This window comes from Lactuca virosa, chromosome 5 (assembly GCF_052849685.1).
Source record: "Lactuca virosa cultivar CGN04683 chromosome 5, Lactuca_virosa_CGN04683_v6, whole genome shotgun sequence".
NCBI classification, from domain to species: domain Eukaryota; kingdom Viridiplantae; phylum Streptophyta; class Magnoliopsida; order Asterales; family Asteraceae; genus Lactuca; species Lactuca virosa.
The window spans coordinates 135813321-135885409 of NC_136430.1; the positions used below are offsets into that span (position 1 = coordinate 135813321).

The 72089-nt window shown below is 39.6% G+C and overlaps 1 protein-coding gene across 1 annotated transcript; it reads left to right on the forward strand.

The window, feature by feature from the left end:
• The first annotated feature begins 33394 nt into the window (after positions 1–33394).
• On the forward strand, positions 33395–34869 carry LOC145111774 (protein FAR1-RELATED SEQUENCE 5-like). The gene is made up of 2 exons (XM_079048023.1): positions 33395–33449; positions 34004–34869. The coding sequence occupies exons 1-2, from the start codon at positions 33395–33397 to the stop codon at positions 34867–34869; spliced, it is 921 nt and encodes a 306-aa protein (XP_078904149.1).
• The last annotated feature ends 37220 nt before the right edge of the window (positions 34870–72089 follow it).

Sequence of the window (72089 nt, forward strand, 5' to 3'; positions counted from 1 at the left end):
GCCAATCCCTTTCCATTGGGAAGAGAATGCTTTTTCTGGATTTCCAGTGTCACCATTGTCACTGTCCATAAAGTTTTTGGGAAGTTGATCTTCTAATCAAATTTGCTTTACTATCGTTCCAAATCATTGCTGATTCAGCAGCACCAAGCAAATAGATATGATCATTAAGGTTCATGTCATAGTCTGTTTCATAGTAGTCCCAAAGGAACTCACTATGTGACTTAGAAAGTGATTGAACATCCAACTTTCTCAAGACTTTGACACCCAACTCTCCCATCTTGTCAATATGTGACTTCATCTCTAAGATGTGATCACACATAGACCTTGCTTGCCATTAGGGCTTGAGTGACCTTGAACTTGTGGGTTAGGGAGAATAATTGGAGGAGGTGGAGGAAGAGAAGTATGACTTCCTTGAGCCAAACTCGGGAAGTCATATTCATTAGGAAAGCTTGGTTTGGGAAGATCATTGTTGTCTAAACCAGACATCAACAATGGGAGAAATTCACGTAAAGTTGATTTAAGTCCTTAATATAACACCCAATATGATATATTAAGGCTAGGACCCAACAAACTATTTTATAACTTGGAAGAGGGATGCCGTAATCCAAGCTATAAAATATTTGAAGGTAGGTGAATGACGATTCACCAATTTCCACCAAGATAAACGAAATGTATTATTAGGTTTCAATTGGTTTTGAAACTCCTAGATTCTTTTGAGATTCATTGAACTTTTCAATGGCATGTTTCAATCTCGAGTGTGCCCTTCAGGTTTTGTGACTGAGATGCCGAGGATCACAAAACAAGGTGTGAAGTAACCATGCAAATATACTTGGTACCCTTAATATTTACCCCTCAATCGATGTGCCGGTTAACCACACACGCTCCAACGATACTATGATAAACATTAAGTTACCCTTTGCCTACCTTGTTAAGTCCAGGTTAGTGTGCCGATTAACCACACACCCTCCACTAACAGCTTAAACAAAGTGCAAAGTGTAATTTAATGGATTAGCACCTTATTCACATTTTCCTAAGTAACTAAGATTGGGAATTTATAAGTGTTTAGTTACTTAGTATTTATCATTATACTTATAATGAAGGGAGAATTATAGTCCTTGTCCTACCTGTTCGGCTAACGACCCTCCATCGGTCAAGGAAGCGGTGAGTGAGAGTGGACACCCATTAAACTGCCATTTTATAGGCAGTAACCTTATACCCCCCTTATAGACCGGCTTCGTGAATGAGGCCTACTAATGGTAAGACGACTTGCTCTTATACATATAATATATTAAACTTTTAATATTATAATAGTATAAGAGTGTATTTTAGACATTTAAAATACTTGGTGGTTTAATCTATTAATTAAACTAGACTTTTAATTTAATTAAACTCAAACCATATATTTATGGATTTAATAATACTCTTTTAATTAAACGCTTTAATTAACTATTAATAAAGTCCATAAGAGTTAATTTGAACTATTCAACAAAACATCATAATTCCAATTATTAAACTCAAACTTAAAACCATTTAATTAATTGTTTAAGTTATGAACCCAAGAGTATTAGAATTCAATTCTTTTTTTCATAAAAACTTTTCTCAAATTCCAAAACTTGAGGGCAAGTTTTGTAATTCTTGAAAACCTTTGGATTCCATAACTTATGGAATTAATGGTGTTTTATGATGAAACTTTCCATGTTCCATAACTTAAGAACAAGTTATGGAATTCTTTAAAACATTAACACCAAATTTTGTAACTCCATAAAAACTTTGAATCAATTTTTTTTTTTTTTAAAAAAAACTTTCATATCCATAACTTATGGAAGTTTCAAAAACCCTTAAGATCACAACTTTAAAAAAAACTTTTGAGCTCCAAAATTTTATGACAAAATATGTAACTCTTTAAAACATTTAGATCAAACTTTTAAAACTAATAAAATAATCATATCATTTTATCTTTTACTAAATTTGACCTAATTCAACTCATATAACAAATGATTCAAATTTTACAAATAATTCGTTTTTCACAAAACAAGTAATTATCTTAAAATTTGACAAACGTCAAGTTTTTTTTTCCTTTTTTTTTCAACTTGAAAATAAAACATTTGCATCAATATAACAGAAAACAACCCATGTCTCTGATACCACTGTTGGGTTTTGAGCATTCTAACACTCCTATGGTGTACATGCAACCCTATAAACCTTGGATCTATGTTTTCTCTATTATACATGCAAATATTAACTATTCCAAGGTTTCATCCTAACTAGCATATTATGAAGCACCTATACTACAAAGTTCTAGTTAGATGACATACTTTTTGATGTAGCTTGATGTCTTTAAGCTTTAAGAGCTTAGCCCCAATAATGTGGAAGCCTCAAATGGAATCACAAATCACCAAAACACCTTGGAAGAACTTGAGAGAATATGTATGCACACAAAAATCGGCCCACTATTATTTTCACACACTTGTCCCTATTTTGTGAGCCAAGGACCCCTTTATATATTATCGAGGATTAGGGTTACATCCATGTAAACGCTAATACCCATTACCTTTCATTTACATAGGATCCATGGGTTAAAAGCTCCATGGACCATCCATGAAAGCTTAGCCCAACCTAAATGAACTTGGCCCATTCCATATATATAAGAGTCCATATTTAATTAGTTCTTTTTGATCACTTAATTAATTCTAAATTAATTCTTGATCAATACTAATTAAATAATATGATTCCATATTAATATATTAGAACTTATAATATATTAATATAAATCATAAATATACTATTCTCAAAAGACTATCCATATAAATTGTGCCGGTGAAGTGCAACCCAAATGGACCATGTCGGGTCGGGTCAAGTACATACCAAATATAGTTATGGACTTAGACATTAATCCAACAAACCTATCTAGCATACATGAGGTACTTTTAAACATAAAAGATACTAGAAGAATTACATACCTTTGTTAGTGAGTTGATCCCTTGGGAGTTTGAGAGCCAAGCACCAATAATGTGAATGCCTCAAATGGAAATCACAAATCACCACAAACTTGGAAAACTTATAAGAGAGCACTCTAAAACTCTAGAAATCGGCCACACCTTATGCACACACAAATAGTGTCTTCTCAAGCACCATAAGCCTCTTTATATAGTGTAGATGATTAGGGTTATGAACCATGCAAACCCTAATAACCCATGTCTTTTCCTATTCCAAGGATCCATGGGTTAAAAGCTCCATGGATCATCCATGGACTCCCATTCAAGCTTTGCCCATTTCCTTATGAGTGTTAGCCCACACTATATAAGTACAATAGCCCATTATTTAATTAGTCACCTTATGATCACTAAATTAATTCATAATTAATTTAAGATCAATACTAATTAAATAATACAATTTCATATTAATATATTATAACTTATAATATATTAGTAGGCCGCAAATATACTCTTCTCATAATGTTATCCATATAAATAGTTCGGGTGAAGTGAAACCCAAATGGACCATGCCGGGTCAGGTCAAGTATATACCAAATACGTTATGGACTTAGACACCTTATCCAACACTATTTACACGGACTACAAGAGCCTGAAGTATTTGATGGATCAGCCGAACCTGAATATGAGGCAGCGTCGTTGGTTGGATGTGGTGAAGGATTATGATTGTGAGATCTTGTACCACCCAGGGAAGGCCAATGTGGTGGCCGATTCTCTCAACTGCAAGGCGGTCGCGGCTTCGATCAGGAATATATGTTTGAGGATGACAGTGATTACTCCGTTGTTGGAATGGATTCAGGAAGCTCGGGTCGAGGCTAAGAAGGAGGAGCGCCGAAAGTGTGAGCGGATTTTGGGTCAGGTAGCTTCCTTCGATTATGATAGCCACCGATTGTTGACCCTACATCGGAGGATCTGGGTTCCTTATTGGGGTGGTGTGCGCGAAGTTCTGATGGAGGAGGCTCATAAGTCGATATTCTCCATTCATCCCGGGCCGATGAAGATGTATAGGGACCTTCACCCTGATTATTAGTGGCCCTGAATGAAGCGGGATATAGCATGGTTTGTGGAGCGGTGCTTGACTTGCAGGAAAGTCAAGGCCGAGCATCAGCGACCTCACGACAAGATGCAGCCGTTGGAGATTCCCGTTTTGAAATGGGAAGACATCACGATGGATTTTATCACAAAGCTTCCCAGGACAACACGCGGAGTGGATTCTATTTGGGTCATCGTGGATCGATTGACCAAGAGTGTGCATTTTAATCCAAACCAGGAGAGTATTTATGCAGAGAACCTAGCCGATATTTATGTTCGGGAGGTGGTGGCACGTCATGGGGTGCCGGTATCAGTAGTTTCAGATCGGGATCTTCGCTTTACTTCCAGGTTCTGGAAGCGGTTTCATGACTAGATGGGCACTCGTCGCCATTTCAGTACAAGTTTTCATCCGCAAACCGACGGCAGAGTGAGCAGACGATTCAGACTCTTAAGGATATACTGCATGCGTGCGTATTATATTTTGGTGGGAGTTGGGATATGTATCTTCTGTTAGCAGAATTTTCGTATAACCACAGCTATCACGCTAGCATTGATCGACCTCTTTTTGATATGCTCTATGTGAGGAAGTGTAGGGCCCCGATTTTTTGGGGTGAACTCGGTAAGCGAGTCATGGAGAGTACCGAGGTGGTACTCAAGACTACTGAGATGATTCAGCAGGTTCGGAGCAGGATTCAAACATCTCAGAGTCGGTAGTTGAGCTATACCGACAAGCGACGTTCAGATTTGGAGTTCCAGGTGGGAGATATGGTTCTCCTGAAGGTCTCACCTTAGAAAGGTGTCATTCGGTTTAGGAAGCAGGGCAAGCTGGGGCCCAGGTATATCGGTCCCTTCAGGGTTTTGGCTCGGGTGGGCCGGGTTGCATATCGTTTAGATCTTCCAGCCGAGCTCAGCCAGATTAATAGCACATTCCATGTCTCTCAGTTGTGGAAGTGTTTGGTGGATGATTCCTCAGTTGTACCCTTGAAGGATATTCAGGTGGATGACCGCCTGAATTACGTCGAGCGAACGGTGGCAATATTAGATCGGAAGACGAAAACCTTAGACAATAAGGTGGTGGAGCTTCTGAAGGTGCAGTGGCTGCACCGCAAGGGTTCGGAGTGGACTTGGGGGCCCGAGGAGGAGATGAGGGAGAATTATTCAGGATTGTTCAAGGTGGCGTACTTTGAGGACGAAGTCTGATTCAAGTGGGATAGAATTGTAACGCCTTATTTCTGATAAGATATTATTCCAAGTATTTCATGTTTTCCTGAAGAACTCGTCGAGTTGGAAGCCCCAACTCGACATGTTGAAATTGTTTTGGCCGGGGGATTTTATGGGGCAACTCAACGAGTTGAGGAGTCTCAACTCGTCCAGTTGGCCGCTCAGAAGGAAACCCTAAGTTTAGGGTTTGCACCCTATTTAAACACCTTAAGTCCTAGGTGTTGGCCTCATTTCCAGCCTCGAAAGTCCCTAACCCTAATCTCGAAACCCTAAAGCCTTCTTTAATGTTGTGAGCCATTAGAGAGTGTGTTTTGGTGTGTTGAAGCCATTAGGAGAAGGAGAATCTTTGTGCAAGGTGGTGGTTCAAGTTTGAGCCTTCAAGATCTTGATTCCTTGCTTCATTTCCAGCATATTTCTGGTATAAAGTTCTAACCTTGCTCAATATTTGAATAGATCTCTTTTTGGGTAGTTTTGAAGCTTTTAGCTATGTTTGGGTGATTGGTCGGGTTGAAGGTCGTCCCAAGTGCTATCTTTCCAGATCTATGGTCCTCTTGAGCTCTTTCGGCATAAAGGTGCCAACTTTATGGTCTTAAGAGCTCCATGCATGCATTAAGTCCTTCTTATAGCTTCTTTTGGACATTTGAGTCTTTTTATGCATACTTGAGAGTAAAGTTGGAAACTTTACGTGTGTTAGCAGCCTTTAAGGACCAGATCTGTATTATGGAGCTTTGTCTTGATGAATAAGTGATTATTCTTTAAGCCTTAACCTTTTAAGCTAAGGGTTTGGGTTCTCTACCCATTAGGATGGTTCTTAAGGGTAATGTTCGAAACTTTACCCTTCTAGTCGATATTTTGGTCCAGATCTGAGTGGTGGACCCTTTTAGTTTTGAGAATGGTGGCTTAATGAATTAAGAGGTGTGTTTCTTGAAGGACTCGGCGAGTTCATAAGTGAAATCAGCGAGTTGGATCGACTTTTCCCGATTCTGCTGGCTAAAGGGGAAACTCGATGAGTTCATGGGTGAACTCGGCGAGTTGAACCGGCCTTTCACGATTCTGTTGAATAATGAGGAAACTTGGCTAGTTGAAGAACAACTCGGTGAGTTGAGTCAACTCGGAACGTTGACTTTGACCTTGAATTTGACCAAGTTTGACTTTTATGGGGTTTTGATATATTGATCGGTATCTGTGGAATTTTTTCCGTTTAGGGGTTGAGTAGAGCCGATTTCTGGGGCCGGAATTTATCCAGTTATCATTTAGCATTCGAGGTGAGTTTCCTTACCGGGTTTAGCGGGTTGAAGGCACCAATGTCGGCCCATGTTTATGTTATGCTGATAGAATGCTAGTTATATTTGTGACTCTTGCATGTACCTATGTTTATACATTATTGGACTTAGGTTCGATACCGGTCGAAGCCCGATGACTATCTGTATGCTGTGTATTTTACATGTGTATGTGTTTATATGCTTTTCGAGCTCAGCTCGATGACTGGGTGGGGCCCGATGACCGGGCGGGGCCCAATGACCGAACGGGGTCCAATGACCGGGCGGGGCCCTATGACTGGGTGGGGCCCACTGTATGTTTACTGTATGTTTGGTAAGTGGTATTTTGGGGGAACTCACTAAGTTTTGTGCTTATGGTTTTCAGTTTATGTTTCATGTACTTCTGGTTCCAAGCGGAAGAGCTCGGGATGACTGCATCGCACACACCATTGGGATTTTGTTATGATGTTTTATTCTGATTTATGACAAATTGATACACTCGTTTATTACAAATGTTTGGATGATATCGAAAATTACTATTTTATCTATTATTTAAATCGAAAATTTTTAGGACCATATTTTTGGATGTTACATCCATACTCAGGGTAAAAAGACCATTTTACCCCTCACCTAGCTTGGTCCAAAACTAAGGCCCAAAGTCACAATCTGAAAGACCCAAAAGCCAAATAATCAACCAAGGCCCACTTATGGCCCAACTTTCTAAATTGGGGCCAAACCCTACTTGGGCCTTACACTAAAGCCCAAACATTTTTCCTAGTCCAAAACACTTGTACTCAGATGGCCCATTAAGAACTCAAACACCCAAGCCCAAACTAGAAGCCTAATAAGCACAATCCCTCCTGACTGAGTACGTCGGGCATACTCAGTTGTACGTTAAGCGTACATGCTATTTGGATTGTACGCTGCGCGTACAGACTTGTACGCCCACCGTACTCATCCATTAAGCCAAAATCGACATTAAGCTCTTAATGCTTAATTCCAAAAGTCCAAACCACATATCTGAGTCCAAACAAGTGTCTAGAAGCATAAATTTACTGACTTGGTGACTTTGGATGCCCCAAAAGAACCCAACTTCAAGATATAGCATTATACTTTCACCAAATGGAAACAATCTCATACATGGGGGACTCAAAAGACAACTTTATGAATCTAGAACCTCAGAAACACCAAGAGTGGCAACTCATAGCTCCTGGAGTGTATCAAACAACTAGATCTCTTTCTTGGGGACCAAAAGGAACGAAAACTCATATATAATAGATCTAAGCCATTAATGAACAAGTTCATAGCTTTTTACTTCAAACAAGCTGGAAATGAAGCAAATAATCAAGATCCACATGCTCTTCCTTGTTTCACAACCTTGCACCAAACTCCTTATTCTTGAATAAGAGCCAAAACACACCTAGATGCACACAATGAGCTCAATGACACCACCATGGAGGCTAAGGGACGATTTCTAGGGTTTTGGGGACTTAGAGGCTGGTAAAGAGGCCAACCCTAAAGACTTAATGTGCTTATATAAGGTACAACATAAAAAAATATGGTTTTCCTTTACCCTTTGTATGCCCCACGTACTCCTCATACGCCCAACGTACGAGGTCTCGCACACCCGATCCAACCCTCACAGTATGCTAAGAATACACTACATTATGCCTCGCATTCTACCCTTCTCATTAGTACGCCCCTCGTACTACCTAGGTACGCCCCGCGTACTAGGGTTTCCCCTCACACCTTAACATATTCCGAAGGCCATAACTTCTTCGTTATAAATCCGATTACGACGATCCATATATCCATGAAAAGGTAACGAGAAGCTCTACACATTAATCAACTCATAATTGTCTTACAAATTACTGAACAAACATCCAATTTCTATAAAAGCCCGAGCTGACATATTACCAAAATACCCTTTGGCTCCAAAACACAAACCGGACACCTGGATCATCCAAATTTTATCATCCACCTCCAAATGAGACCAAACCTCAATTCTTCAAGGGTCCTAAGTCTTTTAATACCCACTCCTTGATCACCACCCCAAAATGGGAAACGATTCGAAACAGAGCATTACAACTCTCCCCCACTTAAATTAGATCATTCTTTACCATCCCCGGCACCCCAAACAACCTAAGCAACATGGCCACAACCCTGAGTATACCACATCCTTCCTAAGGCAACCAAACCAACCCTAGCAAGGATCTCCAACCTGAAGATGAATGAATCCTTCTCCACCTGAAAATAATCCCTTGCGAAATAACTGATGGGTTTTGAGCATAACAAACAATCCTATGTGTGCATGCAACCCTAATTGTTGGATCTATGTTTTCTCTATTAGACATAAAAGCATTGAACACAAAAATTAGAAACCCTAGCATGCTTCTACTATTTTAGAAATCAAGAAAATAGGGATTAGAACACATACCTTTATTGTTATATTGTAATAACAATGGATTCCTTGAAGATCTTGACTTTGAGAACACGTGTCACAAGTGTAACACCTTTAATGGCTCACAAACACACTATGTGAGAGGATGAGAGGAGAGAGGAGGGATGTTGCTTAAAGTTTCGGCTCTTCTAGGGTTTCATAAGCATGGCCAAAACTTAGAGGGGTGAGGCTCCTTTAATAGTTAGGTTGGTTAGTCCGAAAGCTAGGGCTTACAGGTGGAACCCCTAATTTCCAGCTTAAGGCCTAAGCAACCCATGGACTCCCCTTCACAAGGCTTTGGACGACAATCCCTAGGGAATCCATAGAATTTTCGGCCAACCCTCTTTAGGGTGATCCAAGATCCCAAACCACAACTATTAAATATTTGCAAAACAGCCCCTGAACTTTTAATTATTTCCTTTAATCCTAAAATTAATTTCTGATTAAATATTAATTAAATAACATGATTTCTAATTAATATATTATTTTCATAGTACATTAATAAATCATTTTTTACTAATTTATTATTCCAAATAATAAATTTCAACCTCTCTCTCCAAAAGTCATCCTGTCAAGTTGCTAGTATGAAGGCAACCCAAAAGGATTGTCCTACCATCAATTCCAGTACATACCAATTATAGTTATGGGCATAGACACCTAATCCAACAATAACCACATATACTCAGTCTGAAATCTGAAGTCTCGAGATGGCCTGACAGTCTGTAACAAATTATTGTTGCAGAACACTTATACTTGACAGAAGGCTCAGATAATCCTTCGTGTAGAAGACACATCCCTGCAACGGTTAGACTCAAATGAGAGCTGCGCAATAGGGTCAAATCATTTACTCTTAGATTATTTAATCCAAACTACAAGTGACCAAACATATTTTCCGAATAGAAAGCAACTTCACACACGAATTCAAAATTAATAATACCGCCTTGACTTATCTTCATGCCCTACATAGATAGAACCACTCCAAGACACAATCACAATGGCTTGATCTATCATAAAAAATGACTCCATTCCTTACCCTTGAACCATTAGATTGATGCCCTTTGCATATAGATACCCCAATTCTTATCCCACAGAAAATAAAATTGTGCACATAAACACTCGCGATACCAACTAGAGATCTCACCCAAAAACCAACCCGATACTCAACTCATAACCCGAGCTCCAGGGATCTGCACTTGCATTTCACCCAAAACCTTCTGATTCACGACAACCCCTAACTAGACCGGGATATAAAGGATCCCAAACCATCACTGAGACTACCACTCTCGCACCTGGTCCAACCACCAGGTTTCCAAGAGTCCAAATAACAAGGCTACCCAGCCTATAAAACCCTCTGCGTCACACACTGACCACCCACTCGATCCTGCAACTCTAGATCCAAAACCTTGACGCAACGACCTCTACGAGATCCCACCTGTATCACCATAATCACACGGGCCTCGCCCATGGGTCCCACCCAACTACACCACGGAGTAGCCTCGCCCACGGGTCCTACCCATCTAGAGTTACACAGGCTCGACTTCGCCTCGGACCCCAATGGTCCTCCACCTAAACGGAGAATTACCTCTCAACAATCCTGACCGGCGTGCCCAAGGCACGAACTGATTCCCCTTTACGCTCATGACCACCTCCAACGATAGTCTACCTCGAACTGGTGAATGCTACGACCCCATCACAGTCTTACAACACTTCTAACCAACCATGGTTACCGCCCATGGCCTTACCACACCCAAACCATCACAACCCCACTCATCTTGAGCCAAAACTCGCATCCAACTGTATCCAATCAGGTGTTTGGGTCATACTTCAAATTCCAGAGCCCTCAAACTAGACTCAACCCCAAACCTGCTATGCATAAAGAAAGAAGACGCCGACCAACGGTTGGAATTTTCTTGAACTCCCACTTACACAACCTCAATCTACACGGCCACTTGGGTCGTCGCTCCTCCTGGACAGGATGTGAAACTTGCCCTAGTTCCACACATGTCCTAACTCCCGGAAATCCTGATAGATTCTCCCCCACCTGGATTCAACAAATCGTCCTCACCTCTTAATTCCGATGGATTACCAACCCATCAACCGCATATAGCATGAACCGCCTATGACCTGTGCTAATCAACACTAACCATTACTAGTCAAACTCAATGATCACCCAACTTCTGAAGTCCTGAAGAATACTCTTGAAATCTTAAGCAGTCTGATAATCCAAATCACCTCCCGTGATACCTTACTAATTCCTTGAGTTCTTATTGTTATGTCTAAAAACCATAACCCTTGCCCTAAACTGAAGAATATTCACCCCAACTTCCATTCTCAAAGTGTAATTGAATTCTAACCGTCTACAACCCATGCGAATATAAAACTCCCATGACATTTCTAATGACCAACAACTCATGCAACTGACACCACCATCTTCCTGCTACCGCTCCTTCCCTAGCAACGGTGGTGCTTGAACCATAAATTTATTCCATAGGCAACCGCCAATCATACTAGAACATATGATGAAACCACTAAACCCTAACTAAAGATACTCCAAGCAATACCCCGAATCGATCCCGACAAATACCCAGATCAACAACTGAACACGTTGAAACCTACTCAACAAGATACGACCCTCTAAAGATTCATTGAAGACTCTCGACATGCAGAATGGCATATAACAATCCTTGATAACCCATACAATAGCATAGAACCAACCTGAGATATAACTTACCCAAATCCAAGCAAGATTCCAATGCCATACAAGTTCCTGATAACAACCCAAAAGATAACATACCCGCAAAAGGATCTGAAGGAATCCTGACCTCCTCCTCCCGAGTTACCCCAACCATCCTGCAAATATGGTGCAAAACTCTCCCTCCGATCCTAAATGACCAAAACTAACAATAAGATCCTCCTTCCTAAAGGATTCTAGGGGTCCACAACCTTTGGGCTCCAGATCATCCCCAACTGCCCTACTACAACCTCAGCCCGAACGACCCCGAAATAACCATCCAAGAGCTCCAAACTCCCTTCCTTGACTGAACTAAAGACCACCGAGGTCAGTTCCAAAATACCGCGAGTAGTCTCCGATGAGATGAACTCCCACATCCTCGCATCGATCGGCTCAGTACCTGCTTTTGAGCCGGAACCAGAACCTGAACCCCATTCTTGAGTGCTCAACACCATACCGAAACAACATGCAAAAGATCCGAATATACCCAACAATCCTCATCCCATAGGCTTCATAGATTCTCCAAGACTTTCCCTGATTCGAGTATGGATCCTGTCCTTTCAGTAGTACGTGCCCAATACTACCTTCCACACCTATCCTTACTTTCCTCAAGAATCCTCCCGATTCCTCTAAGTCACCATCTCAAATCCATACACCAAACACTCGCTACCCGGCGCAACAAAACCCAACGAAGCAATCCCTAGGCTTTTCTAGATTCCCGATCTCACCCTGCCATCAGCTACTGAAGAACTCCTCATAATGTCAGTTAGCTCCCTCATGAACACAATCACAAACAACAAAGCTTAGATAATGCTTCGAGTAACAGACTCATCCCTACAATGGTTAGACTCAAACAAGAGCTGCGTAATAGGGTCGGATCTGTCACTTTGAGATTATCCAACCTTCACCGCATGCCACATGACATATTCACTTAATAGCTAACTCACATCACTTATAAGTTCCATAAAGCACATTATCAAATCAAAGTAAATCATAGAATGCGGAAACATGTGGTGTGTGCTCTACAATCATCCCAATCTCTTCCATTTGAAACCGAAACATGTGAAACATAAAATGAAAGCCATAAGCACAAAGCTTAGTGAGTTCCACAAGATACCACATACCACACATACATAAATTAAATAATGGGCCCCCGCCCTCCGCCAGGCCTCGCCCGGTCTCGAGTCCTACCAGAGATGCAGGAGTTGTCCTCTCGGCTTTAGGAGTTATTGGGCGAGCAGTTTATCAGACCGTGCAGTTCACCATGGGGAACACTGATCCTATTTGTAAAGAAGAAGAATGGGGCTCACCGCATGTGCATAGATTATAAAGAGTTGAACAAGTTGACAGTGAAGAACCGTTACCCACTCCCTAGGATTGGTGGCCTCTTCGATCAGGTTTAGGTTGCATCTTGGTTCTCCAAGATTGATATGAGGTTGGGTTACCACCACATGAGAGGCAGATAGGAGAACATGGAGAAGACAGTGTTCCAGACTCGTTATGGTCATTCCGAGTTCGTGGTGATGCTGTTTGGGCTCACCAACGCAGCTACAACGTTCACGGATTTGATGAATCGGGTATGTAGACCAATGCTTGACCGGTTAGTTATTGTTTTTATTGATTATATTCTGGTCTACTCCAAGACCAGGGAACAACATGAGTAGCACCTTGTGACATCCCCATTTTCACGGCCAGAAAAGACCCATTTTTGTTTATGCTTTATAAAAATCAGAGTACCTCTTTTAATAAAAATGTTGCGGAATTTGTTCCCATAAAAACATGATAAGTACGTTATCAAAGCATTTCCGAAGAAATGTATTTTCATTCATTTTAAAACATTTGGGATGTCATCGTCAATACAGAAACATAAGTATAAACAGAACTTACATGCATTATCACTAGTGGTTTACATCTCATTAATCTCTCAGTGTAATGTAACTTCATATAGACACCTGTGATACAAATAAACTGAGTGGGTCAGGTTGGGAAACCTGGTGAGTACATAGGGATTTCAATCCCACAATGTTATATCATATATATAATTTAGATCTCACAAAATATATAATTTCCCCATATACATAATCGACTCTTACCCCACCCCGTCAATCCTCACAACGAGACTATCCATACTCTCGGACCTTAAACTTTACCTCTTACTCCTGGATCTAATCCATGCTCTCGGATCAATATTTGTGCCCATTCCATACTCTCGGATTAGGGACAAGTGTCTACGTCTAAATCCATACTCCCGGATTAATGACGGATAACTATGTCCTGTCCATACTCCCAGACTAAGGACAACTGACTATGTCTTAATCCATACTCCCGGATTAATGACATTTGACTATGTCCAATCCATACTCTCGGACGATGGACAATGAATATGTCTAATCCATGCTCCTGGATCAATGACATATATTAAAGTTCTATTCTCTGAGTATAACTCACTCGTACTCGTAAGAAGATACTACCCAATATTCCTCATAATTAAATTAGACTTTACTCTTTATCCTAAATCATTATATATATATATATATATATATATATATATATATATATATATATATATATATATATATATATATATATATATATATAATCAAGTATGTTCTTTAACACGTATTTCAGGCAACATCAAATAACTCGCACATAAACATATATTTAATACTTCAATCAATATTTGTATTAAAATCATGTTCATGAAAGGGACTATGCACTCACTTGTTAAGGTGGTGATTCCGAACTGAGACAGCACTTCGCTTCTTAAAAATAATTTCCTTCGACGAAACAGCGAGTTTTTCTCAAGACCGGGCTTTGCAGGAGCAGCGTTCCCGAGCCGAAAGGCTCTTCTTCTCGTAGTCGTCGGACGCTCCGGGGCTTCCGCCTCGTGCTAGGGAGGTTCCCTAGGATTTTTGGGGGGTTTCGGGGCTAGATAGAGGTTCTAGAGAGAGAGGGAAGTGATGGGAGGTGTGAGGAATGAAGAGGGCTTCACCTCTTATTTATAGGGGGCTGGAGGCAAACTCACTTCGTGAGTTTTAAGATGCTCACATCGTGAGCCAGCTGGATACAGCTAAACACAGCCTGGTGTTGACACGTGGCATCGCACACAGGGTGGAAATCAACCGATTTTCAAAAATTCATAACTTTCACATACGAGCTCCGTTTTCGACGTTCTTTATATCCACGCGTAGGTAACAATAAGATCTACAACTCTCATCTTGACTCAGTCAGCTAGTTCTCGACCTATCTTAATTTTAACAGTACGAAGGGATTACACTGTTAAATGTCCGCGTAAAATTCATTACTTCTACATACGGACTCCGTTTTCGTCTATCTTTTTATCGTTGAGTTCCTATTAATGAGATCTTGAACTCTCATTTAGGTTGCGTAGGCCAAAAACCGCTCGATCTAAAATTCGAGTTTCGGGCCGTGCACTGTTATGCCAAATCTTAGAAAAATCATAACTTCCTCATATGAAGTAAGATTTGGGCGTTCTTTTTATTGACGCTCTCGGTTTAACATATTCTACGACTTTTGTTTAGATTACTAGTGACAAAAATTCCTCTATCGTAAATTCATTATTTTACGTTTCCCGGTGTCGTGTCGGTTTTACCGCGAAACTTCGATAGGCCATAACTTCTTCGTTATAACTCGGATTTCGACGTTCTTTACATGTACGGAATCCTTGTAACATATGATACAACTTTTATTAAGACTATTCCTTCTAAATAATCTTCCATCAAAAACTCATTTTTGATGCTCATTGTCTCTAAATTGACTAGCCCGGATCTACGGGCGTTACAATTATCTCCCCTTAGGATGATTACGTCCAGGAATCATCAACGAAACAGGGCTGTATAATGTTTCCATACGTTATCTTTTCATCCTAGGTAATAATCGTAACTTCTATGTTGCTTCGAACGAGTATCTAACTCTTGGACTCCTTGACTGCAAGCGGAGCTCGATCTTGCACTTGCTACGCATCTCACGTTAGACTCCAAACTATGACCTTCAAGTTACAATCTCGATCCTTACTGGAGACTACTTCTTCTTCTTAACAAACTTAAGATAAGTTGTTTGATTTCTATAATAGACCGATGGGTCACGTTCTAATAACCTCTCATCGTAGGTTGCAATGCTTAGACTCAGGTCTCTTAGAGTCAAATTTCGGAATGGAATATACTTTCCTTCATGTTCTAATGTGATATAATCAAATTTCAACATGTAGAATTTCTAGCTACCAACTTCTATAACTATGAGCGCGATAGTTCTATTGATCGCTTCGATTATCTTTCACTTCAATCTTCTGGCTTGAGTCAGATGCTACATCGAACTCGGTTCTCTGAACCACGTAACATACTCATCGTAGTCGGACTCAATTTGATATCACCACTAGGGTCGGAATAATAATCATCTCCTTAGTAATTACCGAAACGATGGTAACGACATACTTGAACAAAATGAAATCAATTACTAGCTTCTTGGTAACCTTGTGACTTTCCTTCATCCAAGTGCGAGTCCTGTGCTTCCGGTAGTATAGAAATCTACTACCATTCACACCTACTCATACTCGTCCCAAGTATTATCTCGCAGTCCCTAAGTTCTTATTTCTTAAAAGCACAAAACAATGTGTCCAAATAATCATAAATATTTCCCTAGACTCTACTAGGACTTCTTCCATGCATATCTTCAACAACAATTCTGCTTCAACTCGGTTGGTGATGAAAACACCAGACGATAGGACAACTTCAGGAATTACACCAATCGTTCTATAATCCCGCCAATCAAATGTGTACATTCGTACGTACCATACTCCTCTTTACGTAACATTATTTTATCAGACGTATTCTAAAAGCAAGATATCACTCTTATGATATCTTCCGATAGGTATAATTCAATATCGTAAACCATCTCATTTCCTCCATTTATTCAATTCGCTACGAGTCTTCACCAAGACGTAATTTTCACGGAAGCATGCGTTTAGTGTATCGAGACGAGAATATAGATGGAGAAGATTTAAACGCGTATTCCACCTTATTACTCCGAAAAGTTAAATGCGAGTTCTAATATTGTAATTAAACGTTTAGAAGTCCGAACACATAAAATTTCTAGATCCGGTCGGCAACAGATCATAGATCCGATCATATAATGCATATCTTAAATCATTTAGCACAGAAAAGCATTTTAGGCAACTTCCCGAATTAAGCTAGTGCTTGTGTCTATTCAGGTGTACTACCTAAAATATATAAACACTCTTCTCACGATCATCGCTTAACATTCTAAGTTTAAGTCTAGAAATAAATCCATATTCCTAGTTCGCTTAAACTAATGCTCTGATACCAACTGTGACATCCCCATTTTCACGGCCAGAAAAGACCAATTTTTGTTTATGCTTTATAAAAATCAGAGTACCTCTTTTAATAAAAATGTTGCGGAATTTGTTCCCAGAAAAACATGATAAGTACGTTATCAAAGCACTTCCGAAGAAATGTATTTTCATTCCTTCTAAAAAATTTGGGATGTCATCGTCAATACAGAAACATAAGCATAAACAGAACTTACATTCATTATCACTAGTGGTTTACATCTCCTTAATCTCTCAGTGTAATGTAACTTCATATAGACACATGTGATACAAATAAACTGAGTGGGTCAGGTTGGGAAACCTGGTGAGTACATAGGGATTTCAATCCCACAATGTTATATCATATATATAATTTAGATCTCACAAAATATACAATTTCCCCATATACATAATCGACTCTTACCCCCACCTCGCCAATCCTCACAACGAGACTATCCATACTCTCGGACCTTAAACTTTACCTCTTACTCCTGGATCTAATCCATGCTCTCGGATCAATATTTGTGCCCATTCCATACTCTCGGATTAGGGACAAGTGTCTACGTCTAAATCCATACTCCCAGATTAATGACGGATAACTATGTCATGTCCATACTCTCGGGCTAAGGACAACTGACTATGTCTTAATCCATACTCCCGGATTAATGAAATTTGACTATGTCCAATCCATACTCTCGGACGAGGGACAATGAATATGTCTAATCCATGCTCCCGGATCAATGACATATATTAAAGTTCTATTCTCTGAGTATAACTCACTCGTACTCGTAAGAAGATACTACCTAATGTTCCTCATAATTAATTTAGGCTTTACTCTTTATCCTAAATCATTATATGTATATATATATATATATATATATATATATATATATATATATATATATATATATATATATATATATGTAATCAAGTATGTTCTTTAACACGTATTTCAGGCAACCTCAAATAACTCGCACATAAACATATATTTAATACTTCAATCAATACTTGTATTAAAATCATGTTCATGAAAGGGACTATGCACTCACTTGTTAAGTTGGTGATTCCGAACTCAGACAGCGCTTCGCTTCTTAAAAATAATTTCCTTGGACGAAACCGCGGGTTTTTCTCAAAAGCGGGCTTCGCTGGAGCAACGTTCCCGAGCCGAAAGGCTTTTCTTCTCGGAGCCGTCGGGTGCTCCGGGGCTTCCGCCTCGTGCTAGGGAGGTTCCCTAGGCTTTTTGGGCGGTTTCGGGGCTAGAGAGAGGTTCTAGAGAGAGAGGGAAATGATGGGAGGTGTGAGGAATGAAGAGGGCTTCACCTCTTCTTTATAGGGGGCTGGAGGAAAACTCACGTCATGAGTATTAAGATGCTCACGTCGTGAGCCAGCTGGATACAGCCAGGCACAACTTGATGCTGACACGTGGCATCGCACATAGGGTGGAAATCATACGATTTTCAAAATATCATAACTTTCGCATACGAGCTCCGTTTTCGACATTCTTTATATCCACGCGCAGGTAAAAATAAGATCTATAACTCTCTTCTTTATTCCGTTGGCTAATTCTCGACCGATATTAAATTTAACAGTATGAAGGGATTACACTGTTAAATGTCCGCGTAAAATTCGTAACTTCTACATACAGACTCCGTTTTCGTCTATCTTTTTATTGTTTAGTTATTATTAATGAGATCTTGAACTCTCATTTAGGTCGCGTAGGCCAAAAACCGCTCGATCATAACTTCCTCATACGAAGTCAGATTTGGGCGTTCTTTTTATGGACGCTCTCGGGTTGACATATTCTATGACTTTCGTTTAGATTACTAGGGCCAAAAATTCCTCTATCGTAAATTCACTATTTTACGTTTCCCGGTGTCGTGCCGGTTTTGCCGCGAAACTTAGACGGACCATAACTATTGGGTTTTGAGCATTCTAACACTCCTAAGGTGTACATGCGACCCTAAATACCATGGATATATGTTTTCTCTATTATACATGCAAATATCATTTTTCCAAGTTATTACCCTAACTAGCATACAATCATATGTAATAAGATAACCAAACTAGATAGAATACATACCTCTTTGTTGTAGCTTGATTCCATGAAGCTTAAGAGCCTAGTGCCCCAAGTGTGACACCTCAAATGGTTCACACAACATCATGAACATCTTGGAATAACCATGAGAGATGATACTTGACTCATAGAAATCGACTTGCCCTCTTGTGTATGCACTAGTGCCGATTTCACCAACCAATGGGGTCTTTATATAGTGAGCACATTAGGGTTACACCATGTAACCCATGACTTTACCCATTCCTTATGCTCCATGGGTTTTAACCTCCATGTAGTATCCATGGGTCACCTCATGGGTTAAACCCAACATAAAGAATCATGAATCATAAGCCCACATATATAAGAATGAATGATTTACACAATGAATCCCCATATATTCAATTAGTCTCTTTTGATCACTAAATTAATTCCAAATTAATTATTGATCAATACTAATTAAATAATATGATTTCATATTAATATATTAGAACTTATAATATATTAATATGTCACAAATATCCTCTTCTCACTAAAGGTCTATCCAAATGCCCCGATGCCATGCAACCCTAATGGACCATGCCGGGTCGGGTCAAGTATATATCAATTATAGTTATGGGCTTAGACACTAATCCAACATTCTCCCACTTGGATAAGTCTAATAACTATTCTTGCAAGTATGACTCCAACCTGACCAGCAATCGTAGCTCTTAAAAGTTGTTGTCGAACTCTGAACAAATCACTGACGCGTCCATTAGATAAGTGATCATATATTCCTCCATTCTAGATATCATATGGACTGAGACATGGATTATAATCATTCTGTCTGTCCATTTGTTGTTTCCTGATTTCCGATTTATGACGACCGACTAATTGAACAAATCAAATCAGTCCAGGCTTGGCCAAGCACTTAAGGTGTCATCACTAAATCATCAAGGGGCCCACAAATATCGCTTTTATCCCTTTAAGGGTAAAAGGAATGGATAAACTTTGACTCTTATGCTTGTACTAACTACTTGTTGAATCATACACAAAGGCACGTTTTATAACATCGAGTTACCAATGCATTTTCGTGCAATCAATGTATAACCAACTCATAGTCTACAACTCATATCTCTAGGTTTGAATAATATAAGATATTATCGTCTCATGATTCACTTGTGATAAAATCCATGAAGTGATTCAAATGAGCGTGGGTTTAATCCAATACTTGAATCTCATTCCAAGAGTACTCATGAATGTTGCAGCAACCTTTTGCTTTGTCTAAACACTTTAGACATCTACAAACCCAATTCATGATAGTCTTGCCTTAATACCTACTTCCAACGTATTATCGACTGTGGATGATTTGAATAACTTAGTCATTCGGTAAGAATGACCTAGTTATTCTGGAAGTCAAAACATGCAAAGTGAAACACAAGAATAATACTAATCCTATATGGCCCCAACACTTTGAGTGTAAATAAAAACACCTTTTATCTAAGCACCATATTGATTACTCATTATTCATTGTATAATGTTTCGATTTATCAACTTAATACTTGAATAAAAACAATAGTCATGTCATGCTCCAAGCATGCACACTATGTTTGTCTAAACAATAGCTATGCCATACTCCAAGTATGCACACTATGTTTGTCTTATGATCCTTATTTTGTGAAACAGATCAATTGACAATATTTCAATGATGCTAATTTCACAATCCCAATCCTTATTGTAAATGTAAGAATAACAAACTCTTGCCATTTACTATAATCTATTAGATTCTAAACTTATATGCAATGATCCCCTTGCAATTAATATGCACACAAGTCACAAAGACTTGGCAACAAACATTACAAAGTTTTCCAATGGAGAGCAATTCCATGGAAACGAAGTCTCACATTCAAAGTATATTCCTTTGAACACCCTTCTTGCATTAAGTTCTCTAATCTTTCACAGATTCAAAGCATAACTTCCACCTATGGAGACAATTCCATATTCTCATTTTGACTATCACCTCTGAACAAGAGTTGCCTCCTTTCAGTATATGTCAATATGGTCCTATCTCTATACTTCCAATTCTCCATGAGCAACCAATCTTTGGCAAACCTCAGATTGTCCTCGACAATTTCTTAATCACTTCAGTCAAATCCAGTTCTATTCCTTTTTCCCTCTTAACGCACTAGGCATTCGGAAAATTAGAATGGATAAATATTATAGCACATGTAATCGATCCTATACCCGAAGCATATGGGACCCGATTCATGCTATAAATTTTTTTTATTTGCCATGTTCTCAAAATTCGAACTATGAAGAGGGATGCCGTAATCATAATCGAATTTTAAGAATGCAACATATATAGAATTTCCTTATGTTGAACCATTCCAACATAACATTCATATATATCCTTGACTAAAGTTGATTAAAATCTCAATCTAAGCTTTTAGAATTGGAATGAAGTATAAATCCTCTCCCTTAATTATAGCAAAACAACTTTTCAAAGCGAATTGAACCTTTTGTTTTCTATAATTAACATTGCTAACTTGCAACACTAACCATAATAATCATGCTCCCACTAGCACCATGATTATTATCTTACTAGAACAACACTTATGCTCCCACTAGCTTTGACATGTACTCAGAAATCAATTGGACTTCTACAAATCAATACTTTATTGACTTTCTTGCCAAAGTTCAGATTTCTGATACAAGATTGCTTTGATAAGACTTTATCAAAATCATACACCTTTCCTTAGATAGCTCACATGTTTGTCTAAACCTTTTTCCATTCTCACTAGTTAGTGTGCCGGTTAACCACACACGCTCCGCTAACGACATGAGAATGCAAATATCACAATTGCTATCTACTTAAAATCTACTTACTGAAAGTGTTTCCTCACCATCATTTTCATGAATCGGAGAGAAACCTTATGACACTTAGATATTTTATGGTGTATGTATTCCTATCCATGTGAATTTGTCAAAAACATAATCACAAGACAAGGTTAGTGACAAACCCAAACTCATATGGACTGAACTTGTTCAATCTTAATTTCTTGCCACTTGGCAGCTCAAGGGCCTACCATTTCTTCCACATTGTTATGCAAACAATTGAGAACTCGTTGAACTCACAAGCATAGTCAACTTTAACTGGAATAGCCACAGAAAAAAAACTTTCTCAAGATCTTTTAAGACTCCCACTGACCTCTTGACATATAAGATTCTCTTTGTCAAGAATCATTTCTTGACAAAAAAAATATTCAAGAATTAGTGCAGATTCTTATCAAGTTAAACACTTCACACAATTGGTCTTAGTTGGTCTTTGTTTTATCCAAAACATCACAACTTACCAATTTCAAATGTACAAGAATAGGAAACATCTTACTCTACATTTGACAAGTGTTAAAAACTTTCTAAAGATTATGTCACTTAAGTTACAATCTTGGAGTATGACTCTAAGAGTTGATTTTGGAACGAAGTATGATTTATCTTTTGATTTAACCATTTCAACAATTCATGATTCCACTCCTTAGTCAAACAAATGCACTAAGGTGTCCTTAGATGATAAATTGTGATATGGTTTCATAATCACTAAGATAATCATAAAACAAGATACTCAAGTACTCTCCCATCTCTTCAGATTAGAGAAACTTTTATCTTTCTGCCTTATTTGATTCTTCTCATCCGTTCTGCCATACATTGAAACTTTTCCAGTGTTTTAGAATTACTTAAACTTGTAAGCATAACCATATTTACCAAACTTTAGTAAATCATGACGAATAATCTTATCATTCTTTGTGGTGGACATGATCAGCGCACAACCTAGTGCACCCGATCCTTTAGTCCTTCTCTTAACTCACACATACATGTGAACAAGGAATTAGTTATAATTTTCCAAAAATGAAAATTGTCACTCATCATACAACACAACTTGCATGATTCCAAGCTTCTATCCAACTGAAACTTTGGTGATGAGAATCTTTCCTTATTTGGTAAATTATGACACTACCACAAATGAAAGAATCAAATCCATTTTCCAATATTGCTTATCAATGGAAACATATAAACAACAATTTTTTCACAAATGCCATTTTAAGGATACTTAAAATAAATAAATCAAAATTTTCTTTTATTTTTAAACTTTGCAGAAAAATCTTATCCTTACAATGCAAATACATATGAAAAACATGTTGTTATCTATTCCTAAGAAACATATCACAACTCTTAAGCAGCAGCTCAAAATTCTGATTATCGAACCATGCGATCGAAATCCATCTTCGCGATCAGAATCAGCACACTCTTTCTTTAAGTTTCCTTTGATTCTTCCAAAACATCAAAATGTAATTACATTACATCATGTATTAAGAATCTCCAAAAGAGACTTCATAGAGTTAGATAATGGACTTTAACCTGAAGCAAAGTCAAGCCTTTTTGACTTTTACCAACCTTATGAACATTCAGGTAAACTCGGCAGCTTCGCAACCAATGCCCCTTCTTTTGGCAAAAGAAACATATGGACCTTTTGGAAATGGTACACTTGATTGTCTTAGACTTAGCCTTTCTCTTTACCATTGGTCAAATGACTTGACCATGGCCAATCCCTTTCTATTGGGAAGAGAAAGCTTTTCTGAACTTCTAATGTTACCATTGTCAATGTCCATGGAAGTTTTGGGAAACAGATCAATCAAATTTGCTTTACGAGTGCTCCAAATCATTGCTAATTTAGCAGAATCAAGCAAATAGGTAAGATCACTAAGGTTCATATCATGATCTGTCATCAGGGAGTGACTGAAGAACCAAGTCAACAGCCAGCTACCTCGAGACTTCGACACACGACTCTCCCGGCTTGCCAATATGTGACTTAACCTCAAAGATGTAAGCACATATAGTCTTTGCTTGCCAATAGGGATTGAGTGACTTAGAACTTTCCAAGTCTTGAAACTTGTGGGATAGGGAGAATTATTGGAGGAGGTGGAGGAAGTGAAGCATGATTTCCAGTCCCATTAATGCACAACAAAGGGATTAATCTTTCACCTTGATTGCCATGTGGGATATCATCTTCATTAGGAAGGCTTGTTCCTGAAGATTTGGGAAGACCATAATTGTCTGAAATAGACATTTATGAGGGAGAAATTCAAGTTTAGTTGATTTAAGTCCTTAATATAACACCCAATATGAAATATTAAGGCTAGGACCCAACAAACTATTTATAACTGGAAGAGGGAGGACGTAATCCAAGTTATAAAATATTTGAAGGTAGGTAAATGACGATTTACCAATTTCCACCATGAAAAACAAAATAAATTATTAAGTTTTAATTGGATTGAAACTCCTAGATCTTTTGAGATTCATTGAACTTTCAATGGCATGTTTAAATCTCGATTGTGCACTCTCAAGTTTGTGACTCGGATGCCGAGGATCACAAACAAGGTGTGAATAACCATGCAAATTTACTTGGTACCCTTAACTTTATCACTTAATTGATGTGCCGGTTAACCACACGCGCTCCACCAATCTATGATAAACATTAAGTTACCCTTTGCCACACATTGTCAGTCCCATGTTAGTGTGCCGGTTAACCACACACGCTCCACTAACGACTTAACAAAGGTGCAAAGTGCAATTTCATGGGTTAGCACCTTTTCACATTTTCCTAAGTAACTAAGATTGGGAATTTATAAGTGTTTAGTTACTTAGTATTCATCATTATACTTTTAATGAAGGGAGAATTATAGTCCTTATCCTACCCATTCGGCTAATGACCCTCCGCCAGTCAAGGAAGCGGTGGGTGAGAGTGGACACCTATTAAACTGCCATTTTATAGGCAGTAACCTTATACCCCGCTTATAGACTGGCTTCGTAAATGAGGCCTACTAACGGTAAGATTGACTTTATCTTATACATATCTATATAATTAAAATTATAATAATAGTATAAGGGTTGAATTTTAAACTTTTAAAATTTTAGGGTTTGATTTGGAATTAAAGCATACATAAGGGGTAAACTTTACAAATTCCAAAACTTGAGGGCAAGTATTGAAACCATTCAAAACTCTTGGATTTTCATAACTTATGAGTTTAATTAAAGTTTTAAAAACTTTAATGAAGAGACTCTTGAACATCCATAACTTGAGGACAAGTTATGAAGTCCATAAAACTATTTATGAGAAAAAGACTCTTCATTTTGTAACCTATGACACTTTTATGAGTTTTAAGATTCATAAATATGACTTTTCATATAACTTGAGGACAATTTACAAAAACACATTTTATGAACTACTTTTAGATCAATTTGGATTGAAAACAATTAACACATAATTTTTCCATTAATCTAAATTAACTCATAAAACAAGGAGACACAAAAAAAAACTTTAGGTAATCCATAACTTGAGGACAAGTTATGGAGTCCATACAATTTCATAAAGATCAAGAATTACACTAACAAACAATTTGCATATAATTCCTATGATATACCAAAACTCATAAGCATGAACAATCCATATCAACAATTTTCAAGAATCATATAAACATATATAAAACTTGAAACTTTGATAATGACTTTGAAATTGGTTTACCATAATCATTACCACATCAAAAACAGGTTTTATAAGTCCAAAACAGTTTAAGGCAATGATTCTAGACCAATTCCATCCTTAAAAGTCGAAAATATGTTGTCAGGGGATTCTACTCGTCGAGTGTATGAACCTACTCGACGAGCAGGATGAATTTCTTCATGGACTCGGCGAGTCCAGTGCCCAGGAAGCCAGAATTTTCGATTTTTAAGATATTTCAGCATGTATAACTTGAAAACAAGCCTAGGATTTGATACCACTGTTGGGTTTTGAGCATTCTAACACTCCTAAGGTGTACATGTGACCCTAAATACCTTGGATCTATGTTTTCTCTATTATACATGCAAATATCAATTTTCCAAGGTATTACCCTAACTAACATACAATCATATGTAATAGGATAACCAAACTAGATAGAATACATACCTCTTTGTTGTAGCTTGATTCCATGAAGCTTAAGAGCCTAGTGCCCCAATTGTGACACCTCAAATGGTTCAGACAACATCATGAACATCTTGGAATAACCATGAGAGAGGATACTTGACTCATAGAAATTGGCTTGCCCTCTTGTGTATACTCTAGTGCCGATTTTACCAACCAATGGGGTCTTTATATAGTGTGCACATTAGGGTTACACCATGTGACCCATGACTTTACCCATTCCTTATGCTCCATGGGTTTTAACCTCCATGGAGTATGCATGGGTCACCTCATGGGTTAAACCCAACATAAGGAATCATGGATCATAAGCCCACATATATAAGAATGAATTGTTTACACAATCAATCCCCATATATTTAATTAGTCTCTTTTAATCACCAAATTAATTCTTGATCAATACTAATTAAATAATATGATTTCATATTAATATATTAGAACTTATAATATATTAATATGTCACAAATATCCTCTTCTCACAAAAGGTCTATCCAAATATCCCGATGCCATGCAACCCAAATGGACCATGCCGGGTCAGGTCAAGTATATACCAATTATAGTTATAGGCTTAGACACTAATCCAACAATAACTTCTTCGTTATAACTCGGATTTCGGTGTTCTTTACATGTACGGAATCCTTGTAACATATGCTACAACTTTTATTAAGACTATTTCTTCTAAATAATCTTCCATCAAAAACTCATTTTTGATGCTCATTGTCTCTAAATTGACTAGCCCGGATCTACGGGCGTTACACACCTTAGGGGGCTACTTGGAGTATTAAGGCAGGAGTGGCTTTATGCCAAGTTCACCAAGTGTGAGTTCTGGTTATGAGAGGTCTAGTCTCTGGGAAACCTCATCAATTAGGACGGGATTATGGTCGAATAGGCAAGATTGGGGTGGTGATGTAGTGGGAGGTCCCAAGGACCCTGTCTAAGATTAGGATTTTTTTGGGGTTGGCTAGTTATTATCATGGTTGCAGAAATCGGGATTAATCAGCGATTAATTATGGATTAATCGTTTGGCGTTCTCTAACCGTCGAGGATTAGGGTATTAATCGGAAATTTAGGATTAATCGGGTTTTGCGGGATTAATCGATCTTGGCGGGATTAATCGGTCAACAAAAGTCAACAAAAGTCAAAATATTCCAAAAAGGTCAAAAAAAAAAATTAAAAAATCAAAAAAATCTATTTTTTTTACTCCAAATTTTCAAATACTATACCAAAATGTTCATATTTTCGTATTTTCAAAATTTCAAATTTCAAATTTTCTTATTTTCTAATTTTGAAGTACTTGTTTTTCTTAAGATGTATTAATATTTAATTAATTCTAATATTTTATTAATAATTTATGGTCCCCGATTAATCCCCACCAAGACCGATTAATCCCTAAACACAAGTCGACCGTCGAGCTACTGCTGAACGATTTTTACAAGCTTGGTTATTATCGAATATTTATTTAAGATTTCTCCAAGATTGTTGTTCCTCTGACCCGCCTGACGAAGAAGAGTGTGGATTTCCATTGGGGGGCTGAGAAGCAGACTATGTTTGATACTCTATGGAGGAAGTTATGTGAGGCCCTAATATTGACTCTTCCTAAGGCCTTTGAGGATTTTGTGGTATTTTGTTATGTGTCGATCACAGGTTTAAGGAAGGTTCTCATGCAATGCGGTAGAGTCATTGCTTATGCATCCAGGCAGTTAAAGCCTCATGAGGTTAGATATCCGACATATTATTTGGACTTAGGGGTTATGGTTTTTGCCCTCAAGATTTGGTGACATTATCTATATGGGGTCTTATGTACCATGTACACGGATCACAAGAGTTTGAGGTACCTTATGGATCAAGCAAATATGAACATGAGGCTGCACAGATGGCTTGACGTGATCAAGGATTACAATTGTAAGATCCTCTATAATCTAGGGAAGGATAATGTGGTGTCGATGCTTTGAGACTCAAGAAGGCTAGTACTCCTGCTCGAAGGCACTGTTTGAGGATGACCATCAACTCCCCACTTATGGAATTGATCACGGAGGCCCAGGCCAAAGAAGCCAGGAAGGAAAATTGGAAGCATGAGAGGATCAAGGGTAAGATTGACAAGTTCTCTACCGATAGTCATAGAATTTTGACCCGGTGCAGTCGGATGTGGGTACCTTTTTTCTGGACAAGTTCGACAAGTAGTGTTGGAGGAGGCTCACAAGTACAGGTTCTCGATCCATCCTGGAGCCACCAATATGTATTTGGATTTGAGAGTTAGTTATTAGTGGCCCTGCATGAAGCTGGAGATAGCATGATATGGGGAGAGATGCTTGACTTGTCTGATAGTCAAGACAAAGCACCAGATTCCGCATCGCAAGCTTCAGCCCTTGGAGGTGCCCATGTGGAAATGGGAGCAGATCATTACGTATTTCATCACCAAGCTACCGAGGACGGTCAAGGGATTTGACGTGATTTGGGTTATTGTCGACCAGTTGACCAATAGTGCCCACTTTCTTGCCATTCGGGAGACTTCTTAGGCCGAGAATTTGGTCGATGCGTATGTGCACGAGATCGTATCTCGCCATGGGGTTCTGGTTTTTATTGTCTCTAACAGTGATGTATAATTTACTTCTCGGTTTTGGCAGAAGTTTCATGAGAATTTGGGTACGAGGCTACATTTTAGCACTACTTATCACCCTTAGACCGATGGAGAGTGAGCAGACCATTCAGACGCCCGAGGATATGTTGAGGACTTGTGTCATTGATTTTGGTGGGAGTTGGGGTTCCTACCTTCCCCTAGCTAATTTCCTTTTCAAAAATAATTTTCATTCCAGTATTGGTGCGCACCTTTGAGATTCTCTATGGAAGGAAGTGTCAAACACCAATGTGTTGGAGCGAGGTTGGTCACTGGGTCATGTGGAAGACCAAAGTGGTCCTTCAGACTATGGAGCTTATCCTGCAGATCAGGAAGAGATTGCAGACAGCCCGGAGCTGACAGAAGAGTTATACCAACCGACGACGATCTAAGATATAGTTCTAGGTCGGGGATATGGTTTTACTGAAGGTGTCACCTTGGAAGGGTGTTATACGCTTTAGGAAGAGGGGCAAGTTGGGACCCCGATTTATTGGACCTTTCTATTTAATGTACAGGGTAGGCAGAGTAGCCTATCAACTGGATCTACCTGACGATCTTAGTCAGATTCACGTCACCTTTCATGTATTTCAACTTCGGAAGTATGTGGTTGACGATTCCATTGTGGTCCCACTCGATGACATTCAGGTCGATGAGGACCTGAATTATATGGAGAGGCTGATGGCTATTTTAGATAAAAATATGAAGACCTTGCGCAACAAGGTGGTGCCTTTAGTCAAGTTACAGTGGCAGCATCGGAAGGGTTCCGAATGGACTTGGGAACTCGAGACAGAGATGTAGGAGTACTACCCTGAGTTATTTGCTTCTGAGGACTTAGAGGATGAAGTCTGAGTCAAGTGAGGGAGAGTTGTAACACTCATTCCAGGTATGATTCATATTTAAATAATAACTTTATTTTGGGTGACCAAGCGTGGTGGAGTTTCACCACGGCGTGGTGGTATTGGGTTGGATCGCGGATTTAAATGACTTGTCACAACGTGGCCTTACGCGCCACGACGTGGCAGATGTTTTTAAAGAGAAAACTTAATCTATGGGCCTTGGGCCCTATTTAAAGAACATTAAGGCTAGGGTTTCGTGATCATTAAGCCTCCATCACCCTCTTTAGCTCAGAAACCCTAACCATATCCTCCATTGCTATTGTGAACTCATTCTTGGTGTTTTTGTGATCTTTGAAGGAAAAAGAAGCCCTTGGTCTGGTAGTTTACCTTGCAAGCAAGCTCTTCATCAGCTAGCACATCTTCTGGACCTTGGTGAGTGTCCATGACCCAAGCTTTTACTTGCTAAGTTGCTAGATCTTTAGGTTATGTCCCTTTTCTTCATGTCTTGAGGATTTTGAGTGGTGAGATCTCATAAAGTTTTGAACGTTATGAATCTCTAGGCCATTTGGAGTATTTGGTGATATGGACCTGGATTAGAAATGAGTTTTGGTGCCATGCATGTATTTTTGCCCATTAACCCTCATTTGACCTAATAGGAGTTCAAGACATGCATTGGACATGGATGTCTGAAAAGCATGGATTTTTATGTTAGTAATGGTGCTAGAACCTTTCTATAAATGTTGGACAAGAGGTATTCAAGATTAAGTGCTTGTTGATTAAACCAAGTTGTGTTTTGCCCTTTTGGACCTAGGAATTGAGATCTTTATCTCTTAGAGAGTCTAAAGCGATAAAATTGGAAAATTTATCCATTTAGACCATAGAATGGACCAGATCTAAGCTTTCTAGCCCTTAGAATCGAATAAAATGACTTAACTCATTAAGCTGTTAGGAACCCTGTGCCCACGACGTGGCCTTAGGTCGCCACGATCTGTCGACTGGGCTAGGGCTCGTCTGTGTTTGGTGTTTCACTGCCACAGCATAGCCAAGAATGGACACGACATGACGACCAGCTGGACGTTGACTTTTGGCTTTTGACCAAGTTTGACTTTACGTCATTTGGGGTATTTTTGAGTAAGTAGATTGCGGCTTGGTCTCTATTTGTAGTATAAGTGATATGTAGAGTCCATGTTGGAGAAGTGATCGGTTCAACTATCGTTCAGAATGTGAGGTGAGTTATCCTTACTGTACTCGTGGGTCGAAGGCACCAATGTCGGCCTACTAAATTGCGTTATTTATCCTAGTATATAGGATGTTGCTCTATTGTAGTAATATGTTAGATTGGGAGATCTGTATGATTACATGTACTTGCCTGTTTAATTGTTTATCTGTGCATATGTCGACATAGTGTGGTTAGGTTGAGGTTTCACTGCTTTATGTTGTAAGCCAACAAACCCAGGGCAATCCAGTCTAATAACTGTGGGTCAGGGCAATGCATTCCGATGATTGTGGGCTGAGGGTAATCCAGTCCGATGACTGTGGACCCGAGGGTAATCTAGTCCAATGATTGTGGACCCAGTATGCATTCTTGTATATGTTTTGTTGTGTGGAGTATTTATGGGAACTCACTAAGTTGTGGCTTACGGTTTAACTTTCATGGTTTCACGTACATCGGATGATAGGGTAAGGCGAAGGCATGATTGTGCACATCATCCTGGATTTTTACATGACTTATGAGTTTGGGACACTCTGATTTATGATTATGGCTTTGGAAACTATGTTTTGGTGTAATTTATGGATTTTGGAATGGTTTAAAAACAAAAACTTTTCCTTGACTTTTGGGTTGTTACAAGTTGGTATCAGAGCCATGGTTTGAGAGAATTGGATGAACATTTGTGTGAGTCTAGACTCTAATTAAGCATCTGTAAAATAATTTTTTCAAATTAACTCCATATAATCAACAAAGATGATGTGATGTGTACAATCATCCTGAGCCAAGGAAAGTACTCCCCAAGATTCCCATAATTGTTTTGTGTATAGATACTATGATAGAATTGCATGCTAGTTGGTATTCTAGGGATCTTCAGGAATTGCATGATATAATTGCCTGAATTATAGTGTCTGATAGCCTACGAAGATTTCATGTATGCTAGATGGAATTGACATCATTACTGTAGTTTCTTTGTGTACGCATCGTGGATGTACATAACTAAGATTTATAGTCTGAGAATGTTTGATTTAGCCTTATTTCATGTTCCTTGTTTGGTTGCGGGCTTAGGGTAGAATCAAGTATTCGACTGTATATGGAGTCCAGAGTTATGTATGATTGGCATGAACGAGCAGCTGCACGGTTGGTGGAAGTTCCATGAGCGAGTACGAATTGTACTAGACCGACACAGGGAAGGGTTATCCACTCTTGAGAGAATATATATATATATATATATATATATATATATATATATATATATATATATATATATATACATATATATATATATATATATATATATATATATATATATATATATATATATATATATATATATATATATATATATATATATGGTTTGTTCACTTGAGATTCAAAAAAAATAGAGATCTTGAAATTCAACCTCAACCACATATTACTTATTTGCCGCTCTAACGCTCCAGTGTAACGGCAACAGTAGCTATGCGTAATCATATATGATTATATGGAAAAGAGCTATAATCATATATGATTGTACATGTTTATATGTATATGCCTAATCATAAATGATTATACATATATGTATGTTCACAGATTGAGTAATCATATATGATTATAACGGTCGGTGGTAGAAGAGGCGGTGGTATAAGTGACAGAAGGGGCAGTGGTGGAGTCGGATGGTGGCAGAAGTGATGGTAGTGGTGCTGGCGGTGGTGGGGAAGGTAGCGGAAATGAAATTGACGGGCAGGGCTACATAATCATTTATTCTTATAAGTGACCCGCCGCGCAGGTACACCGGAGGGTTATAGCGGCAAAGGTGAATTATGTGGCTGAGGTTGAATCTTAAGATCTCTCTTTTATTTTGAATCTCAACGGAGGATATATATATATATATATATATATATATATATATATATATATATATATATATGACGGAGTTATTGTGCAAACTAAAAAGTATGTGAGAACTTGCGAACCATGCGTCCGTTGTTGAAAAACTACACGTCCGTTGTCATATGAATTAAAGGCGCAGATATGCATAGATACATATATGTGAGAATATGCAAAGATGTAGCTCTGCATGCATGCATCCACATCCATATGGATTGCGGACACAAATATGCATGTATGCAATATATATGTGAACATTTTTCAAAAAAATCATCAAATCTATTTTTTGAGCCTATATATCGCTTATACACTGCATTTGGTTAATATTGGTTGTTTAAGTTTTGAAAAATGATAGGCGGATTAGGAGTTCTCAAGTTATCGCATATATATATATATATATATATATATATATATATATATATATATATATATATATATATATATAGGAGTAGGAGTAGGATCAAATGAGAACACCTAAAAGGTTGAGAACGCGAGAACACCTATCAACCAATCGTTTAATTAGGGCAAATGAGTAATTTTGTATTTAATATAATTAATAATTCATATATTATCCATTATTTTGTACCTATAATCAATGGATATACCTTAACTATTGTTGATTTGAGATTACGATTTCTACCTAATTGAAAGCTAACAAATAAGAAAGTCAATCGACGATTCTTAGTCGATCGACAATTGCATCAGGAACATCGATTATCATGCAAAATAAGAACCGATACGTTTGAACATCCAAATCAAAATCGAAGATGGAATAGTTTCATTATAGTAGCGACGATAATGATCAATATGGCGATCAATCAATCGGCAAAAATCAATATTATGAAGACGATAATGATCGATCGTACGATCAATCAAGCGGAAGAAATCAATACTCTGATCATGCGAGTGAAGGTAACATTATCAATATCATTTACACACAAATCATGTCATGGGAGCCCTCCTGTCTTTTTAGCAAATAAAAATCATATTTCATTAATACTGTTATTTTGTTTTCAATTCGTGTATTATAATCAGCATTGAAGTATATGATTCATTAATTATCTTATTTTTATTAGATTTGTGTATTATAATCAGCAATGAATTATATGATTCTATGTTATACACATGAATAAGTAATGAATCAGAATGTATATCATAATCCCATGATGAATTGTTTACATTAATATAAAGTTGTTTTTATGTTATTTTATTGCAATTCCTGTATTATAATCATAAATGAAGTAAATTATTCATTTTTGTACATTTGTTAATTATTTTCAAATGATTAAATACTTCAATGTTGATTATTCTTAAACACATGTTGATTATGATCAAATTATGGTTTAGTTCATGAATAAGGAATGAATCTAAACGTATATTATGTCTCATTATTGGTTATGTTGTCTAAAAAAATAGGTATAAATCGATCGGATTCTGAAGAAGAATCATTCCATAGTAATGTTGTTGACTCGCCTGGTGGAAAAACGAAGTTGTGGAAACCTATTGTTCCTAAAGAATTTATGCCAAATGAAGATGCTACGTATCAATCATTAGAGGTGGCGGTTGAAACGTATAAATTATTTGCAGATAAAGCAGGTTTTGGTGTTAGGTTAAATACAATAAAGAGGTTTGGTGACAAACCCATTAAATTAAGGTATGTAGTGTGCAACAAAATGGGTAAAATACCTAACACATCAACTGACACTTTGGATCCTAAAGGAAGTGGTAGGAATAAACGAAACTCAAACTTCAGAATCACGGACTGCAAGCCATTGATAATGTTTGAACGACTACATATGGGAACTAATGCTTGCAAAATATATGAGTTCGAAGAGAAGCACAACCACCCCCTAGATACTAAAGAAGAAAGACGGTATTCCAAACGTGCACGACAACTTAGTTATAAAGACAGGGAGTTTATAATGCGTTCCGCAACATCTAACATTAATGCAACAAATGCACAAAAGTTACAAGCTAGTTTGCAAGGAGGTTATGAAAATGTTGGCCCTGAAGTCATTAATTATAAAATTTTTAGAAGGAAGATGGGATACATTATAGGTGACAAAGATGCAAAGCTGGTTTATGACAAAATGAACATGAGGAAAGATGGGTTACCTAATTACACATTTGAGAATAAATGTGTTGATAGTGTGTTAAACGCAATGTTTTGGGCGGATGAAACCGATAAGTTATATTACAAGGAGTTTGGATACGTGATCTCATTTGATGCTACATTCCGAACAAATAAGTATGATCTTATAGTTTTATATTTTTTACTTTAATTATGAATATTGTTATTTTATTTATTTTCAATAACCGGTGAATCTGTTTTTAATTAATTTTTAATACGGGTATGGAATGATTTTTGTGCCATTTACAGCCATTGATAACCACAAACGATCAATAAACATTGGAGCAGGTTTGTTAAGCAACGATTCAAGAGAATTTTATCGTTGGTTGCTTAAAGCTTTTTTGAAAGCACTCGGAAAAAACCCTCAATTAGTATTAACAGACCAAGATCCAGCTGTTATACAGGTGGTTGAAGCAATATTTCCTAATTCTAATCACAGATTATGTATGTGGCACACTATGAAAAAACTACAAGCTAAGGTAGGTATATTTAATTCATTTTTAACATAGAACCTGTTTTATTAAAAAATGATTACAACAGTTTCTGTTTTCGCACAAATGATTAGCACAGAACCTGTTTATTCACAAATCATCTTATCAACGTGTAATGTTTTTTAGGTTTCATCCGATTTTTTTGAAAAACACTGATTTTGAAAAGCTGTAACGTCCCAAAAATAATGACATAAAATTTCACTTTTAGATTAATAAATCGCTAATACATATCATTTACATAAAACCAAGGAAATCAAGATTTAGCAAAACGTCATCGAATCAGAGTAAATCACAGAATGCAGAAACATGTGGTGTGTGCTCTGCAATCATCCCAAACTCTTCCACTTGAAACCCAAAGCACCTGAAACATAAACTGAAAATCATAAGCACAACGCTTAGTGAGTTCCCCAAGATACCTCATACCATACATATCATGCAATAATGAGATATGGGCTTCGCCCACACTCAAATAATGGGCCCCGCCTACACTCAGGTAATAGTGAGATACGGGCCCCGTCCAATAAGCATACATATACAAGTATCACACAGACAACAAGTATAATCACATAACCAATCTAGGGTCGGCCTTGGTGCCTTAGACCCGCTAAACCAGTGAGGAAACTCACCTCGATCCGTTGCTAATCAGATAACACTCGGCTGCCGAACCGGAAATCCCACACAAACAACACATAAAACCCAATTAATAATTATGCCAAAATCCAATAACCGTGGTCTCAACTAGAAAGTCCTGACTCCTAGGGTAAAAGACCATTTTACCCTCTCTTAAATGGGACCAACCACAAACTAGGCCTAAGGCCCACTAATGGCCCAATAACACAAGTCGAGGCCCAAACCAAACCTATGGCCCACTCAAAGTCCTGAGGCCCATCCAGAGCCCAAACAGATAATTCATAGCCTAAAGAAACAAGCCCAAATCCTAAAACAAGCCTATGACCAAAAGCCCAAAAAGTCCATTGATCAACCGAACGCGCTGCGTTCCCTGGTGGAGCGCAGGGCGTTCGTTGCCAGACCACAGATCGGGACCCCTTTGCTGAACGCGCCATGTTCCCGAGATGAACGCATGGCGTTCCCGGCCATTGACCAAAAATTCACAGCAAACGTTGTAGTGGTTACATAATCGAATATGAATTATAGAATCGGAATGATATGAAAATGATGAACACAAGATCTAAATAATATTTGTTTGGCTCGATTATGCTTTCAATGAGTACAGAGTATTATTGACAATTACATGAAAGTTCTTATCTAACTCTAGTACTGAACCGCTATTTATAGGGAACTAGAAAGCACACAAAAAATATAAGGGACTAGACATGAAAAGCTTCGACACTAAAAGTACCCTTATAATAACATTACATATTAATGAAACTATCCCTTAACCTTCGACACCTCACAACTAATTTCGACATCAACATTCTCCCCCTTTGTGAGAAGCGTCGAACCAAGGTCATTAACATCTGGATAGCTTAATGCATCGAACTCCGAATCTCTGCTTACCAATTCATCACCTTCTTCAATTCAGCCTTATCTCCATCATTGTTCTTCTTACAGTTATTCATACGAACAATCAAGTTCATATACCGTGTAGTAGTATACCTTTCAACATCGCATGCTTGGAACAAAAACTTCGTCTTACTTCCCTTCTTTCTTTTACCAACAAAGATTATCCCAATTGGCTTCAGACAAATTTCTCCATCATCATATGGCTTCAAGTCAGCTTTACTCTTCAACAATGATTGAGGTACAGTAAACTCTTTACCCATTGTCAAAGCTAATTCGACATCTGTCAAGGCTAAACAATCGTAATAATTGTCGATGAATAGCTTGATATGAGCAAAACCCAGCCGGAAATCTTCTTTACTTATATCATGAAGTTTCGTTTCATCATTGACTTTAAGAATCTTCGTGATAGAGATTAAGTCATTCAGATTCATAAGAGGGAAGTCAGCAACAGAAAAGTTGAAGGTGGTATCGTTTGCTCTGACTACATGATATCGAAAATTTTGAAGTACACCCTCAAATAGAACATCTTTGGAAATACTCAAAACTCGAACTATCTTGACAAGTGACCAAACTTCTTCTTCTTCTTTCCCAAGTACGGCATGAAATCGAATCTTTAGCCTCTTGTACTCTTCCTTATCTTCGAACTTGTCAACAATATTGTGAAGTAATAAACATCATCTTTTTGATAGGAAAGTCCAACTGATTCATGTCTGAATTCTCAGTTGCATAACTCTTCTTCAGTTTCTTCTCAAAGTCATACATTTCACCATATACTACCATAGATTTAATGTTCTCATAGCTATGTATTTTCCTTGGATCACCTTTGTTCAATGTTGGAGGATCATTTTGACGAAGCCTAAGAATGCTTTGAATATGTCGTTGTTTTTCCATTTCAGCTTCAATAGCTGCTTTTCTTTCTTCCTTCGTCTCTTCAACACTAACATCCTTCCCTTTGCGTTTATCAACTTCAGTAGGCTTAGGTTTCGAAGAAGAGCTGGAGCCACCAATTACAATCCCTTTTTCCAAATGTCTTGTTGTTGTTGTTTTGAAATAATTGGATCAGTCGTCTTTGGCATAGTTGTCGGAATTTGAGTAGTCAAGACTTTTCCCACAACTTTTGCATCTCCACTTGACTTGGCAGATGATCCTTTGCCTTTACCTCCACTTGACTTACCATATGTACCTTCGACTTAACCTACACAAACATTTTTCCTTTCTCCCCCTTGCACCCCTGTGACAACAGGTGGGGAATCAGTTGGTAGTAAGTTTACGAATTTCGAAAGTGGAGCCAATTCAAAATGAATTGTCGACTCAAGCAACCGAAACTTCTGAGTTAAAAACTCAGGAGTGAACAAATATCAGGAACCAGACTTTGAAACCATTTCTTTCAAATCAACCAAAAGCGAATTAATCTTCCCAAAATTCTTTAAATCAACCTCAACCTTTTCATCTATCTTCGGAAGCATAGAATTGTAATACTCAGCAATTTTCGTTACTGCACCAACAACAATATCTACCTTCGTGAGAAGAGAAGAATTGTTGTGTGTCAAATTCATTATCTCCTTTTCCATGTCTGATCGTAACTCTTTAATTTTTCGATTGACATCTTCTCGAACGGTCTTTACATCTTGAACGAAAAGAACATGACGTTTCTTCGCAACAACTTTCAACTCTTTCAATTCGCCATTAAAGGTCTCAGATTGAGCTTTGACCCTTAACTTGTTGTTCTTGTCGACCTGATCAAGTTTACTTTGAAAACGAAGCTCTTCAGCTTTTAGCATGGCATCAACTTCGATACCAGACACCGAATGTTTACCCCTTGCATCAGCTTGAAGTTTGAGTAAAGAATTAAGCTTTTGGTTCATAATCTTGAACTGTTTCCCAGACATCAGTATATGATCAGGAATATTTTCCTCTTCAGGATCAAATTATATGTCAGCAAACGAACCTACGAACCCTCCATCATCTGTTTCATCATCATTAACTGTTTTGGGTTCTTTGGTGGATTGATATGGAAACAAAGATGTAATCGGTTGTTGCATGATGTTATCAATTGTAGGAGAATGAGTTGAAGTTGAGATAGTGGAATGAAATGGTGGTAGAGAAGTGGTATCATCAATGGTAGAAGTTTTGAAAGATGATGATAGAATAATATGTTGAGTACCTTGATGTTGATTATGTTGGGCTTCACTATTCGACACTCCATCACCCATGTTGACATTTGTGTCCATATGCTCAGGATTGGATTTTTTCGCAGGATCACCTTGATTAGTGGTTGTGTCCACATTAGATGCTTTCATAGAGCCACCAAAATTTCCAATCTCCTCGAAGTTCGACATGATTGGAGAATTCCTCGTTGGTGATGGATTACCCAAAATATAATCTCGAATAGAAGATTCAGGAACAACCTCATCATCCATTGAATCATCTTGAATGATTAACTTCCTCTGTTTCTTTTGCTTCTTGGAGATTTTCTTAGCCATATCCTCAGCACGCCTTTTCTTCGATTGTGGAGAAACAGGTGTGAGTATTTCTCTAAATACAACACCCTTTCGACCCAATTGAGGCTTAAGAACGAAAGATGGCGAAAAACATCCTGATCTTTTAAGAGAATGGCGAGGGTTGTGAGCCATTTTCTTGAGTCTCTTCAATACTCCTGTTCTCAAAGATACCACTTCCTTCGAAGGATTGACATTTTCTTCAACTATAGGCTTTGAGCTTTTCTTCGAAGGTCGTTCTCCTCCAACAACTTTCTTTGAATTCTTAGCCACTTTTTCAACTTTACTGACTTTCGAAGGACTAGGCTGAGCATCCTTCTTAGATCCTATGCTTTTCTTCGAAGGACCTATTGTTGTCTTAGGTAACAAAACCCAGTCTCAACAGGCGTATTAATCTGTTGCAAATAAGTCACCAGAACATGATTCGAAGTATCAACCTTTTTCAACATTAAATCTGGAATTCGAGCAATAGTTGGAAAGAGATTAACATCATCCTCAACTATTTTCGGAAAATGATACAAAGAAAACTCAGCAGTTGCTTCGTTATCAGGTACTTGAATACCTTCTTTCTTATAAACAAACTTAAGTATTAGACTCGAGTACCTAGCAAAAGAAATCCTACCCTTGACATTTGTATTCCCAATACTCTTTACAAATTCATCCCATAGTTGAGTAGCATAATCCACTTGTAAATCGTAATAGATTCCAGCCACCATCGCATAAAAATCCAAATGTGCTTTATCCAACCCCACATTGTGACCTGTCAAGCACCGAAGATAAATTCCAAACAGGAAATTCCAGATACAAGGCAACCCTGATTTCTTGAACTCGCTAATCTTGGTGAGAATAGGCTAATAAACCATCTCATTGAACATGTGAATCACCTACTGATTGGTTACCTTATAAAAGGGTTCAGAATTGGGAACGTTCAAAATCTGGGCAAATAGCTTCTTCAATAATATAAATTTCTTATCATTCACCAGTTGAAATGTGACAATTTGCATTGTTTTTTTGTATGTTGCTGTAGAACCAGCCAGAGATAACCATGAAAGAGGAACAACAAACGAATTGAACATAGCAGTCGATAGTACATAATTCTTAAGGGAAACAATGAGTATCTGTAAACCCGCCGGATAAACACTTTCATCGCCTTGAACTTGATAGTTTGTGCTTTGGATTTTCACAAGAGGTTGAGAAGAAACATCTTCAGTGGTTTGCGATTGATGAGAAACCATTGTTAGGGTTTCTGAAAGAACTTGAAGAACAGTGAGAAAAAGATCACCAATCGTCTGAGAATCGTATTGTGAGTGTAAAATTAGAATGAAATCCCCAATTCCCTTTTTATACGTATATGCAATTTGAATTTAGTTAGGATTACAAATCCTTGAATGATCAAGATCAATCACCAGGTTCTGGTTTGGTTTGATGACAAGAAGTAAGGAGTGTGCGGTTTGATCATGAACAAAAGAAGAAGTCGCCATTGTTGAGCTCTAGAAACATAATGATGAACAGTAGATTGCTTTGATCTCTGGAAATCTTTAATAGAGATTGAGAGTAGTAATGAGAGATGAAGCACGAAAACCGTTTATACCGTTTGCTTGGTGAGAGAAATCATGAGAGATAATCTGACGGGTACTGAAACGACTCCTGAAAAAGTGCAATTTCACAGCTGTGACGTTAGAAACGTGTGTCAGGCGGCGGTAAAGTAGGCGACCGTTCAAATTATCACGCGCCCAAAGCAAATCTTATCTCTTCAAAAATAGTCGTTTCAAATTCTCCTCTTTTTCAGTTATTAGATAAAAATGACATTCGTAGCTAATCATGAACTTTCTCATTGAAACTTTTATTAACCTGTGAAACTAAGAGCAACCATGAAAACCATGGACCAGACTTTGGAAAATCACTGGGATTTCCGTGCAAGAGTGTTCCAATGATAAAGAAATAAAGCAATAATTTTTAAATGATGCTAGTGGTGTCGAATTAGACACGAAACAGTGGATCCCGGGCATAGATCTCTTCCTTCAAAGTCAAGAGAGACCACGAAGTGTCTGTGTGGCTTCCCGTTGAAATACGATCAATAGTTTATTAAGAAACATTGAAAAACATCTTTTTAATAGGCTGAATGGGTGGCTTTGTCTCCAACCAAACTCCGAAACTTGATATAAGTACGAACGTTCAGATGAAGTACTCATGTGACCAGTGTAGTCAGTTGCACGAGTAGGTTTGGAATTATTTTTGGTGACTTGGATAAATATAGAAATCTCAAGAGAAATTAAAAGTGGATCTATTTGGAAGAAATGTGTTTGGTCTAGAACATTTCATTAAGATCTCGCAAACGGAAAGAGATGTCTTGGTACACACCACGAATGTGGCATTCGTTAATTCCTTGGTGAAAACTGTAGAACGTTTAATTGTTCATCGTCAATTCATTTATGTGTGTTGAATTTTGGGTTTTACTCAGTTCGTAGTGGAACGAAACTAAGATCATTAACACATATGTTTTGCAACCATAAACCTCAGTGGTAATGTTGAGAGTCTCAAGGGTTACCTGTAGGAAATCGAATGTCATGGAGAATAGTGTAAGGTGGTTTAAGGAAACGAAAGTACCTCTGCTATGCAAAAGTGACCAAGCAGGCAACTCTTGACTCATTATGAGAAGAGTAAGGTAGCTCATGACTTATGTGAAATTATACCCTGATTGGGAAGAAACGATTGGTATTACCGATTCATTAAGGTTTCAACATAAGGTCGTCGAGGATTTAGACAACATGCAACAGCATGCTTCTAGGGACACTTAGCTAGTTCATAAATATAGAGATTTATACCTGCCCATCATTCATGTTAAAAATTTAGCCTTGAAACCTGCACAAATGGTTAATTAACAAAAGAAGAACAATATTTTTTGTGACATCCCCATTTTTACGGCCAGAAAAGACCGATTTCGTTTATGCTTTTTAATAAAAATCAGAGTAACTTCTTAAGAAAAGTATTGCGGAATTTGTTCCCAAAACAAAATATGATATAAATTTATCAAAGCATTCATTAAAGAAATGTATTTTCATTACATTACAAAAACTCAGGATGTCAATCATCGATACAGACCATAAGCATAAACCAAAAAGAAATAAACATCTTAGGCCAGAAAACAAAATATGTCCTCAAATCCATAATCTCTCGTCAAGTCATCCAATTATGCTTTTGCCACTACTTGTGATACAAGAAAACTGAGTAGGTCAAGCTGGGGAGCCTGGTGAGCATATAGGGTTTTCAACCCACAATAATAAGTTCATTATTTATTTTCATCAAATCACTAACCCGATTACCCGCTCCCGTTATCCTCACTTTACGTCCCTAAAGCATCTATTATAAGGGACCTATCCTAAGGAATTTCATCAGGATGGACACTACTGCTAAGGGGGTTCCTCAGCCATATGTGTCCGTAAGGCAACCATGGGGGAGATGGAGTACATCTTCAAAAACACCTACAGGTTGCGAGCCTGCTAGCGTTCCACTGGACTACCTAGAAAAGTCTGTGGTCGTCATCTATACTCCGCTAGATGACTGGATTATCTTAAACATCGTAAACATCGAGGCCTCCCATCATTTTAATGTACATCATCTATTTCATCTACCCATTGTTTTACCAAACATATTTGTAGATATAAACTACATACATGGTCCAGATCTGTAAAACAAAGCTTGCATCATTCATCCAATATGCTTTTCTAAGCATAAAATACATATACAGTCCAGATCTGAAGAAAAAGTTCAGATCAGAAGGAAAGAAGTTCAGATCTTTCATCCAACATAGATCTCAAAGTATATAGTTTAGATCTGAAGAAAAAGCTTAGATCTGAGATGAGAAAGTGTAGATCTGAAGGAAAAGGTTTCAGATCTGAAAGAAAGAAGTATAGATCTTTCATCCAGCAAACATCTCAGGTAAACTGATAACATATATATACACATAACACATAATTTATGTAAAATACTTCATATCTATGTGTAAGATGAAAGTGACTATACACTCACTTGATACAGAGTGATTCGAACAACACTTCGCTTCTAAAAATAATCTTCTTTGACGAAACCGGGAAGTTTGCTTGAAAACAGGGCTCCGCGCGGGCATAGTTTTAAACCGAAAAACTCGTTTTCTTGGAGCCTTCGGGCTCTCCGAGGCTTCCTTCGAGGACTAGGGGGTTTTCCTAGGCTTTAAGGGGGTTTATGGATCTTAAAGAGAGAAAGTATTTAGAGAGAGAAAGGATTTTGGTGCATGGAAACCGGCTGCCCTCGCAGGGTATTTATAGGCGTTGGACTTCGGATTATGTTGGGCATACCGAAGATGTACGCTGCGCGTACGGAGGTTCGTACGAGGCATCTGTCATGGTTTCGGTGGTGGAGCGAGGCCTATCTCGGACCGCATAAGACCGAAGTACGCTAGGCGTACCCGATCTCGGACGCTGGGCGTTCTACTTGTACCCATTGCGTTTGCGAGCCAAGTGTCCAAATCCGAAGGCTGAGCCGTGATCAGCAAGCGACGGCCCAAATGCTGCCACGTCAATTAGTTCGCATCAGGTTTCGCAAATTGTACACTCGACTTCTAAAATTCGTAACTTTTGCATACGAGCTCCGTTTTCGACGTCCGTTTTCGTCGGGGCAGTATTGAGCTCGCAGGGTATTTATTTTAAAAGTTATATTTTAAAAGCCGGGGCAGTATTGACTAGTTAAAAATTCATAACTTGTTCATCCGACGTCCGTTTTCGTCTGTATTTTAACCGTTGAGCTCCTATTGACGAGATCTTCGACTCTCGTTTAGGTTGTGTCGGTTAAAAACCGCTCGATCTAATATTCGAACTTCGGATTGTACACTGCTAAGCTGAAACTTTGAAAAATCATAACTTCCTCATACGAAGTCAGATTTGGGCGTTCTTTTTATGCACGCTCTCGGTTTAACATTTTCTATGACTTTCATTTAGATCGCTAAGGCTAAAAGTCGCTCTATCATAAATTCACTTTTTACATCTCCCGGTGTCGTGTCGGTTCCTTCGCGAAACTTCGACGGGTCATAACTTCTTCGTTATAACTCGGATTCCGGCGCTCTTTATATCCCCGTAATCCTTGTTTCGACCACTACAACTTTACGTATCGATATCGGTTTATTCAAAACTTAATCATGACTTCGAGAGTGAAGTCTGATTCTAGTGAGGGAGAATTGTAACATTCGGATTTCCAGGTATATTATTTTAAGTATTTATTTTTGAGGATCATTGACCAACTCGACGACTTGGTGCTATAACTCGCCGAGTAGAGATGGGATGGCCACGTGGATTTAATGATCTACTCGACGAGTCCGGGAGTAGACTCGCTGAGTAGGCGTTGGAAATGAAAACCCTAGATCCCCGGGTTTGAGACCTGTTTAAAGGCACTTATAGCCTCCTTTGCGACCACCTTCCCTAGAGAGAAACCCTAACCTGCCCTTTTTGTGCATAGAGAGAGAGAGAGAGAGAGAGGCCATCTTGAGCATTCTTGAGCATTTTGGAGGAAAGATTGGAAAAGTTGTTGAATCTAATCAAGAGGAGGTTGTGGATCTTGCATTCTTCTGTCATTTGCTGCTATTTAGAGGTATAAAGCTCTCATTTTGACCTCTTGTTTGTTAGATCCCATTTTGGGAGCTTTTAGGGTTTTCTTCCAATCATCTTGTGTCCTTGAGTTATTTGAGCATGGTTTGAGGTTAGGACCTCAGATATGGACAGTAGGAGGCCTTGAGAGCCCAAAGGGCCAAGCTTTATTGAGCTAGAGGCAAGATCATGTGCTTTCAATCTTCCTTGGAGCTTGTAATGGCATATTGGAACAAATATGCCATACATGAACGTAAAGATCGAAGCTATACTTGACATTCGAGCCTAGGGAGCCTAGATCTAGAGTTTGGAGTGATAGATCTGCCCTAAAACGTCTGAATGGGAATATAGACTGGATGCACTCACCGAGTCCATGAGTTGACTCGACGAGTCGCTTGGGGTTTGTCCCGATAAGTCTGAGCACGCTGTGACTCGACTAGTAGGCGGGCCTACTCGACGTGTAGAGTTGGTCTTCATAGGGTCCCTGAGGGAACCAGGGAACTCGACGAGTCTCCTTAGTGCACTCGACGAGTCTGGTCAAAGTTGGACCGTTGACTGGAGTTGACTTCTGTTGACTTTAGGGTTTGGTCAAAATGAGTGAAAGAGGTCAGGAAGGGTAGAATGGTCTTCTACCCACTTTTTAGAGATAAGAGTAGAATATTAATTAGAAATATTAATTCGTGATAGGCGGAGGCTAGACCGAGGATTTCGGGCACGAGACTTTTACTAGCTATCTTACGAGGTGAGTCTTCTCACTATACTTTACCTAGAGTGGTAATTATATGCGACCAGAGGGTCTTATGTGCTTGGTTGAGATATGCATGATTGTGTGAAATGTATTGTATGCTATATTATTTGTTGTTTAGACCGGACTGGAGGGTCCAACGAACTATGAGGCCAGAGGGTTCTCAATCAGACCGGACTGCAGAGTCCAACGAGCTAGACCGCACCAGAGGGTCCAACGAGCTATGGGACTGGAGGGTCCCGCTGAGACACATAGACTGGGGGGTCTTACAGAGTATAGCCTCGAATGGCGAATTGCTGTATGTGGTATTTTGGGGAACTCACTAAGAATTCGTGCTTAACGTGTTATGTGTTATGTGTTTAAGGTACTTCCGAGGATCGCGGAAAGGCACCGGCATGATTGTACACACACTCTTGATATGGAGCTATAATTATGGATCCTGGATTTGAATAATTGTATTGAAAACTTGTTGGTTGTTTCTGAGGATTAATGACGAGACATATGTTTTATGAGTTTTAAAATTGAAAATTTGTTTTGAAAAATCATGTCGTTACAAGTTGGAATCAGAGCCTTGGTTTGAGGGATTCGGATACACCTTCGGGCATATCTGGACTCAAACTGAGGATTTGAGAAAAGTTTTCAAAAAGAAACAATTTTTCTAAAAGAGTAACAGATTTCCAGAAAAAGCGGAAAAGAGTAGTGTGTACAATCAGCCAGCGCCCGAACGGTGATTTTCCAAAATACCCTTACGTTATGTGTTATGAGATGTGTTATGCATGCTAGAGTAGGCTAGGTATTCATATTTAGGACTAGAGTGGGCCTTATTTGTGATGCCTTAGCCAAGGAGTTACTGCTACTGTGAATATCTTCGAGTATGAGTAGGTAGCAGAGAGGAGCTTATGAGAGGTCTACTTGGTGGTAGCCTGCGCTCAGCGAGATATAGGGTACTTGTGAACTAGAATCCTAGGAGGAGGACTTGGGGTGAATACTGATGTGGTGTGGAAGGTAGTATAGGGCCCGTACTACTGGAAACACTTGATCATTGAGCAGCCCAAGTAAGAATCCTTAGGGTACTAAGGAGCAAGTAGGGTTGAGTGATTGAGTGCGAGAATACTCGAGCAAGTCTCTGATTTCTTTTGTGTTATATTTCAGAGACATCATGATGGGGACGCGCCACACTCCAGAGAGCAGCGGTGTTAGCGATGATGAGATTCACAGGATGATTCATGATGAGGTGGTTGCAGCCATTCGAGATGAGATACCAGAGATGTTTGGGTCTATCAAGACCACGCTGATTGAGACATTTGACGAGCGGTACGCTGCTCTTACCGATGCTGCTGCTGTTGTGGCCACCGCAGCTGTTGCCGCTGCTAGGCCGCAAGGAGGTGACTTGTTGCTGTACCGGGAGTTCAGCAACACGAAGCCACCAGAGTTTGATGGGACTAACGATCCGATAGCCGCGATGATATGGATCTCTGACATTGAGGGATGCTTCTACACATGTTCTTGTCCGGAGCATCTGAGGGTACGGTTCACGCTGAACTAGCTTCGCTTGGGAGCGAAGGACTGGTGGAAGTTTTTGACAGCTGACTTTACTATTGCAGAGCTTACCACGGTGACTTGGGAGAGGTTCACCGCTATGTTTCGAGACTAGTACGTTCCCCCAGTAGAGAGGGAATGGTTGGCCCAGGAGTTCTTGTCCCTCAAGCAGGGGACTGAGTCTGTGACTGTGATCACACGAATGTTTCATGAGAGGGCATTGTTTTTCCCTGAGCACGTGTCTACTGAGCAGACACGTATGAGTCGATATCTGAGCATTATGAGGAGAGACATTCGCGAGTTCGTGGCGAACTCGACATACCGAACATTTGCCGAGCTCCAGGAAAATGCTCGGAAGAGGGAGATTGAGCTAAAGACTCGGGCCAGGGAGGAGGCGGAGTCTCGGAGGAGGGATAGGCGGCCGACACAGTCTCAGACGGCGGCCAAGCAGGCAAAGCCCGCTGATTCGAGATCGGGAGGTCAGAAGGGCCACACTTGTGGCAAGTGCGGCAAGAGCCATGATGGGGTGTGCAGAGCAGGTGTGTGTTACAAGTGTGGGAAGGAGGGGCATATCGCGAGGGATTGCCCTAAGGGATTTTTGGTTTGCTTCCATTGCAACCAGACTGGCCATAGGAAGGCCGAGTACCTGCAGTTGCTTCAGGGATCAGCGCATGGATCTGCGCCTTCTACTACTCGAGCTACAGAGAGTCGGCCAGTGAAGGCCGAGGCGCCGAAGGCTCGCGGTAGAGCCTTCCAGTTAACAGCGGAGGAGATCCGCGCAGCACCCGATGTTGTGGCTGGTATGTGATATTTTGCTTATTCTTTTGTTTATATATGGTGCTTATTTGTGATATGTTTCGGTACTTTTCTTGTGAGTTATGTACCTGCTTTGGTGTTGTTTGACTCGGGTACGAGTCGATCTTTCGTATCGCTAGCATTTAGTCATCACATCAGTATCCGTCGTGAGGTGTTGAGTCGACCTTTGAGAGTCTCCATAGATGATGAGCATGCTGTTTTTGCGACTGATGTGATTCGGGGATGTGTGCTTGAGATTTTTGGAGTCGAGTTTCCGATAGATTTGGTACCTATCGCGATGGGGGATGTCTGTGTCATCGTGGGCATGGACTGGTTGAGCCGATTCGGAGCTATGAACGACTGTGAGCGTCAGCTGGTGACCATCTGAAACCCTAGTGGGGGAGTACTTACAGTATTCTGCGAGGGTACCCGATCTGGGTCAGCATTTTGTTCGGCTGCTCGAGCGAGGCAGAACTTGCAGCAGGGTTGCATGGGTTTTCTGGTGTATGTGTCGGATACGCGGGATGTTTTAGAGAGACCGAGTACTGTCGCTGAGGTTCCGGTCGTTAGCGAGTTTTCGGACGTTTTCCCCGAGGAGTTACCAGGTGTGTCTCCCAAGAGGCAGGTGGAGTTTCGTATTGATTTACTTCCGGGGGCGGCACCTATCGCCAAAGCGCCCTATCGCCTTGCGCCGCCAGAGATGCAGGAGTTATTCTTGCAGCTTCAGGAGCTCTTGGGAAAGGGATTTATCCGGCCGAGTAGTTCGCCGTGGGGAGCACCAATCCTTTCTGTCAAGAAAAAGGATGGTTCACACCGGATGTGCATTGATTACCGGGAGTTGAACAAGCTGACGGTCAAGAACCGTTATCCACTCCGGAGGATCGACGATCTGTTCCATCTGTTGCAGGGTGCATCTTGGTTTTCCTAGATCGATTTGAGGTCCGGTTATCATCAGATGAGGGTTCGTGAGGAGGACATTCAGAAGAAAGCATTTAGGACTCGTTATGGGCATTACGAGTTCGTGGTGATGCCTTTCGGGCTCACCAATGCACCAGCAGCGTTCATGGATCTCATGGATCGGGTATGCAGGCCTATGTTGGACCGTTCGGTGATCGTGTTCGTCGATGATATTTTGGTGTATTCGAGGTCTAGAGAGCAGCATGAGGAGCATTTGAGAGAGGTTCTCGGAGTATTGAAATCGGAGAGGCTTTATGCCAAATTCTCCTAGTGTGATTTCTGGTTACGAGAGGTCCAGTTCCTGGGACATGTCGTTAATCAGAATGGGATTTTGGTCGACCCGGCCAAGATTGAGGCGGTTATGAGTTGGGAGGTGCCGAGATCCCCCACCGAGATCAGGAGTTTTCTGGGGTTGGCCGGCTACTACCGGAGGTTTATCAGATATTTCTCCAAGATTGTTGTTCCTCTCACCAAGTTGACCCGGAAGGCCATTGCTTTTACTTGGGGTCCCGAGCAGCAGACCTCGTTTGAGACTCTTCGCCAGAGATTGTGCGAAGCTCCAGTCTTAGCTCTTCCTGAGGGAATGGAGGACTTTGTAGTTTACTGCGATGCATCCATATTGGGGTTAGGTGCAGTGCTTATGCAGAGACGGCACGTGATAGCATATGCATCGAGGCAGCTAAAGCCTCATGAGACGAGGTATCCCACCCACGATTTAGAGTTGGGGGCAGTGGTGTTCGCCCTCAAGATCTGGCGCCATTACTTGTACAGGGTTCGGTGTACCATATACACGGACCACAAGAGCTTGAAGTATCTGATGGATCAGCCCAACCTAAATATGCGCTAGAGGAGGTGGTTGAACGTGGTAAAAGATTATGACTGTGAGATACTGTATCACCTGGGCAAGGCTAACGTGGTAGCCGATGCCCTGAGTCGCAAGGAGGAGAGTGCCCCGATTCGGGATATATGCATGAGGATGACAGTGATGACTCCGGTATTGGATATCATTCGAGAGGCCCAGGCGGAGGCCGTGAGACCGGAGAACCGCAAGAGGGAGCGGGTGATTGGGTAAGTATCCGAGTTTGTGATGGATAGCCGCGGACTTATGACCTTTCGAGGTCGGATTAGGGTACCTTATACGGGTCGAGCTCGTGGCACTCTGATGGAGGAGGCGCATAGGTCGAGATTTTCGATCCATCCCGGGGCCACTAAGATGTATTTGGATCTGAAAAGAGACTATTGGTGGCCCTGTATGAAGAGGGATGTTTCTTGGGTGATCGAGAGGTGCTTGACCTGCCGCCGGGTCAAGGCAGAGCACCAACGTCCACATGGTCCATTGCATCATTTGGAGATTCCCCAGTGGAAGTGGGAACAGATCTCGATGGACTTCATCACCAAATTACCAAGAACGGCGCGTGGAGTTGACGCGATTTGGGTGATTGTGGATCGGTTGACGAAGAGTGCTCATTTCCTTGCTATTAGTGAGAGCTCTTCTGCTGAGAGGCTGGCAGAGATTTATGTGTGAGAGGTGGTAGCCGGGCATGGAGTGCCGACGTCCATAGTGTCGGATCGGGATGTGCGTTTTACTTCCAGATTCTGGAAGAAGTTCCATGAGGAGTTGGGAACGCGGTTGCATTTTAGTACCGCCTACCACCCATAGACAGACGGACAGAGCGAGCGAACGATTCAGACGCTCGAGGACATGGTTCGAGTAGGTGTTATGGACTTCGGTGGGAGTTGGGACACATACCTACCCTTGGCTGAGTTTTCTTACAACAACAGCCATCACTCAAGCATTGGTATGCCTCCCTTTGAGCTCATGTATGGGAGAAGGTGTCGCACACCCATCTGTTGCGGAGAGGTGGGGCAGAGAGTTATGGGCAGCACTGAGATAGTGCTGAAGACGACGGAGCAGATTCAGCAGGTCAGACAGAGGTTACTGACGGCGCAGAGTCGTCAGAAGAGTTATGCGGATAGACGACGATCTGAGCTTTAGTTTCACTTCGGAGATTTTGTGCTCCTGAAAGTTTCTCCATGGAAAGGAGTGATCCGGTTTAGGAAGCAGGGCAAGGTGGGGCCTCGATATATCGGTCCGTTCAGAGTGACCGCCAGAGTAGGTAAGGTAGCATACCAGCTGGAGCTACCTGAGGAGTTGAGTCAGATCCATAGCACCTTCCACGTGTCCCAGTTGCGGAAGTGTGTGGCTGATGAGACGGCAGTGGTACCATTAGAGGACATTCAGGTGGATGCGAGCTTGAACTACATCGAGAGGCCGATCGCGATCTTGGATTAAAAGGTAAAAGTTCTGAGGAACAAGGAAGTGCCCCTGGTTCAGGTCCAGTGGCAGCATCGGAGAGGGTCCGATTTGACTTGGGAGCCGGAGTCAGAGATGCGGGAGCAGCATCCAGAGTTGTTTGCGGAGCACGACTTCGAGAGTGAAGTCTGATTCTAGTGAGGGAGAATTGTAACATCCGAATTTCCAGGTATATTATTTTAAGTATTTATTTTTGAGGATCATTGACCTACTCGACGAGTTGGTGCTATAACTCGCCGAGTAGAGACGGGATGGCCACGTGGATTTAATGATCTACTCGACGAGTCCGGGAGTAGACTCTCCAAGTAGGCGCTGGAAGTGAAAACCCTAGATCCCCGGGTTTGAGACCTATTTAATGGCACTTATAGCCTCCTTTGCGGCCACCTTCTCCAGAGAGAAACCCTAACCTGCCCTTTTCATGCATAGAGAGAGAGGCCATCTTGAGCATTCTTGGGCATTTTGCAGGAAAGATTGGAAGAGTTGGTGAATCTAATCAAGAGGAGGATGTGGATCTTGCATTCTTCTGTCATTTGCTGCTATTCAGAGGTATAAAGCTCTCATCTTGACCTCTTGTTTGTTAGATCCCATTTTCGGAGCTTTTAGGGTTTTCTTCCAATCATCTTGTGTCCTTGAGTTATTTGAGCATGGTTTGAGGTTAGGACCTCAGATCTAGAGTATAGGAGGCCTTGAGAGCCCAAAGGGCTAAGCTTTAATGAGCTAGAGGCAAGCTCATGTGCTTTCAATCTTCCTTGGAGCTTGTAATGGCATATTGGAGCAAATATGCCATGCATGAACGTAAAGATCGAAGCTTTACGTGACATTCAAGCCTAGGGAGCCTAGATCTAGAGTTTGGAGTGATAAATCTGCCCTAAAACGTCTGAATGGGAATATAGACTGGATGCACTCGCCGAGTCCATGAGCTGACTCGACGAGTCGCTTGGGGTTTGTCCCGATAAGTCTGAGCACGCTGTGACTGGACGAGTAGGCGGGCCTACTCGACGTGTAGAGTTGGTCTTCATAGGGTTCCTGAGGGAACCAGGGAGCTCGATGAGTCTCCTTAGTGCACTCGACGAGTCTGGTCAAAGTTGGACCGTTGACTGGAGTTGACTTATGTTGACTTTAGGGTTTGGTCAAAATGAGTGAAAGAGGTCAGGAAGGGTAGAATGGTCTTCTACCCACTTTTCAGAGATAAGAGTAGAATATTAATTAGAAATATTAATTCGTGATAGGCGGAGGCTAGACCGAGGATTTCGGGCATGAGACTTTTACTAGCTATCTTACAAGGTGAGTCTTCTCACTATACTTTACCTAGAGTGGTAATTATATGCGACCAGAGGGTCTTATTTGCTTCCTTGAGATATGCATGATTGTGTGAAATGTATTGTATGCTATATTATTTGTTATTTAGACCGGACTGGAGGGTCCAACGAAGTATGAGGCCAAAGGGTTCTCAATCAGACCAGACTGGAGAGTCCAACGAGCTGGACCGGACCAGAGGGTCCAACGAGCTACGGGACTGGAGGGTCCCGCTGAGACACATAGACCGGGGGTCTTACAGAGTATAGCCTCGAGTGACGAGTTGCTGTATGTGGTATTTTGGGGAACTCACTAAGCATTCGTGCTTACCGTGTTATGTGTTAGGTGTTTCAGGTACTTCCGAGGATCGCGGTAAGGCACCGGCGTGATTGTAAACACACTCTTGATATGGAGCTATAATTATGGATCCTGGATTTGAATAATTGTATTCAAAACCTGTTTGTCGTTTCTGAGAATTAATGACGAGACATATGTTTTATGAGTTTTAAAATTGAAAATTTGTTTTGAAAAATCATGTCGTTACATTTATTACTTCAAAAAGAGTTACAATAGTTGACCTAGACTATAACATCATCTAACACTGCTTAGCCCCGAAACACGGGCGTTACAATTCTCTCCCCTTATGACGATTCCGTCTCGGAATCATGCATCAGCAAACACATGCGAATAGCGACTCATCATGTCACTTTCTGTTTCCCAAGTGAGATTCGGCCCATTCGTATGTTTCCAACAGACTAGCACTAAGTCGACCATGTTGCGTCGTAACTTCTTAGTCTTACGGTCAACGATTGCCTCGGGCTCTTCGATTAGCCTCTTATTCTCATCCATTCTTAACTCTGAGATTGGAATTATGTCGGGAACTTCTCCTGTGAATTTCCTCAAATAACACACATGGAAGGTGTTATGAATACCATCTAGCTCTTCTAGCAGTTCCAGCTTGTAAGCTTGGTTCCCAATCCTCTAAAGAACTTTGAACGGTCCAATAAATCTTGGACTCAGCTTTCCTCATTTCCTAAATCTTATAATTCCCTTCTACGGTAAGACTTTAAGCAAAACTGAATCCCAGACTTCGAATATCACCGGTCGCCTCTTCTTGTCAGCATAGCTCTTTTGACGATCCTGAGCTGCTAACATCCTTTCCCTAATCACTTTCAGCTTTTTAGCAGTCTGATGGACTATCTTGGGGCCCATAAACTGCTTTTCTCCGGCTTCAAGCCAGCAAGACGGCGTACGACACTTTTTTCCATATAAGGTTTGATAAGGTGCCATCTTGATGCTCGAATGGAAACTGTTGTTGTAGGAAAATTCTACCAGAGGTAAGTGTTCATCCCAACGTTACCTTGGAACTCTAGGGTACACGCTCTTAGCATATCCTCCAACGTTTGAATCGTTCTTTCGCTCTGACCATCAGTCTGCGGATGATAAGCTGTACTTAAACACAATTTCTTACCCAATTCCTCTTATAGACTCCTCCAGAATCTTGACATGAAACGACTATCACGATCCGATACAATCGTAATAAGAACACCGTGAGGTCTTACTACCTCCTTCACGTAAGCATTAGCGAGCTTATCCATAGACCACCTTTCTTTAGCTGCTATGAAGTGTGCACTCTTAGTGAACTGATCAACGACTACCCAAATCATGTCGTGACCGTCCTTCGGTCTGGGCAGTTTAGTGACAAAATCCATGGTGATGTCCTCCTATTTACCCATGGGTATAGGTAAAGGTTCTAAACTTCCGTACGGTTTTTGATGTTGTGCCTAAACTCTTGCACAGATTACGCACTCGGCCACATACTTAGCAACATTGAGCTTCATCGTCGGCCACCAGTAATAGGGTTTTAAGTCCTTATACATTTTTGTGCTGCCAGGATGAATTGAATACATGGTCTTGTGCGATTCTTCCATCAGAAGATCTCTTATTCCTCCCTTCTTAGCTACCCAAATCCGATCTTGGAATACCTTCAGTCCTTGACTGTTTGTACCGAACACTAACGTTTTGCCCAAACGTTCTTGCTTTCGATCATGCTTCTCTGAAGCTTCTTCTTGAGCTTTCCTGATACTTTCTACAATCGTCGAGACAACTTCTATTCTCAACGCTCTTGGCCTTCTTCTCTCAAGGTTGACTTTCCAACTGAGAGCATCAACGACGACATTCGCTTTACCGGGGTGGTAAAGTATCTCGCAATCGTAATCCTTAAGCAATTCTAGCCAGCGTCGTTGCCTCATATTCAACTCTTTTTGAGTAAAGAGATACTGGAGACTCTTATGATCAGTGAAAAGTTTGCACTTCGTGCCATAGAGGTAATGCCTCCATATCTTCAAGGGTAACACTAACACTGCCAACTCCAGATCATGAGTGGGGTAATTATTTTCATGCTTCTTCAATTGTCGAGATGTGTATGCTATCACCTTTTCTCTTTAGGTCAGAACACAACCCAACCCGACTCCAGATGCATCACTATAGACCGCGAAGTCTTCAACTCCATCGGGTAGAGAAAGAATCGGTGCTTCACATAATTTCTTCTTTAGCTTCTCGAATGCTTCTTCGTGTTTCTCACTCCATGTATAAGTAGCTCCTTTATGGGTCAAAGCTCTTAATGGAGCAGCTATCGAAGAAAAGCCTTGGATAAATCGTCTGTAATATCCGGCTAGTCCCAAAAAGCTTCGAATTTCCGTGGGACTTTTCGGTCGCTCCCACTTCATCACAGCTTCAATCTTCGCTGGGTCAACCATGATCCCTTCTTGGTTAACCACATGACCCAAGAATTGGACTTCTCGAATCCAAAAATCACATTTGGAGAACATAGCGTACAACTTCTCCTTCTTCAGGACTTCTAACACTTATCGTAGGTGCTTGCCATGCTCCTGCTGGCTCTTTGAGTAAACCAGAATGTCATCTATGAACACTATTACATATTTATTGAGGAACGGTTTACAAACCCTGTTCATCATATCCATGAATGCTGCTGGAGCATTGGTTAGTCCAAACGACATAACCAAGAACTCATAGTGTCCGTACCTCGTTCTGAACGCGGTTTTCTTAATATCTTGCTCTCACACCTTCAACTGATGATATCCTGACCTAAGATCAATCTTGGAGAAATAAATCGAACCTTGCAGTTGATCGAACAGGTCATCAATCCTTGGCAATGGGTACTTGTTCTTCACTGTTGCCTTGTTCAGCTCTCTGTAATCAAAGCACATCCTCATGCTTCCAACTTTCTTCTTCACGAATAACACCGGAGATCCCCAGGGTGATGAACTAGGTCTAATGAAACCGTTGTCCAACAACTCCTGAATTTGCGTCATAAGCTCCTTCATCTCCGTTGGTGCTAATCGGTATGGTGCTTTTGCTATTGGTGTTGTTCCTGGTAACAAGTCTATGTTGGATTAGTGTCTAAGTCCATAATTATAATTGGTATGTACTTGACCCGACTCGGCATGGTCCATTTGGGTTGCATGGCATCGGAACATTTGGATAGACCGTTTATGAGGAAAAGACATTTTGTGACATATTAATATATTATAAGTTCTAATATATTAATATGAAATCATGTTATTTAATTAGTATTGATCAAGAATTAATTTGGACTTAATTTAGTGATCAAAAAGAGACTAATTAAATACATGGGGATTGACTGTGTAAATCATTCATTCTTATATATGTGGGCTTATGATCCAAGATTCCTTTATGTTGGGTTTAACCCATGTGGTGATCCATGGATACTCCATGGAGGTTAAAACCCATGGAGCATAAGGAATGGGTAAAGTCATGAGTTACATGGTGTAACCCTAATAGCCACACTATATAAGAACCCCTTTAGTTCAAGAAATTGGCACTAGTGATACATATTTTGAGGGCTAGCCGATTTGAACATGTATGTCTTCTTCTCATGGTTATTCCAAGAGTTCATGATGTTGTGTGAACCATTTGAGGTGTCACACTTGGGGCACTAGGCTCTCAAGCTTCATGGAGTCAAGCAACAACAACAAGGTATGTATTCTATCTATTTTAGTATCCTAGTATCAATGTTTTGGTATGCTAGTTAGGATAATACCTTGGATAATCATATTTGCATGTATAATAGAGAAAACATAGATCCAAGGTATTTAGGGTTGCATGTACACTTAGGAGTGTTAGAATGCTCAAAACCCATCAGTGGTGTCAGAGCCTAGGCTTGTTTTCAATTATACTTGATGCAAATTGCTGAAAAATGCTGAAAAAGTCGAATTTCGGGCATTCTGGGCACTGGACTCGCCGAGTCCACTGATGAACTCGCCGAGTCCATGAAGAAAATCATCCTACTCGACGAGTAGGTTGATACACTCGACGAGTAGGAGCCCCTGGCAGCATATCTTCGAGTTTTTTGGCTAGAAATGGACTAGGAACATTACCATAAGCTGTTTTTGAACCTATAATCCTGTTTTTGATGTGGTAATGTTCATACTAATCCAATTTCAAAGATAATTGTCAATAGATTCATGTTTTGTATTAGTTTAGTGATTAGGCTAATTACATGAAAAAGTTTGATTAAATTATCTTGTTCTTATGAATTGCTTAGATTAATAGAAAAGTTAATTGATTATGTGTTTTCAATCCATTTTAATCTAAGAGTTTACTCTAAAATGTGTTTTTGTAACTTGTCCTCAAGTTATATGAAAAGTCACATTTAAGTTTCATAAAACTCATAAAAGTTGGTAATGGTTACAAAAATGAAGAGTCTTGTCCTCAAGTTATGAAGGTTCAAGAGTCACTTCATTAAGTAATAAAATGTGTAACCTTAATTAATTCCATAAATTACAAAATAAAGAAAAGTTACATTCTTTTATTAGTTTAAAGTCTTCCATAACTTGTCCTCAAGTTATGGAACTTCAAGAGTTTTTTTTAATTAAAACTACTTTAAACACATAAGTTATGGAATTAATTAGTTTTGAATAGTTTCAAAACTTGCCCTCAAGTTTTGGAATTTGAAAAGTTTTCTCTTATGAATACTTTAATTCCAAGTTAGCCCTTAGAATTTTAAAAGTTAAAATTCAAACCCTTATACTATTATTATAATTTTAATTATATAGATATGTATAAGATAAAGTCAATCTTACTGTTAGTAGGCCTCATTCACGAAGCCAGTCTATAAGGGGTGTATAAGGTTACTGCCTATAAAATGGCAGTTTAATGGGTGTCCACTCTCACCCACCGCTTCCTTGACTGGTGGAGGGTCGTTAGCCGAACGGGTAGGAAAGGACTATAATTCTCCCTTCATTAAAAGTATTAATGATAAATACTAAGTAACTAAACACTTGTACATTCCCAATCTTAGTTACTTAGGAAAATGTGAAAAGGTGCTAACCCATGAAATTACACTTTGTACCTTACCAAGTCATTAGTGGATCGTGTGTGGTTAACCGGCACACTAATAAGGACTAGTAAGAGTGGCAAAGGGTAACTTGACTCTATTATAGATCGGTGGAGCGTGTGTGGTTAACCGGCACATCGATTAGGTGATAAAGTTAAGGGTACCAAGTCAATTTGCATGGTTAATCACACCTTGTTTGTGATCCTCGGCATCCCAGTCACAAACTTGAGAGGGCACAATCGAGATTCAAACATGCCATTGAAAGTTCAATGTATCTCAAAAGATCTAGGAGTTTCAAATCCAATTAAAACTTAATTATATTTCGTTTTTCATGGTGGAAATTGGTAAATCGTCATTTACCTACCTTCAACTATTTTATAACTTGGATTACGGCATCCCTCTTCCAGTTATAAATAGGTTGTTGGGTCCTAGCCTTAATATTTCATATTGGTTGTTGTATTAAGGACTTTAAATCAACTCTCTTGAATATCTCCCAAAAGATGATCTTCCCAAATCTCTTGAAACAAGCTTTCCTAAATGAAGATGATGTCCCATGGAAATCATACTTCTTTCACCTCCTCCAATTATTCTCCCTGACCCACAAGTTCCTGAAAAGTTTAAGATCACTCAAGCAAAGGTCTATATTTGATCACATCTTGGAGATGTAGTCAGATATTGACAAGCCGGGAGAGTTGGGTGTCAAAGTCTTGAGAAAGTTGGTGACTCACCTATTTTCTAAGTCACATAGTGAGTTCCTTTGGGACTCCTATGAAACAGACTATGACAAGACCCTTAATGATCTTATCTATTTGCTAAGATCAACTTCCTAAAACTTTATGGACATTGACAATGATGACATTGGATATCCAGTAAAGCTCTCTCTTCCCAATGGAAAGGGATCGGCCATAGTCAACTCGGTTGACCAAATGGTAAAGAGAACGGCTAAGTCTGAGATAGTCCCATTATCAAGGGTCTATTTCCAAAGAAAGGGGCATTGGTTGCGAAGCTGCCAAATTTACCTAAGGATATTAAAGTCAATAAGTTTGACTCTACTTCGGGTAAAGTCCACTATCTAACTCTGCTAAGTTTCTATTCTGAGATTCTTGATACATGATGTGACTGGGTCACATGTTGATGTTTTAAGAATCAAAGAAAATGTGAAGAAACTTAAAGAAAGAATATGTTGAATCTGATGGCATAGATGGATTTCTATCGCATAGTTTGAAGATCAGATTCTTGAGCTACTTCTTAAGAGTTATGATATATTGCTTAGGAATAAATAACAACAAAGTTTTCATGTGCTTTTGCATTGTAAGGATAGTTTTTCCGCAAAGTTTTAAAATAAAAGAAATTTTTTTTTTTTGATTTTATTTATTTTAAAATATCCTTACAATGGCATTTGTGAAAACTTTTGTTGCTTATAAGATTCCATTAAGAGCAAGAGTGGAAATATGAATTTGATTCTTTCATTTGTGGTAGTGTCTAAATTTACCAAATAAGGAAAGATTCTCATCACCTAAGTTTCAGTTGGATAGAAACTTGGAATCATGCAAGTTGTATAGCATGATGAATAAGAACTTTCAAGCATTGGAAAAATTAAGACTAACTACTTGTTCACATGGATGTGTGAGTCAAGTAAAGGATCGAGTACACATTCTTGTGCACTGATCAAGCCCACCACAAATAATCGTTAAGACTATTCGTCATTATTTACTAAAATTCAGTAAATATGGTTATACTTACAAGCTTAAGTGTAATTCTGAGACATTGGAAAAGGTTTCAATGTATGGCAGAGCGAATAAGAAGAATCAACTTAGGCAGAAAGATAAAAGTTTCTCAAATCTGAAAAGATGGGAGAGTACTTTAGTATCATGTTATATAATCATCTTAATGATTAAGAGACCTTATCACAATTCATCCTCTAAGTGCATTCTGGTAGCTAAGAAGAGGAGCTATGAATTGTTGAAGTGGTTAAATCAAGAAGATGATTTATACTTCGTTCCAAAAACAATTCTTAGAGTTATACTCTAAGATTGTAACTTGAGTGACACGTCTTAAAGAAGGTTTAAAACACTTGTCAAATGTAAGAGTAAAAGTTTTCTACTCTTGTACATTTGAAATTGGTAAGTTGTGATGTTTTGGATAAAACAAAGACCAACTAAGGCCAATTGTGTGAAGTGTTTGTCTTGATTAGAATCCACACTATCTCTTGAATATCTGACAAGAAAGTCTTATATGTCAAGAGGACAGTGGGAGTCTTAAAGGTCTTGAAAGTTTCAAGAACTAATCAAGAATAAAACCTGAAGTTCTTCACTAGCACACGACTTGAGGTTTATAACCTATCGTGTCGACATGTCTGTGCCTATTCAAGTTGGCTTTGCATAGGAGTTCTGAGAGTTCTCAATTGGTTGCACAGCTACTTGGAAGCAATGGCAGGCCCTTGAGCTGCCAAATGGCAAGAATTTAAGATTGTACAAGTTTAATCCATATAAGTGTGGATTTGTCAGTAACCTTGTCTTGTGATTATGGTTTTGACAAAATTCATATGGATAGGAACTCATACACCATAAAATCTAAGTGTCATAAGGTTTCTCTCCGATTCATGAAAATGATGGTGTGGAAACACTTTCACTAAGTAGATTTTAGCTAGATAGCAATTGTGATATTTGCATTCTCAAAGTCGTTAGTGGAGCGTGTGTGGTTAACCAGCACACTAACATGGATTTGTGAGAAGTGGTAAAGGTCTAAACAATCGAGACTATGATTACGACATCCCTTTTCATAGTTCTTAAAATTGTTTAGACACACCTGTGAGCTATCTAAGATAAGGTGTATGATATTGATAAAGTTTTATCAAAGCAATCTAGTATCAGAAATCTGAACTTTGGTAAGAAAGTCAATAAAGTATTGATTTCTAGAAGTCTAGCTGATTTCTGATTACATGTCAAAGCTAGTGGGAGCATAAGTGTTATGCTAATAATCATCATGTTAGTGGGAGCATGATAATTATGATAAAGGTTGCAAGTTAGCAATGTTAATTATAGAAAACAAAAGTTTCAATTCGTGAGGCTGCAGGGGTTGAAAAAGTTGTTTTGCTATAATTAAGGGAGAGAAAATTATACTTCATTTCAATTCTAAAAGCTTAGATTGAGATTTTAATCGTATTTAGTCAAGGATATATATATGAATTTCATGTTGGAATGGCTCAACATAAGGAAATTCTATATATGGGTCCATTATTTGCGATCTAAAATTCGATTATGATTACGACATCCCTTTTCATAATCTGAATTATGAGAAGTTGGCAAATAGAAATGGAAATGTTATAGCAAAAGACTGGTTTAGTCTTTATGTGAGACATCATGACTCGTGTCCCATATGCTTCGGATATAGGATCGATTTCATGTGCTATATTCATCCTTTCTAAAATTTTCCAAATGCCTGGGGCATTAAGAAGGGAAAAGGTCTAGAACTGGATATGACTAAAAGGATTAAGCAATTGTCGAGGACAATCTAAGGTTTACCAAAGATTGGTTGCTCAAGGACAGTTGGAAGTATAGTGTTAATTCTGGAAGGACCATATTGACATAATCTGTAAGGAGGCAACTCTTGTTCAGAAGTGATAGTCAAAATGGAATATGGAAATGTTTCAAAGTTGGAAATTATTCAATCTGTGTAAGATTAGGAAACTTAATGCAAGAAGGATGTTTCCAAGGAGTTGATCTCCTTGGAATGCTCTGTAAAGTTTGTTGTCAAGTCCTTGTGACTCTGTGCATAATCATTACAGGAGGATCAATGCATATAAGTTTAGAATCTAACAGAGTTCAGTAAATGACATGAATTTGGAATTCTTGCATTTGCAGTAAGGATTTGGGACTGTGAAAAGAGGATAATTGGAGTGATGTTCAATTGATCTAATTCACAAAGTGAAGATCATAGACAAACATAGTATGCATACTTGGTGTATGGCATGACTAGTGTTTAGAAAACATAGTGTACATGCTTGGAGCATGGGACAACTATTGTTTTGAATTCAAGAATAAAGTTGATAGCTAAAACAGTATATAATGAATAATGTGTAATCATATGGTGATAAATAAAAGGTGTTTTATTTATGTTCATAGGTTTTGATACCATATTAGATTCTATTATTATTGTGTTTCATTCTGCATGTTTTGACTTCCAGAATAACTAGGTCGTTCTTCCTAATTGACTAAGTTATTCAAACTATCCACAGTCGGTCATATGTTGGAAGTAGATATGAATCAAGACTGTCATGGGTTGGCTTGTAGAGGTCTAAGATGTTGGACAAGGGGCTACAACACTCATGAGTGCTCATAAGTTCTGAGTATTGGATTCAACCCGCGCTCATTGGAATCACTTCATGGATTTTATCACGAGTGATCATGAGACGATAATATCTTATATTCTTCAAACCTAGAGATATGAGTTGTTACTATGAGTTGGTTGTACATTGATTGCACGAAAACGCATTCGGTAACTCGGTGTTATAAAACGTGCCTTTGTGTATGATTCAACAAGTAGTAGAACAAGCCATATGAGTCGAAGTTTATCCATTCCTTTTACCTTCGGGATAAAAGCGATATCTGTGGGCCCCTTGATGATTTGGTGATGACAAATTTAAGTGCTCGGCCGGGCCTGGACTGATTTGATTTGTTCAATTAGTCAATCATCATAAATCGGAAATCGGGAAACAACAAATGGACAGAGATAATGATTATAATCCATGTCTCAGTCCATATGATATCTAGAATGAGGAATATATGATCCCTTATCTAATGGATAAGTCATTGACAAAGGTCAGAGTTCATCTACAAGGATAGAGTTCGACAGCGGCTTTTGAGAGCTACGATTGCCAGTTGGTTCCTGAAGTCATACGCAATAATAGTTTTAGACTTATCCAAGTGGGAGACTGTTGGATTAGTGTCTAAGTCCATAACTATAATTGGTATGTACTTGACCCGACTCGGCATGGTCCATTTGGGTTGCATGGCATCGAAACATTTGGATTGACCGTTTATGAGGAAAAGACATTTTGTCACATATTAATATATTATAAGTTCTAATATATTAATATGAAATCATGTTATTTAATTAGTATTGATCAAGAATTAATTTGGACTTAATTTAGTGATCAAAAAGAGACTAATTAAATATATGGGGATTGAGTGTGTAAATTATTCATTCTTATATATGTGGGCTTATGATCAAAGATTCCTTTATGTTGGGTTTAACCCATGTGGTGATCCATGGATACTCCATGGAGGTTAAAACCCATGGAGCATAAGGAATGGGTAAAGTCATGAGTTACATGGTGTAACCCTAATAGCCACACTATATAAGAACCCCTTTAGTTCAAGAAATTGGCACTAGTGATACATATTTTGAGGGCTAGCCGATTTGAACATGTATGTCTTCTTCTCACGGTTATTCCAAGAGTTCATGATGTTGTGTGAACCATTTGAGGTGTCACACTTGGGGCACTAGGCTCTCAAGCTTCATGGAGTCAAGCAACAACAACAAGGTATGTATTCTATCTATTTTAGTATCCTAGTATCAATGTTTTGGTATGCTAGTTAGGATAATACCTTGGATAATCATATTTGCATGTATAATAGAGAAAACATAGATTCAAGGTATTTAGGGTTGCATGTACACTTAGGAGTGTTAGAATGCTCAAAACCCATCAGTCTATTCGGAGCTCCACTTGTCTATCAGGGGGCAATCCAGGAAGATCTTCGGGAAAGACTTCTGGATAATCACACACCACTGGTATATTTTTCATTTCCTTTTTCTCCTTCTTAGCATCGATCACAAATGCCAAGTATGATGTGCATCCATTGGACAAACATTTCCTTGCATTCATTTGGGAAATGATTCCGGAATTCACTCTACGTTTGTCCCCGTAGACCACAAGTGACTCTTTCCCAGGCGGGTTCACTCTTACTATCTTCTTCTTGCACAATATCTCGGCATCATTGGCGCTAAGCCAATCCATTCCCAGTACGATATCGAAACTATTTAGCTCAATAGGCAACAGCTCCTCGTGAAATTCGTTTCCGTTCAAATCGATGACGATATTCCTAATGTAATCGCTAACAGGTATGAATTTGCCACTTGAAACTTCTACAACTAGAGCATCATCAGGTTTTTCTATAGGCAATGCTAGTCTTCCACCAAATTTATGTGATATAAAGGAGTAATTTGCTCCAGAATCAAACAATATATTGGCAGGCAATCCATTTACAAGAAAGGTACCTGAAGCGACGTCTGATGCTTCCTTCTCGGCTTGTGTCATCTGGAAAGCTCTGGCTTTTGTCTTCGGTGGGAAATTGGGCTTTGCCGCCTCCTTCTTCTTCGGGCAATCCTTAGCGATGTGCCCTTCTTCATTGCATCTATAGCACACCCTCTTGTTGGATGTGCACTCGTTGGCGTAATGCCATGTCCTTCCACATTTGTAGCAAGTCACCTCCTTGCTACATTTCCCTGAGTGTTTCTTTTTACACTTTTCGCACCACTTTGCTTCATTTCCTCCTCCTACAGATTTCTTTGAACCAGACTTGTTCTTCTCGTTAGATCTTGACGACCCATCAAACCTCCTTTTTCGCCAACCTCAACCTTGTTGGCGGCTCTTCCCTTGATCATTTCTTCAACAGACTTGGCAACCCAGATAGCTGCCTCCAAAGTAGGTGCCTAGCGGACTAGCACAGCGTACTCCCATGGAAGTCCCTTTGCATACTTATCAACTTTCGTCAGCTCGTCTGGAATGATGCGCAAAGCAAACTCCATTTTGTCAGTGAAGGCATTGGTGTATTCATCAATGGACATGTTTCCCTTCTTCAATGTTAGGAATTGGTTCTCTAGCTCGAGCAGGTTTTGGACTGAGCAGTACCTGCACTTGAAGTGTACCAAAAATTCTGCCCAAGTCAGCTGTAGTGGCTCATTGGGGCTTAGGGTCTTCCCCAGAGTGTTTCACCAGCGAACAACGCCACCTCTGAACTGACGCACAACATATGTGGTATGTAGCTTGCCTTTGCAACCACATGTTATGAAAGCCAATTTCATCTCCGATATCCAGTCCACGACTCCAATTGGATCCTCCTTCCCTGTGAAATTTGATGGATTGCAAGTTGTGAAGTCCTTATACTTGCATTCGTTCCTCTCGACTCCTTCATCATGGTTGTTCCTCCTGATCACCGGGGGTTCCACCTGACTGACAGTGCGACTGTTATTCCCTTCTTCAGACTCTCTGTCATTCAGTTCTGGTTGCTCAATAGGCATCGACGGTTCACTTCTCTTATTCATCAACAATTGTCTCATCTCTTCCCTTTGTTCAGCCATCATTGCCCGAATCATGGCTTGTACTCCAGCCATAGTGACTGGCTCAGGTGCAACTTCTACAATTGGCACTTTCTCAATCCCTTGGGGTTGAGGTCGCTGATTCCTGTTTCCATTTGCATTTCTAGCTCCACTTCGGGTTCTTTCCATTTCGATCTATACACCAAATTTGGTGAATTTAGATCTTTATCACTCTGAAACGTTACATGCTAGTTCTAATATCGTAATCGAACTCTTAGAATCGTAAACACATAAGGTTTCCAGATCCTGTCGGCAACAGACCATAGATCCGAATAAATAATAGCATACAAGGAAAACATAAAGCACTTAGCACATAAAATCATTTTAGGTATCTTTCCTAAAATAAACTAGTGCTCGTGTCTAAAATATGGAAGAAACTCATCTTACGATCATCGCTTAGCATTCTAAGTTTAAGTCTAGAAATCCTACAAATTCCTAGTTCGCTTAAACTAATGCTCTTATACCAACTGTGACATCCCCATTTTTACGGCCACAAAAGACCTATTTCATTTATGCTTTTTAATAAAAATCAGAGTAACTTCTTAAGAAAAGTATTGCGGAATTTGTTCCCAAAACAAAATATGATATAAATTTATCAAAGCATTTCTTAAAGAAATGTATTTTCATTACATTAAAAAAAACTCGGGATGTCAATCATCGATACAGACCATAAGCATAAACCAAAAAGAAATAAACATCTTTGGCCACAAAACACAATCTGGCCTCAAATCCATAATCTCTCGTCAAGTCATCCAATTATGCTTTTTCCACTACCTGTGATACAAGAAAACTGAGTGGGTCAGGCTGGGGAGCCTGGTGAGCATATAGGATTTTCAACCCACATTAATAAGTTCATTATTTATTTTCATCAAATCACTAACCCGATTACCCGTTCCCGTTATCATCACTTTACATCCCTAAAGCATCTATTATAAGGGACCTATCCAAGGGATTTTCATCGGGATGGACACTACTGCTAAAGGGGTTCCTCAGCTATATGTGTCTGTAAGGCAACCATGGGGGGATGGAGTACATCTTCAAAAACACCTACAAGTTGCAAGCCTGCTAGCGTTCCACTGGACTGCCTAGAAAAGTCTGTGGTCGTCATCTATACTCCGCTAGACGACTGGATCATCTTAAACATCGTAAACATCGAGGCCTCCCATCATTTTAACACACATCATCTATTTCATCTACCCATTGTTCTACCCAACATATTTGTAGAAATAAACTACATACATGGTCCAGATCTGTAAAACAAAGCTTACAACTTTCATCCAACATGCTTTTCTAATCATAAAATACATATATAGTCCAGATCTGAAGAAAAAGTTCAGATCTGAAGGAAAGAAGTTCAGATCTTTCATCCAACATAGATCTCAAAGTATACATTTTAGATCTGAAGAAAAACTTTGATCTGAGATGAGAAAGTGTAGATCTGAAGGAAAAAGTTTCAGATCTGAAAGAAAGAAGTATAGATCTTTCATCCAGCAAACATCTCAGGTAAACTGATAACATATATATACACATCGCACATAATTTATATAAAATACTTCATATCTATGTGTAAGATGAAAGTGACTATACACTCACTTGATACGGATTGATTCGGACAGCACTTCGCTTCATAAAATAATCTTCTTTGACGAAACCGGGAAGTTTGCTTGAAAACCGGGCTCCACGTGGGCAGAGTTTCAAACCGAAAAACTCTTTTTCTTGGAGCCTTCGGGCTCTCCGGGGCTTCCTTCGGGGGCTAGGGGTTTTCCTAGGCTTTAGGGGGGGTTTAGGGATCTTAGAGAGAGAAAGTATTTCGAGAGAGAAATGATTTTGGTGCATGGAAACCGGCTGCTCTCGCAGGGTATTTATAGGCGCTAGACTTCGGATTACGCTAAGCGTAGCAAAGATGTACGCTGCGCGTAGGGAGGTTCGTACGAGGCACGTGTCATGGCTTCGGTGGTGGAGCGTATCCTATCTCGGATCGCATAAGACCGAAGTACACTGGGCGTACATGTGACATCCCCAAAATCACGGCCAGAAAAGACCGTTTTAATTTATGATTTTAAAATAATTTCAGAGTAAATCCATTGATTTAAAAGAGCTGCGGAATTTGTTCCCAAAACAAAATATGATAAAATAAAGTTTATCAAAGCATTTCATCAAGAGATGCATTTTCATTATATAACAATATTCGGGATGTCATGTTCCGATAAACAGACCAAAAGCATAAACAACAAAAGATAGACCATACAACAGTTACATATAACAACTGGTCTAATATCAAAAGATCTTGATAAGTCATCCAACTTATGCTCTTGCGTCATTACCTGTAATACAACAAAACCGATTGGGTCAGGCTTGGGAGCCTGGTGAGCATATAGGGTTTTCAACCCACAATAAATATTTATATTTAATTTCACCAACCAACAATAACCCGATTACCCATTCCCGTTATCCTCACTTTACGTCCCTAAAACAACATCTATCTCAAGGGACCTAATCTAGGATTTTTCATCGGGACGGACATTACTGCAAGGGGTTTCCTCAACAATAGATGTCCTAAAGGCAACCATGAGGGGGATAGAGTACACCGGTGAACACATCGTTCACAACACCTACAGCTTATGAGCCTGCTAGCGTTCCACTGGACTGTCTAGAAAGAGTCAGTGGTCGTCATCCATACTCCTCTAGATGACTAGATCAACAACAACATCGAGGCCTCTCATCAGTTTATCACACGACAAATATCTACCCAAGTTCTACCCAACATTTTGTAGATAACAATATACATATGCATACATATGCAACTTAAAAACTGATAAGATATTCATTCAATACTCATTCCAAATATGCAGATTTATTCCAAGTAACAGATCATATATATCTATATACACATAACACGTATTCACTAGGAGATACTTTATATCTATGTGTTAGAAGAAAAGGAATATACACTCACTTGATCAGAAGATGATCGGACAACACTACGGCTCTAAGAGTAGTACTTCTTCGGTGAAACCGGGAGATCTTCACGCACCGGGCTTCTCGCGGGCAGGGCTTTGGCTCAGAAACTCTTTCATTTTCGGGATCTTCGGTGCTTCGGGACTCGCTTCGGGTCTCGGGATGATACCGGGGCTTCGGGGGGGGGGGGGGGGGGGGTTAAAATAGGGCTTAGAGAGAGTATTGGGAGTGAGAGAGAAGAGATTTAGCAACCAAACTTGGCAGCCCCTTGAATTCTATTTATAGGACCAGCATTTTGTACTCACGTCGTGAGTTTTAGTTGTTCACGTCGTGAGCACAGTAGGTCACTGCATTCGTCATTCGTCCACTTGCTCTGGAGGACGTCCAGTCTGTTCTCACGTCGTGAGCACTATGCTCACCTCGTGAGTTCTGACACAGCTTTGAATGTGTTCCGAACTTCAAAAATTCATATCTTTCGCATACGAGCTCCGTTTTCGACGTTCTTTATATCCACGCGTAGGTGAGATCATGCTCTACAACTCTTGTTTAGACTCCGTTGGCTAATGTTGAATTTATTTTTATTATATTATTTTTAGTAGGCTGGGACAGGAAAACTCCATTATAAATCCATAACTTCTTCGTCTGACGTCCGTTTTTGTCTGTCTTTTTACCGTTGGACTATTATCGATGAGATCTTCAATTCTCATTTAGAAAGTTTCGGCTAGAAACCACTCGATCTCAAAATCGAACTTCGGGCTGCATACTGCTAAGCTGAAACTTCGAAAAATCATAACTTCCTCATACGAAGTCAGATTTAGACGTTCTTTTTATGCACGCAATCAGTTTAACGTATTCTACGACTTTCGTTTAGATCACTAAGGCTAAATCTCGCTCTATCTTAAATTCATATTTTACATCATTCAGCGTCGTGCCGGTTCTGTCGCGAAACTTCGACAGGTCATAACTTCTTCGTTATAACTCGGATTTCGGCATTCTTTATATATTCGGATACCTCGTCACGACCACTACGTCTTCATGTATCGATATTGGGTTTATCTAACATTTCATTTTGACGCTTATTCTTAACCTAAATTAAATTAAGACACACAATTAAGCATAAAACACAATACTCAAATAATACACTCCTATTATTTCATAATGGGTTACAAAGGTTAACCTAGACTATCACATCGTCATTAATGCCTGACCCAGAAACACGGGCGCTACAATTCTCTCTACCTTAGAATGATTCCGTCCCCGGAATCACACATCAACAAACAAATGCGGATAGCGACTCATCATGTCACTCTCCGTTTCCTAGGTGAGATTTGGCCCATTCGTATGTTTCCATCGGACAAGCACTAACTCGACCATCTTGCGTCGCAACTTCTTAGTCTTTCGGTTAACGATTGCCTCTGGTTCTTCAATCAACCTTTTGTTCTCATCAATTCTTAATTCACAAATTGGAATTATGTCGGGAACTTCTCCTGTGAACTTCCTCAAATAACACACATGAAAAGTGTTATGAATTCCATTCAGTTCTTCGGGTAACTCTAGCTTGTAAGCTTGGTTCCCAACCCTCTGAAGAACTTTAAACGGTCCAATAAACCTTGGACTTAACTTTCCCCTTTTACCAAATCGTATAAGTCCCTTCCATGGTGAGACTTTAAGCAAAACCGAATCTCCAACTTCAAAAGTCATCGGTCTTCGCTTGTTGTCAGCATAGCTCTTTTGACGATCCTGAGCTGCTAACATTATCTCCCTAATTATTTTTAACTTTTCAGCAGTTTGATGAACTATCTCCGGTCCCATAAACTGCTTTTCTCCAACCTCAAGCCAACAAGACGGCGTACGACATTTTTGTCCGTACATAGCTTGATAAGGTGCCATCTTAATGCTCGGGTGGAAACTATTATTGTAGGAAAATATACCAAAGGTAAATGTTCATCTCAGTTACCTTGGAATTCCATGGTAAATGTTCTCAGCATATCTTCAAGCGTTTGTATCGTCCGTTCGCTCTGACCATCAGTCTGTGGATGGTAAGCTGTACTCAAACACAACTTGGTACCCAATTCCTCTTGTAGACTTCTCCAAAATCGCGAGGTGAAACGGATGTCACGATCTGACACAATCGTTAACGGAACACCATGAAGCCTCACAATTTCCTTCACGTAAGAATTCACAAGCTTATCCATAGACCATTTCTCATTGGCTGCTATGAAATGCGCACTCTTAGTGAAGCGATCAACGACCACCCAAATCATGTCGTGACCATTCTTTGTTCTGGGCAGTTTAGTGACAAAATCCATAGCAATGTCTTCCCATTTACCGATATGCACAGGTAAAGGTTCTAAACTCCCGTATGGTTTCTGATGTTGTGCCTTAACTCTTGCACAGGTCACACACTCGGCCACATACTTCGCAATGTCGAGCTTCATCGTCGGCCACCAGTAGTAGGGTTTCAGGTCCCTATACATTTTAGTGCTGCCAGGATGAATTGAGTACATGGTTTTGTGAGCTTCTTCCATCAGAAGATCTCTTATTCCTCCTGACCTAGGTACCCAAATACAATCTTGGAATACCTTCAGCCCATGACAGTTTGTACCAAACACTAACGTTTTGCCCAAACGTTCCTCCTTTCGGTCATTCTTCTCTGAAGCTTCTTCTTGAGTCTTCTTTATACTCTCCACAATTGTCGAGACAACTTCTATTCTCAACGCTCTTGGCCTTTTTCTTTCAAGATTAACTTTCCGACTGAGAGCATCAGCAACAACATTGGCTTTACCGGGCTGGTAAAGTATCTCACTGTCGTAGTCCTTAAGTAATTCTAGCCAACGTCTTTGCCTCATATTCAATTCTTTCTGATTAAAGAGATATTGGAGACTCTTATGATCAGTGAAAAGTTTGCACTTCGAGCCATCGAGGTAATGCCTCCATATTTTCAGAGAAAATACTATCGCTGCCAACTCCAAATCATGAGTGGGGTAGTTCTTCTCATGCTCTTTCAGCTGTCGAGACGCATATGCTATCACCTTTTCTCTTTGGGTCAAAACACAACCCAACCCAACACCAGACGTATCGCTATAGACAGCGAAGTGTTCAACTCCATCGGGTAGAGAAAGAATCGGTGCTTCACACAGCTTCTTCTTTAGCAACTCGAATGCCTCTTTGTGTTTATCACTCCAAGCATAAGTAGCTCCTTTGTGAGTCAAAGCTGTTAATGGAGTAGCGATCGAAGAAAAGCCTTGGATAAACCTTCGGTAATATCCGGCTAATCCAAAAAAGCTTCGGACCTCCGTGGGACTTTTCGGTTGTTCCCACTTCATCACAGCTTCAATCTTTGCTGGATCAACCATTATCCCTTCTTGGTTGACCACGTGACCCAAGAATTGGACTTCTCGAATCCAAAAATCACATTTGGAGAACTTAGCATACAGCTTCTCCTTCTTCATGACTTCCAACACTTCTCGCAAGTGTCGGACATGCTCCTCTTGGCTTTTTGAGTAAATCAGAATGTCATCTATGAACACTATCACAGATTTATCAAGGAACGGATTACAAACCCTATTCATTAAATCCATGAATGCTGCTGGAGCATTGGTTAGTCCAAACGACATAACCAAAAACTCGTAGGTCCATATCGTGTTCTGAATGCAGTCTTCTCTATATCCTCCTCTCTTACTTTCAGCTGATGATATCCGGACGTCAGGTCGATCTTTGAAAAATAACTTGAACGTTGTAGTTGATCGAACAGGTCGTCAATCCTCGGCAACGGATATCTATTCTTTATTGTTGCCTTGTTCAGCTCTCTGTAATCGATGCACATTCTCATACTTCCATCTTTCTTCTTTACGAATAACACTGGAGCTCCCCAGGGTG

What these genes read in the sequence shown, in the direction of transcription:
- LOC145111774 (XM_079048023.1), top strand. Translation starts at nt 33,395, where the DNA reads ATGGCGATCAATCAATCGGCAAAAATCAATATTATGAAGACGATAATG. An exon ending in GAAGACGATAATGATCGATC is followed by an intron (nt 33,450 to 34,003) that starts GTACGATCAATC and finishes CTAAAAAAATAG; the next exon opens with GTATAAATCGATCGGATTCT.